This window comes from Thamnophis sirtalis, unplaced genomic scaffold, assembly GCF_051295495.1.
Source record: "Thamnophis sirtalis isolate CommonGarterSnake01/CBP01778 unplaced genomic scaffold, rThaSir2_p1.2 scaffold_22, whole genome shotgun sequence".
Taxonomy (NCBI): Eukaryota; Metazoa; Chordata; class Lepidosauria; order Squamata; family Natricidae; genus Thamnophis; species Thamnophis sirtalis.
In genome coordinates, this window is record NW_028261402.1 from 412,710 (window position 1) to 484,798 (window position 72,089).

At 42.3% G+C, this 72,089-nt stretch overlaps 1 protein-coding gene across 4 annotated transcripts; it reads left to right on the forward strand.

The window, feature by feature from the left end:
* Positions 1-7,851: 7,851 nt before the first annotated feature.
* Positions 7,852-44,324, forward strand: LOC106544854 (amphoterin-induced protein 2-like). Of its 4 annotated transcripts, XR_015695250.1 has the most exons (5): positions 8,058-8,068; positions 34,421-34,543; positions 41,960-42,129; positions 42,961-43,102; positions 43,682-44,324. XR_015695250.1 is itself a non-coding variant. In XM_087703110.1 (2 exons), the coding sequence occupies exon 2, from the start codon at positions 34,494-34,496 to the stop codon at positions 36,033-36,035; it is 1,542 nt and encodes a 513-aa protein (XP_087559236.1). In that variant the 5' UTR covers positions 7,852-8,068; positions 34,421-34,493; the 3' UTR covers positions 36,036-37,765. The 4 variants fall into 4 exon arrangements, 1 of the variants encoding a protein (XP_087559236.1); XR_001313265.2 differs by lacking the exon at positions 8,058-8,068 and having other exon boundaries at positions 34,460-34,568; XR_015695251.1 differs by lacking the exons at positions 8,058-8,068; positions 41,960-42,129 and having other exon boundaries at positions 34,467-34,568.
* The last annotated feature ends 27,765 nt before the right edge of the window (positions 44,325-72,089 follow it).

Genomic DNA, 72,089 nt, shown 5'->3' on the forward strand with positions numbered 1-72,089 from the left:
TATAGCTCCCAATCAGGTAACCCAAAATCTCCTCTCGATCTAACATCTTGTAGTAATTTAAGTTTTATTCTAGCTTTTTTCCCTTGCCAAATAAATTTCAAAACTATTTTATTTAAATCTTGAAAAAAATCCTTACCCAATCTGATTGGGATTGTCTGAAACAGATAACAGATTTTTCTCTCCCTTCTGCCCACCTTCCCTTACCTCTTTCTTCTTCCCTTACCTCTCCTCCACACTTCTTCTTCCTCGTGACCCGTCAAAACCGTGCTCGACTAAACCGCGCTTGACTAAGCCGCGCCCGATTAAACTGCGTCGCTGACATCATCAACAGGGTGACAACAGCCAGCACGGAGAAAGAAGGGCGCTTTAAATAGCGCTTTGAAAGCAAGCCAATTCAACTTAAGGTAAGGGTTAAGTTTAGGGTTAGGTTTAGGGTTAGGTTTAGGGTTAGGTTAAGGGTTAGGGTTAGGGTTAGGGTTAGGGTTAGGTTAAGGGTTAGGTTTAGGGTTAGGTTTAGGATTAGGTTTAGGGGGGGTTAGGTTTAGGTTTAGGGGTTAATTTTAGGTTTAGCGTTTACAGCGTGCTTCTGTCTCCGCGCTGTTGTCGCCCTGTTGATGGCGTCAGCTACGCAGTTTCGTCGAGCGCGGTTTAGTCGAGCGCAGTTTAGTCGAGCACGGTTTTGTGGTGGAATCCTTCTTCCTCTCCTACTTCCTCTCCTTCTCTTCCTCTCTCTTCTACCCTCCACTCCTTTCCTTTCCTTCGTCCCTCCATTCTCTACTTCCTTCCTCCCCTCCTTTCCTTCCTTCTTCCCTTCCTTTCTTTTTCTATTGTTATAGGTGTCTCTTTCAGATCCCAGTTCATGTTTTCTTGGGGATGGTATTTCCACACACCCAACTTTGTTTCATATCCTTTCCTTTTTTCTTTAGGATTCTACAGTCTATTTTCCAGCTATCATCCTGATTTGAATTCACAAATCTTAGTCCCCTTGTTTTACTCATAATTATTATTTTTGAGTGTTATTCTATTTTTTCATTTTATTCCTTTGCTCCATCCAACTGTACCAATTATCCCATATCGATAAAATTCTGATTCTTCTTTTCCCTGTATTTCTTTCATTAATTTATCCATTTCGGCACAGTCCATAATTTTTCTTATTATTTCATCTTCATTTGGGGTTAGTTTATTTTTCCACTTCTGGGCGAAAGCGATCCTTGCTGCTGTAAGTATATGTAATATTAGATATTGTATTTCTTTTTTGTATTTTGTCAGTATAATCCCTAATAGAAAGAGTTCAGGTTTCCAATCTAATTTAACCTTTGTTATTTCTTCCAACCAATTTTTGATCCTTTTCCAGATTTTTTTTTTTGCCTCTTCACAAGTCCACCATAAATGATAATATGTGCCATGTACCGAATCACATTTCCAGCAATTTGGAGAGGTATTTGTTGAAATTTTGGCCAACCTTGATGGTGCCAGATGCCATCTATAAAGCATTTTGTACTGGTTTTCCTTGTATGGATTGATAGTGTCATTCTTAAATTCCCCAAAAATTTTCCCATTTGTCTAGTTCAATGTTATAGCCAAAGTTCTGTGCCCATTTTATCATTGGTTCTTCTACAATTTCCTCTTCCATTTGATACTTCAAGAGGAATTTGTATATTTTCCCTATCATCTTTCTGTCCGGACTTTGAATAATTTTATCCAATTCGTGTGGTTCTGTTTCAATACCATATATTTTAGTTTCTTTATTGTATTTAGTTTTAATTTGGAGGTAAGTTAGCCAATCAACTTTCATATTCTGATCTGCCAATTCTTCAATTGTTTTTAAATTTCCCCGTCTGTCAATTAGATCTCTGTATTTTAGGATTTTGTTCCAATCTGTAAAATTTGGGTGTGTCATTCTTTCTGTTGGTGATAGCCAATTTGGGGTTTTCACATAGTGGATTCTTTTGATTTTGAGCCATTGTTGCAGTAAAGTTCTTCTAATTAAACGAGAAAACAAATGCTTTTGTGAATTTATGTTTTAATTTTATTAACCTTCCAAGCTAGAGCAGCTGTGTTTGTTAGCTGAGAGAATGGCACAATTTCAAAAGCAAACGGAAATTCTAAGCTTGCAAAAGATACTTTCAGAAATACAGAAATTATCAAATACATATGAGAGGATAAAGATGATGCTGGAAGACTTAGAGCATATAACAGCAAAATATGATGAAGAAGTTGAGAGCCGAGGTGGCGCAGTGGTTAAATGCAGCACTGCAGGCTACTGCTAGATCAGCAGTTCAGCGGTTCAAATCTCACCGGCTCAGGGTTGACTCAACCTTCCATCCTTCCGAGGTGGGTAAAATGAGGACCCAGATTGTTGGGGGCAATATGCTGACTCTCTGTAAACCGCTTAGAGAGGGCTGAAAGCCCTATGAAGCGGTATATAAGTCTACTGCTATTGCTTTGTCTATCAAATGCAAATTGTGGTGATTAAAACTCAAAAAATAGAAGTGGGAAATGAATATAAAGAGATTAAATCTGCTGATATTTATGGTGATTGATTTGTCTCTGAAAATGGAAAGAATGGAATACTGAAAGAGGAATTAAATGGAGAGGAAATTTATCCCAGAGGGCAAGATACAGAAGAAGAAAAAAATCAAAGAATCTATGGATTTAAAGAGAGAAATTATATTAGCAAAAACATTGATAACACTGCTGACAATCAAAGATAAGCTGACTAAGGAAACAGAAAGAGGGCATCAAGATTACATGAAAGATCTTATAAACAAGGAGTTGCTAAGAGGAGTCCATACAAAGTTGATCAAGAAGATGATTAGAGGACTGGCACCACAAATGGCAGAAGATATGAGACTGTTTTGCTATTGGAAAGATAGAGGTTGATAGATGGAAGAATATAATTTAAAACTAGTTAAATTTAGTGAAATTTATTGACAATAGATATGGTTTAAATAAATAACCTATAATGTTACTAATGTATACAATGTGTAGTGTTATGATGAGTATAATTGGATATGACTATTGAATGGTACCCATGTAAGGAAGATTAGCAATCCCTTTGGATTATACATAAAAGTTAATAATAACAATTTTAAAAAAAGAACTAAGTTAGATACAGTTAAAGTTTTGATTATTAGGGAGAAAATGTTATGATATAGGATATAGTCAAATAAAAGAGGGATAAGAATAACAACGTATATATAGATATGGGTATAACGTAAGGAAACTGGATGTAAACTTTAAACAGTGATTTGAAAAGGAGGATTAGAAAACTTTGTTATTAAATATTATGGATGTTTAGCTAGAATAGGACATAAGGATTTAGTGTTAGTGGAGGATTTTAGAAATAGAAATAAATTTTGGTATATTTTATGATGGGCGTTTAAACAATTATAGTCAAATGAAAATGGAGATATGATGATGGAGACATGTATGAATATTTGAGTTAAAATACTTACGTTAATATGAATTATGTTTGTTGACTGTGGAAGAGACACACGAAAGTCTTTTTGTGACCAACTGATACACTTTCTATAGCATGTAAAGAAGGATGTTGTATTTGTTTCAAATTAAAAAAAAATTAAAAAATTAAAAATAAAGAAACAAAGGACTGCTAGCTCAAACTATAACTCTGGAATTGGCTGCTGGTGATTGCGTCCTGATAAAACCTGACACGAGGAAAAAACTTAGCCTGGAGCAGACTCTACCAAGCCTGACTGACCACTCTTACCAGCAAGCTAAGCCCAATACCATCCAGCAGATATGAAAGAAAGGACCCTGAGATGGACAAGTAAAGACCCAAAGACTCTTCAATCCCCAGAAGACAGCTGTAAACACTATGGGGGAGGGTGGAAATTGATTGTAAAGTTTTCTTTCTTTGCTTCCTTCACAGAAATTCATTTTAAGGTTTCTTTCATCTCTCATTTATATTGTAATCAGTTTAATGTATTCATGTAAGAATTATATTTTAGAATGGCTAGCACAGCAAGTTCTGAACACCTTAGATTTCTGTCTAGTGGGAGGGAAATTTTGTCCAAAATGTCTGTATTTTCTGTATTGTAGAAGCAGCTGCACACATGCGCGTGTGCACACGCACGTGCGCGCGCACACGCACGTGTGCGCGCACACACAGACCCCATTCAGAATTAGATTAAAACTGTCTCCCCCACACAAAGCTTCTCCTAGGTTGATTTTTGCCCTAGCACAAAAAAGCCTAAGCAGTGATATCTCCCTGTTAATCCCATAGGGGAGGGTCAATTCTCCTCAGGCAATTCCCCCACTTGAAGAGTAGCAGAAAGGATCTTCAAAACCCAAGCCCTGACTGACTCAAAAATGATGCTGCCTCATTGCCCAGTAAAGCAGGATATGTTGCACTGGTGGTCTCATGAGTAGGAGTCCCAGGGCTCATTGTGTGTAATTTTAAAAATATTAAATAGCCTGGATTGCACACTAGCTAAACTCAATTTGGCCTCACTAAAATAAGAGCTAGGGCAGGTTCAAGAACCATCCCTTCAAAATGGGCAGCCTGTAACTTAAAGGAAAAGCATGGGTGTGAAGAATTTTGGGACTTCTGCTTGCTTGAAACCTGTCTGGAAGCTCACAGAAAGTGATATCTGACATTAATTGGCATGGAAAATTGGATACTGTAAATTTCTTTCCAGAAATTGTGCCCTGGCTGGTAGACCTTCATGGTTGAAAGCTCTCTGGGAGCCACTGAAGAGATCCTTCTGCTGTCTCTCTCAATGACTTTCCATCGGGAAACAAATTAAGTCTCCCCGATCTGTCCAATTTTAATCTTTTGTCAAAAACATGTTTGTTCCACTCACATGTTTTGAAAAAAAAGGAGGGATTGTAGGAAGTTAAAACCCATCCCTCTCCCAGAAAAATGAAATATCCTAGGAAATATTGAAATGGCAGAATGTTATATTTCCCTGGATGTGAAAAGGAAGAAACATGTTTTAAAGAGAGAATAACTTCCTGCAGCTTCCTGCCCCCACCCCCTTTGTCAATGGGCCATTAAGATGGCCAAGCTAGTGCCTTTACATAATAAAGAGTTCTCCTCTTCAACTCCAGGGGGTGGGATTAAGGCATAATAATATTGGCCCTTTACTCAACTCACCACATGACATCTTAGAACTCAACCAAACCTGGATTCAAAACACAGCCTAGAGAGTTGCCCCTGCATGGCCCCATGAGAGTCTGACAACCAATCAGAATACAAGATCAAGATCAAAGGACAGACAGGGCATAAAACCAGGGACTCAGCATTGCAGCTCCCTTCTCTTTTTCTCCACCAACATTGAAGCATGTGATCATCTTTTCTGTTCAGGATTCAAGCCATGTGGTCCTGTCCACCATTAAACCATCTTTCCAAGCAGCCTCCATGTCACCAGTGTCTTTTTCCCCACTTGGAATCGAACTCAGAAGGACATTTCTTTCATCAACCCAACTCACTACATGGCATCTGTGAACTCAACCAAACCTGGATTCAAAACATAGCCTAGAGAGTTGCCCCTGCATGGTTCCATGGAAGTCTGACAACCAATCAGAATACAAGCTCAAGATCAAAGGCCAGAGAGGGCATAAAACCAGGGACTCAGCATCTCAGCCCGCCCTTCTTTTTTTCTCCACCAACACCAAAGCATGTTAAAGCTGGATAAAATGTGAATTAAAATATAAGAATAAGACATGGCAAAACGGAAAGCCTGCTTGTAAGTCGTGTACAAAGACAGGAAAATATCATCAGTCTTAAACCACAGAAGTCCAGAAAAGGTTCCAGTAAATGTCCTTATGTCAAAAGCCCAAAAACACAAGGTTCAGCTAAAGTTCGTATAGAGACACGTAGTCAGTACCTATGGCCCAAGACAAAAGGAGAAGTAAGACCATATCTACTTATAAAGCTTCTTTCCTCAAGGTAACCAATAAGAAATGAGTTAAGTGTTTCCATGTTACGCTGCTTTTGAGAATGTATAAGAATGCGTGCTTCGATAACAAAGGTTGTTCAGAACTTGCAATACTAGCCTTTGGCTAGTTTTCTGAACCTGGCTGCCAATAAACTTCTCCTTGCATCCTGAGACGCCTAAGCCCTGTCATTTTCTGCAACAATTAGGTCATCTTTTCTGTTCAGGACTCAAGCCATGTGGTCCTATTCACCATTAAACCATCTTTCCAAGCAGCCTCCATGTCTCCAGTGTCTTTTTTCCCCATTTGGAGCCGAACCCAGAAGGACATTTTTTTCAACAAATTAAACGGCTCCTAAAGGCTAGCATCTGATGAATCAGATGAATTTAAACACAGCCTCTCTAATCTGATATGTTCCAGATGTGTTGCTTTTTAATTTCCATGTTCCAGTTAGGATGTCACACTGACTAGAGATCAGGACATAAGTACATAGGAAGGGCAGGGATTGAGGAAATGTGCTTTTAGGTGGCAAGAACTGTATCCTACACTCAAGGCCGGATTTAGATGAAAAGAGGCCCTAGGCTATTCCACTTATGAGGCCCTTTCACCTCCCATTTTTAAGTTTGTAAATTACATGAGAGACAATAAAATACATCATTACTGTGATTATATATCAATATATATCAATATATATAGCTGGCCTCCCGACGGAGGGCGGCTCTGCTCTGCGGCAAAGGCAGCGAGGCCAGCCGCCTCCCCTGCTGCACTCAGCTGCCCGGCTCGGCCCCCTCGCCCTCACCTGCCTGGCCACTGGTGGGCTCCGCGTCAACGGGGCGGCTACTGGGAGCAGCCGCGCCTCTCGCCCAACCGCTGTGCCAGGAACGTGGGCGGGCTCCCCAACTGCCATGGCGCTGGAACGATCTTAACCAATACATTTTTATGTTTGTTTATTAATCATATGCGTAGAATTTCTCCTTATTTTCGGTTCAGTGTTTTAGTGTTCACTGTTTTTAGAATAGTGTAATTTTAATTTTGCTAACAAGGTGGCACAGTGGTTAAATGCAGCACTGCAGGCTACTTCAGCTGACTGCAGTTCTGCAGTTCAAATCTCACTGGCTCAGGGTTGACTCAGCCTTCCATCCTTCTGAGGTGGGTAAAATGAGGACCCGGATTGTTGTTGGGGGCGATATGCTGACTCTGTAAACCGCTTAGAGAGGGCTGAAAGCCCTATGAAACAGTATATAAGTCTAACTGCTATTGCTATTGAATGTAGGCCCCTCTTGATCTTGAGGCCCTAGGCTGAAGCCTAGTTAGCCTATAGGAAAATCCGGCCCTGCCTACACTTACCAACTGAAGCCTATGTCTACTCATTTACTCGTCAGAAAATTTCATTCATTGTGCAACAATAGTGGAACCCTTTTATTCAGTGCATGGTTATTCCAGCCACGGTACTAAGTGGGGTTTATCAATCCCTTATAAACATGCTCAAGAGCGGCACCAGCTGCTGCCAGCACTCTTGCAGCTTCTGTAAACGAACAAAGGAGATCCACAGCCAGTGTCCAAACAACCCACACATTCGTGTTTTCTTCTTGCTCCATAATGACTGGGGAGGGGGAGAGGTCTCATGCTTTCCAATCCTTCGAAAATTTCTCCCGGGAAGTAACGCATGTTCTGCCCATCCCTATCGATTTCCTCGCTCCGTCGCCTCCACTTCCTTTAGCTTGATGGCACGGCATGTATTGGCCCCTTGATAAAGGAAAGTGGCCAGCGGCAACGAGGAAATCTACACGCTTCGATCTCTTCGAGAACTGAGTATTTGTAGCTCAATTAATCGCCAGGATCGTCTGCGCTTGGGCCGCTCTTCCAATCCAAAGGCGTCTGCTCGGGCGCCACGAGCCAATCCGCCGTCAAGAAGTGGGCGGAGGCGGTAGAGCAAATGCCCAGGGAGGGTTGAGTGCACGGCCAGAGCGCCGGTCTGCCGCTACCGCCTCCGCCTTTCCAGTTGCTTCAGACCTCAAACTTCAAACGTAGACCAAGCCTGTGCAAAGGGACATGCATGGCGGCTGGGAAAGGCGAGCGACGCGGTAAAGTCCAAGGCGCAATCCAGACTCGCATCTTTTCTTGGACTTGCCATGAATCACTGGTTCCTGCACCATCATAATACGAGGTAAGCTTTCCAGAAAGGATGATCACTTTGCAAGACCCAGTCATTCATAGGGAGCTTCTCAGCCCAGAGATTCCACATGAAGCTATGTATTAAATGGAATGGGAAGAGAACACGGATGTTCACAATTTCTTTCGCGCTTAACAAACAAAACTCTGTCCTTTGCGCGCGATCCTTTAGCAAAGAGTAGCGTCCTTATGATTTCATAATCATCTAACCCAATAAACCCTTTACCACAGGGCCTTCTAGTAACGTGGCGCTGCTTATTCTTGAAACCTGTATTTGCCGTCTAAAAAGGAGGGTTCACGCAGTGTCGGAGAATAATTAAATTTGATTCCAAAGAGTGGGAGAGGTTGCCCAAGCCTAGCACGGAAGCATCAGTCATTTCAGCAAATTTAGGGAGCAGGCCAGGGTTTAGCGTTCTTTTGAGAACGGTGCTCCCGAATATCTCGCAGACATCCAGGATAGCAATGATGTTCTACAGAACGTTGAGGCACCACAACTCCACAGGATCACTTGTTCTAGAAACTTTGGAATTCAGGTGTGCTTGGTGGTAGGGATGCCCTGATGGAATGGCCATCTTTCCCAAATCTATTTTAATTTAATCATAGAACAGTCAAGGATTGTCGCTGATAAAGTGATCATAGTTTGTCCTATGATGGCACGAATTTATATTTAGGTTACAGTCATTCTTTTTATATTTTCATTTATAAATACTAGCCAACCTATACAAATATTATGAATAAAAACATCCGCTCTCTGCTTTTTGGATGGTGTTTTTCTGACACTAATTGCTAAACCATGAACCAGAATGAGAAAAAGAAGTAATGAAATATAATACTGAAAATATGTCGAAGTGTAAAGTAAGGAATTTGAGGTATCACAATCAAGATGAACCAATAAATCAAAGAACATAAATTCTTAATGAACCCAGTAAGAAAAAAAGGACGAAGAATTTACTCTATGTATGTAATTGAACTGCTGGAGATATCTATAATTATCTGTAGATTGTAGGCCTACACATAATTCTATAAGAGTAAGTTGTATAACTTACTGGATGTCTATGTTGACATTCATACAATTTTGCAATCAATATGTACTGAAGTGAAAAAGGTTGGAGGGAGAGAGAAATGCTTGGTAAACAGAGGAAAAAAATCAGTCTGAAATTGTCTGGATCAGCTAGAATGGTAGGTAGAGTAATTGCAACAACTGGGAAAAAAAGATTGTCAAAATTACATGGTGAGATGACTTCATAGTAAAAGGAGAAGATACTATATGAATCAAAAACCTATGTCACAACAGACTACATAAAGGTAAAAAAAGATAAAATCTGACTATAATTAATAATGTAAGTTGTTCCTTGTTTGTTTATTCAGAAAATCCAGTGTATGTCCACCTAACACAAATTAAGGTAGATGGTATTGTTTGCAACTGATACAACCATAACAGTCACTGATGACTGACAGCAAAACTATTAAGAAACATACTATTTATATATATATATATATATATATATATATATAGAGAGAGAGAGAGAGAGAGAGAGAGAGAGAGAGAGAGAGAGAGAGAGAGAGAGAGAGAGAGAGAGAGAGAGAGAGAGAGAGAGAGAGAGAGAGAGAGAGGAGAGAGATGTCTGCAAAGTTTCCTGTGTATATTAAATAGACAGCTAAAGAGTTATATTTTATTTTTAATTTTGGTAGAGAATATGTTGAGGCAATTAAAATGCCGATGTGTTTACTTTAGTACATTTGATTAATTGAATCTGCTGGGTACATTAATAAATTAATAATGCAGTTTTTCAATAAACTTCTGAATATGAAAGTAATACTTTTAATGAAATATGTTCAATTGTGACCTAGATTTTTGGTAGACATGAAATGCTTCCTATGCTAAGTAAGACTAGCATTCATCAGCAAATTCCTAACAGATTAACCGCCTGTCCTTTACGTAAACAACACAAAAAACCAATAGTACATTTTCATTCATTTTTATCCAAGGCTAGTAGATATTTTGCATTTTGGAAAGAATGAAGCAATTGTGTTTTTTTTTTCTACTAATAAGAACTGCAAGCCATTGAATTTGACAGTACTAGCTGAAATAAACATTTTGTTTTTTCTGGATCTTTCATTAGACTGAAAAATGCTTTTAAAAGGATTAAAAATAATTATATGTTATCAGATACTTCAGGGAAAGTGCAAGGAAATTCTCTCCAAAATTGCATAAAACCTATACATTTAAATGCAATGCATACATTGATTAAGAATAGTTATGACCAGTTAACCAGTTTGGTTAACTTAAAATTAAATTAAATTTCAAAAGTGCAAAGACTTCTGGCCTAGAGTAAAGAAATAATTTAGATCTCATACTTTAGTATCAATCTGTTATGATGGTTCAGCAATCAAATTAATGGGATTTTTGTCTTCTAGATGTTTACCCTAAATTCAAATCTATGTTATTGATAAATAATTTTGAATTTCAAAATGTATTAGTTTTTCTAATTCTTTTTTCTTCTAATACTTTTTTCTTGTAAAATAATAAAAATAAAATTAATATCAATGGTTCTAGTTTTTACCAGCTTTTTCTGGAATGATTGACAGTTAAGAAAGAGAAATACTTATTCTTGTAGCTTGTCATTTTTAAATTCACATTCAAATGAATGTCTTGTCTGGTAAATCCCATTCCTCTTCCATAAAATCTTTCAACCACAATCTGGACCATTTTCCACATATATCTCTGATGTTAAAGTATTTTGCTCTATTCTCTGTTAGAAAAGTCAAGCGTAAATGTTCTCCTTTAATTGTAATCTTATTTCCTTCTGATTCCCTTTAATGTGCAACCTTCAAAACCTTCATGGTTTTTTTTAGGAATTCAAAAGAATATTTAACATAGGAAGGATTCTTATAATTAACTTAAATCTTTAACTTAAACTTTAAATCTTATTAAGAATTGAGGTTTGGCAGAATGTTATGTCCACATAATAAACTACATTGCAGCTATGAGCTTAATTGGACCCCCTCAACTCCAAGTCAAGGGCTCATAAGCTAATCACAAAAACTTCAGTTCCTACAGTTTACTCATGAGAAGCAGCTTTCCAGAGTTCACATGGGTGATCTTAAGATCTCTCTTTTATCCGGATTGATTTTTAATGGCCATCTGAAGTAGCTTCTTCAGAAATGCTTAATTCACAGTGACTACTCACCAGACGTCAATGCAATCTGTCAATGACAACAAAATAAGAGGGGAGAAAAAGCATGGGTTGTTTCATCTGGCTTTCTGTTTCTCAACTCTACTAATTCCAGTGTAAAATGTATCCAAGGTTGTCTTCTCCTAAGTATCTTCTTTGAAAGCCATTCTACATATGGTAGCCCAGTCAATGCAATTACATTTAAATTGAGCAGAAATAATTAGCAATAGATCCAATGGTGGATTCCTACCGGTTTGACCCGGTTCGGCCAAGTAGGTAGAACCGGTTCTATTGTCAGCGGCACCATCTTTATTTTTGCTATGCGCAGAACAATCTAATTGCAGAAATGTAATCCCCCCCTTTTTTCTTATTTTCTGTGCATGCGCAGACCCTTTTAGGTGTAAATGCATACACACACATTTTTGCGCGCCGAACTGGCAGTAATGCCGGTAGCAACCCACCCCTGAATAGATCAACTATCTATTCCAGACAATTCTAGATTTTTTTGTCATAATATGTCCATTTCAGAAAAAACAATTGCCTTGAAATGGAAGTTCCCTATGTACAGTTACAAGTCAGCTACATATAGATGTAATTGGCCATTTGGTCATCAGAGCACACATCTCACTTTAAAATGAACTACAACTGTATATGTTTTCCTCAGCACCTTAGAAAACAATATTTGGAGGTCTGGCTTTCCACACTAGAGTTTTGAATTCCTGATAGATGTTTGCCATCGTGAAGCAATGGGCTGTAATATTGTCAAAATAATTTTTGATCAGCCCTTTATGTTTAGAATTATATCTTTTTGTCTCTAATTTTACATATAAAGTAGTGCAGGTGCTAAATGCTGCCTTTTTATAAGCATTCTGTTTTTTACATTCTGTACTGCTAAAAACATGTTTTCATATCTGAATGTGTGTTCTTTGTGTGCACTTAAGCATTCTTGGTATTGCGCAATTGTTTACTCCTAAATGGAATTCTTCTTCAGTGCAGAAATTGAGGAAAATGCTCCATGAAATCGATAATAATGATCAATATCAAAAAATAAAAATAAAATAAACCATCTATTTTGTAGATAATCGAATGGCTTATCCAATAGATAATTCAATAGATAGCTGTTCCTTTCCACGGCATTGGAGTGAATTTAAGGAGAGATTCTTTTTCAGTCTAAGCTCAACTGTTAGCAACCTCATGGATATATTCATATTTTTCTTAGCAACAGTATAGATGAGGTTTACTATTCCATTGTTGGGTTATTTAGATTTCCTTAAAACTTCAAAATCTAGCTTGGTTTTCTTCAAAGTAAACACTAATCAGACTTGACCTGCTTTGATTTTGAGATCAGCCATGATGGGGGAGGGGTTGACAATTAGTGGGGTGTTGTTATGACACAGACTGAAAGAGAAGAAATTCTGAAACCATCGTGGATTGAGTTTTGTGGTTTCAGTTTAGATGCATCTTAATCAGGAAGTATAACTCAAAAACAGAATTGCAGAATACACTTGTTATTTATTTGACTTAAAGTGCAACTTGTGAAGAATACATTTTGTCAGGGCACAAATTCCCATATAACCATGTTTGCTGAAAACAATTATATTTTCCTGTCATTTTTGAATTAGAGGTAAAAGATGGCAATGTAAATTCTAACATATCACTGTTAAAAAATAACCCCATAACCCCCAAGTTTTTCAAAATCAGTCTAACCTCCTTATCACAAAAGGACCACATCAAACTACCAGAAAATTAGATCAGCTGTTTTCATACCTATTATTATTTTAAAGGAACACCTAGATTCCAAATGAGATTCTGTATATTCAGTAATCGTAACTTGTGCCTCATAAAGAAACCTATCATTATGTCCAAATTTTCCCAGAAAATGAATCTGCATTTCAAGTGTGAATCTTACCTGGGGGCATGACAGTGAATCTGAGAACTAGAAAGCTCATTCAGAATGTGTAGGTGAGTTTTTTTTTTAACAGTTTTTCCAGAGCTGCAGTAAACCAGGAAACCATTTATTTAACAAGATAGGTTTCCAGCGTTTATTCAATATCATCATTGTTTTCCTCTTAACAGAGTAAGTCAACTTTATTTGCATAGCAATACAATAAATCTGCCAAGAACATGTTTTATAGCTGTTAATTTAGCCTTATTACATTTTGATTAAACACTAAGAGTTCATTTCTATACATTTCTATTTTTGAGGCAAGTCCTAAGGTGACAATGGCTGTAAGTCTCTGGTAGGCGTACATTGGATTTAGAATCTAAATTTATATATTTATTTTTTAAATAGTTTTTGTCTCTCTTCAACCCTCTTTGCCTCAGGAAACTTGGGGGCTGTTTGAGAAAACAATGGCAAAAAGTTGTTGGGTGTTAACCCATTGCAAATATGAATGTTTGTGCATTAAATACATTTAGTTATTAGTTATATCCATTCTTCAATGTTTAGCACAACCTCTAAAAAAGGAAAGAAGTAAGAAAGAGAATTCCTTTTTTATTTAAGCCTCTCAAATCACTCTGGTGTTTACAGATTATGGTAATATCCAAACAAGCTAGAACTGCAGGATTGGGATTTTCTAATTCTTATCTAACAGCATTAAGTAGTTACAGAGATGAATGGACAAGCATCAGGGTGGTGTGTGTCTGAAACCATTTTTAAACCAGCACATCCGCTCTTACTGTTGGAAATAAATCCTTACAAAAACTTGTATCGGTAAGAAAAGAATTTTATTTACAAAAATAAAAGAAAACAAAAAGCAGTTTGCAAAGTGCGGTGAGCTTGAGCAAGACTTCAACTGTAAATTCTAGGCTCAAGAACACATTCCTGAATTCAAAAGTAAGGGTTTTATACCCGGTCCCTAACACGGCACCCCTTTCCCTCCCCTTTGGTCCCATTGGATAGGTCCTCAGGGGTTACAACTAATCTGAGGTGCCTATTAAGAATACATTAAGCCTCTTCCTGCCCCTGTGCAGTTGCAGTTTTAATCCCCAGATAATCCCCAGTCAGAGGCTTTTATTTTTAAATTTTAGCATTCCCTACCCTTTCTATTCTTTAACCATCTTCAAAAATAAAACTTACTTATTAAAAAGTTCCAAACTCTCCCCAATTTCTTAAGCGTTTTCATATTTCAAAATTGCAGTATGTTCAGTTACCACTGCTAACATCATCATTTGCTTATCTCTTTTCTGTTTTCTGTTGGTCCTTCCTCGCTTACATTTTACCCCTTGGATGTTGTTACATAACCTTAGGTTCTGCTGGTCCTTACAACTCTGGTGCAATGTTTGCCTAATTTCCTTTAACTGATTGCAGTATAAGGATGATAGGTTATAACAGCTCAAGTTCTTAGGGGCCTCAGACTCCCGATAGTGTAGAGCCTGGTTATTTATTGTCCAATGGCTTTGGCCATCTAAAATACACAGCCCCTGTAAAGTTCAAAAAAGTTCCAGTAACACCAACACTTGGAAAAGGCTCGTCATTCTGGGATTAGATCCTCAATAATGGCAAGCCACACTCTTCCTTACAGTCTCCATGTACTGGGGCAGCAGTAGCACTCGTACCAGCACTTACAGTCACAGAACCAACACATCCGCAGTGGTTACTTATATTCTATTGCCTTCTAAGGGTTAGTTTCAGGGGGTCGGCTTGAGGAATGCTTTCCCACTCTATCTATTATTTACAAAATTATTATCCACTGGTCTTTTCACTCTGGTATAGTGAGTCCAGTTTTTTTCTGCTGTTCAGACAGGTGTTTCAGATTTCAATAGCACCTGGAAAGTTTCTTCCCATGGGTGTAAGTTTCTCCTCTTTCCACCTTCGGATCAGCACCCAGTCACCGATTTGGAATTTGTGGACTGGAAACTCCAATGGAGGTGTTTGTGCCAACACTCCTTGTTCTCCTGTAGCTCCGGTGGGAGGGGTTACAACTGGGCTTGTGACAGCCTGATTGATCCAGAGACTGAGGGATTTTTCTTTAATATCACCTCCTTTTCCTTCTGGCTCCCAGTTTCCCTCAGTCTTTTGGTCCAGTCACTTGGCTCCAAGCGAGGTTATTAGAGATTTGAGTGCTTCTGAAGTATTTGAGATAAATTTGCAATTGATTTGGCTTAATTGGAAATCCTAAATTTGCTAAACAATTTGGATTTGCCTCCAAAGGGGGGTTATTTCCCTCCGCAATCAGCGGAGGCCGTTTCTGAGCTGTGCGAAGGGCCCGCGGCTTAAAAGCTAGCATCAGGCAGCTGGAGACAGCAGTAGCGGCAGCAGTTTCCTTCGTGGAAATTGCGCTTTTTGGCGCCGCTTGGATCAGCTGTTTGGCAGTGCGGGCAGCAAGCAGAGCATGCGTGCAGCAGTTTCCTTAGGCCTAGAGGCTTGCCATGCGCAGGAGAAGCCGGGAGGAATGCTGACTGCACGGAGGCTTTCGGAGTGGTGTTTCTGGTCAGCATGAGGGTTGGAGGACCCAGGCTCGTTGCGAGGGTAGCCCCCTTAGAGCCCTTCTTGTAGTCGGGATCGTCTCCACATGTCGTGGCCATTTTGGAAAGTGGCCTGATAGGCCTGAACTGTTCGCGATCCCTGCAACACCAGCAGCACACGAGCCCACAGAACAAAGAGGCACAGAGGCCTGAAGACACGTGAGTGAAGCATGGCCTCTTCAGTTTCAGACAAGGCCCAGGGGGATATGGTGGAGGAGTCCCAGGGGGGGCTTAGACCCAGGGCAGCGGCCCCCAGGCCCTCAGCTGACCAACGCCCTTCCAGGGCCGCTGCCAGGGACGAGTCACGGCGCCAGAAGGCCCTGGAGAAGCAGGTGGCCAGGGCAGAAAAAATGGCTCAGGCTTCTAGGCCTGCTTCCCACAGTAGATCCAGATTCCCCCATTGAAACCAGGTCTCAAGTCTCTGGTTCCCCAGCCAGGGGGTTTAGCCCCTCTTGTCCCTCCAGTTCACCTGCCAGAAACAGGAGGGAGGCGACTTCCCCATCTCCATCCATATCGCCCAGGTCCATAGGCATGACCTGGAGGATCCAGGGGAGGGGGGGTCTCGTGATTTCTTGCCCGCTGCACAACTGGCACCCAGGGGGCCTCCTTGTGGCCCTTCAGAGGAGGAGCTGGAGGAATTGGAGCAATTACCAGATAGTATTAGGAGACTTATTTCCCTTGCTATATATAGGGGCATTTCTTCTGGTCTGTCTCAGAGAGATGAATCGCGTGGGGGACCTAGGCCGGCAGCAGAACCCAGACGTAGGTCCTCTTTTTCCACCAGACAAGACAGTGCTAGGCCCCCTTCCCCTTCGGTGGTCAGTGAGGGTTCCATTTTGGGGGAGGCTGCACACCCGGACCTGGTGTTCTCAGAGGATGAAGATGCTGCCCCTCCTGAGGAGCCAAGGTGGCGCAGTGGTTAAATGCAGCACTGCAGGCTACTGCTAGATCAGCAGGTCAGCGGTTCAAATCTCACCGGCTCAGGGTTGACTCAGCCTTCCATCCTTCCGAGGTGGGTAAAATGAGGACCCAGATTGTTGGGGGCAATATGCTGACTCTCTGTAAACCGCTTAGAGAGGCCTGAAAGGCCTATGAAGCGGTATATAAGTCTACTGCTATTGCTATTGCTGATGCCCCTGCCTTTCCAGGTGTGTTCCCTCCCCCAGCCTTCAAGCCTATGCTGCACAAGGCCAAGAAGACCACCCAGATTGGTACGGGGGCTCCCCCAGTTTCCCAACACAGGGATCCGAATTTAGCCATGTTCATAAATCCCAACACGGATAAGGAGGAGGTTCTCCGCTTTTCCTTGAAGTGGTTCAGAATCAGTGGGTCAGACCTTCATCCTTACCTAACCCGGGGGGAAATGATAAGCGCTACTACAATATGGAACAGGCCTTTGTCAAGGCCTTACAACTCCCCACGGTAGATGCCCCTGTAGTTTTGTTGGCAAGCACATCCACGGTGGTCTCTGGGGATGTGGCGGATAGGTTGAAGCCAGAGGACAAGCGGGCAGAGCTCACGTTACATAAAAACTTCACTGCTTCCGTCTGGGCCATTAAAGCGGCTGCAGCAGCGTCATATTTCAACCGCACGACGGTCATGCGGCTTCGTCAACTCCAGGATCGTATTCCGATCCAGGATGAGTGTCTTCACTAAGACCTCACCAAAATAATCTCTGCCACCCAGTTCTCGGTGGACGCCACCCTGGACTCCATTAAGTTCGCGTCCAGGGTCCTTTCCACCTCTGTAATGGCCAGGAGCCTGCTTTGGCTCTGCAATTGGTAGATGGACAATAACTCCAAATGGAATCTGGCAGCGACCCCTTTCTCGGGCCCAAATCTCTTTGGAGCGTCCCTTGACTCCATTCTAGTTGAGAATAAAAACAAAAAGAAGGTTCTTCCCTCAAACGCCAAGAAGCTGGACAGACGCCCGTCTTCCTACCGTAGGCCCTCTTCCTCTTTCAGGGGCTCTGACTAGGACTATCATCAACAGAGGTATGCCCCTTACCTGCATTGCCTAAGGGATTCAGATGTTGCTTTGCCTCTAATGGTTTCCATCCTTCTTAATTAAAGGTTCCTTTTGAAATAATCCATTTCAAGAGTCTTCATTTTCTTAATTTAGGAGAGGAGCCCTTACAGATTTTGAAATATGAGAGTATGCTTATGGAACAAAATTATTTAGTATTAACCACTGATGTTTGCTTGAATCAAGCTAGGATGATCGGATATTGGCCAGGATGGCAGTGGCAGAAGGAGCTGAATGTTTAATGTTAGATGAGAAAAAGGAGTTAGTGAAAGTGTGAAGTGGAGAAGGTAAATGGGTAGTACCTGATGCAAATGTTTATTTTGGACATAGTACATCAGGGTAGTCATTGGAGAACTAAGGTATGATGTGACTTGTTTGTAGAAGCTTATGGATGCTGTGGATTGAGATGAATATGTGAAAAATATATAGTATGTAAAACAGTAAATAAGTTCTACACAAAGAAAAGGGAGGGCAACTTTAGTGTGAGACTATTTCAATGCATTTGAGTTCATTTTATTAAACTACCTCAAGTGGGGTGACTTAAATATTTATAGTGGGTCACTTGACTGGATGGGTTGAGGCTTATCCAGCCATGAGTGCCGCTGCAGCAGTAGTCACCAAAATTATATTGGAATAGATTATATCTAGATATAGAGTAGATGAAGCTGTAGACAACAACCAGAGGACTCATTTTACTGCAAAAGCTCTTCAATCAATCATAGAGGCAGTGGGAATGTTATGTTCCATGGAATGCAAAATCGTGTATGGTGTAAACCAAATCTTTACACTTGGCCTTGCTCAGACTTCGAACTTGCCCAAAAAGAGTTACTGGTATTTTACCTTCTGAAATGATGTTTGGATTACCACACTTGGGCAGAATGGGGGAAATTCCACAATATAAAACTAAAGATATGACTGTAAAGAACTGTATTCTTGGCCTCTCCTCTTCTTTATCTTACCTCAGAAACAAAGGACAACTAGCTCAAACTCTACCTCTCAAATTTTCTGTTCATAAGTTCCAGCCTGGTGGTTGGGTCCTGATGTGAGGAAAAACTTAGCCAAGCATAGGACAGGTCCTACCAAGTCCTGCTGACTACTGAAACAGCAGTCCCAATAAAGACAAAGAGTGGACCACTACACACGTGTAAAAGGACCAGTGGAAGAAGTTAAAGAGTGGAAAGTGATTCCTGGAGAAGACCCACTGAGAATAAACATTCCCAAAAACGGATGTGGTCATTGTAGTATGAATGGGTTGTTTGTGACTTTTCCTGTTGCAGGAGTAGCAACCTTTTGGTCTTTCCAGTCTAAGTGGTGGCCTCTCTTATTCCATCTGAAGATCCAAAAAGAAGCTGTACAACTTCGCACTCTACAGATTGTGTTGGTTCTGTGATTGTAACTCTATCACTGAATTATTGTTGTGATTGTGAACTGATACACGCCTGTGGGGAATAATTGGACACTGTGATTGTGGAAATGTGCAAAGGATTGCTTCCCATATAAACTATATATTGGGGCATTGAATCAGATCAACCTCACTTGAACACAGTCCTAGGAGATAGTGATATCATAATCCCTGAAGATATAGATGTCAGGATTCCAAATAGCATCCAAAAGTAAATCAAAATCCAAGGCAAAGTATTGCTCAAAGTTCCAATTTATTAAGAGAGCCATGTTCACACATCTGGGAAAACCTGAATCTGAAAGCTTCCAGGTTATCTCCACCTAGTTGAAAGTTCAAGATCTTGCCCCCACACCCACAAGTCCATCACATGGTCCAATCTCCCACTGCCATGCTGGCAGTTCCACCTATCCAGTTCTGGTCAGGTGCAGAGGTGCAGAGACAAAGGATGACCTTGGCTTTCTAGAAAGAATTTTGTTTTGGCTACACAGTAAGTAACTCCGTACAATCCCCTCCCATTTTCCCGCAATAGAAAAAGGCATAGTAGAAAAATAGAAAGTGTGGCAGGCCAGAGATCCAAAATAAAGCTGCAGGCCTGACAATAGAATGGGTTGATTTAATGCAATGGTTCTGTGAGATGTAGAACCCCAATTTTTGTACTCACAATGCAAAGACAAGTCTGGTTCACAATTCAAATGTTTATTGAAGAGAAATGAAAAAGCGGTTCCAATCGCGGCCTCCTAGACCCTTCTCAAATGGATTGAGGAGAGCAAAAAGCAGTTTTCAAGCTACACAATTTATACCCATCTAAACAATGCATACCACACCTAAGAAGAAGCCCCCATCTCCTAAAGCATTCCTTTAAGTCACTTTACACTACAAAGGGTCAGCATGACCCTTTGTGCTGAACTCCAATTATTGTCAGGGTTCCAAATATCATCCAAAAGTAAATCAGAGTCCTTGGCAAAGTATTGCTCAAAGATCCAATTTATTCAGAGCCATGTTGGCACATCTGGGAAAACCCAAATCTGAAATCCCAGTTTTCCCCACCCAGTTGAAAGTTCAAGATCTTGCCCCCACACCCACAAGTCCACCACATGGTCCAATCTTCCACTGCCATACTGGCAGTTCCACCCATCCAGTTTGGGTCAGGTGCAGAGGTGAAAGACAAAGGATGGCCTTGGCTTTCCAGAAAGAATTTTGTTATGGCTACATAGCATCTAACTCCGTACAATCTTCCCTCCCATTTTCCCACAATAGAAAATCCATAGTAGCATAATAGAAAGTGTGGCAGGCCAAAGTTCCAAAAGAAAAGATGGCTGTAGGCATGACAGGCAGCCTCCCCTCAGAAGAAAAGAGAATAATATAGGGGGTTAACATAAGCATAACTAATCACCTCTTCCCCCTGGGGGGCGGGGCTTTGGCTTATAGAGCCAAGGTGGCGCAGTGGTTAAATGCAGCACTGCAGGCTACTGCTAGATCAGCAGGTCAGCGGTTCAAATCTCACCGGCTCAGGGTTGACTCAGCCTTCCATCCTTCCGAGGTGGGTAAAATGAGGACCCAGATTGTTGGGGGCAATATGCTGACTCTCTGTAAACCGCTTAGAGAGGCCTGAAAGGCCTATGAAGCGGTATATAAGTCTACTGCTATTGCTATTGCTACTGCTATTGCTTATAGGGGAATTTATCGTGGAATTGTTTTACTAACTTGTCAGCCCTTACACTCCAACTTTTCACCCATCTAGCTTCAGACAAAGGGTACCCCTTCCAATGCACTAAATATTGCAAACAACCTCTATACCATCTAGAGTCTAATTTTTTTTCAGGAGGGGGTGGTTGGGTCTGTGGTCTTAGATTAGACCCAATCACAGTTTTCACAAGTTACACTGAAAGACTGGGTGGATTTTCCCTAGAATTCTGGGCAGACTGAGCTGAACTGCAACTGGGTTAATTATTTTCACTATTGAGAAGAGACCTAAAAATTTTGGTCCTAGGTATTCTTAATCGTATATATTTGGTAGACAAGAAAACTTTATCCCCCACATTTGAGGGGGGTTGAAGCGACCAGTGTTTGTCAGCTTGTTTCTTGTATTATTCTGCTTCTGCCAGAGCTTTTTTCGTATTCTCCCACCCCTTTTTAAGAGTGTCCATCCATTCAGTCAGAGACATGGAAAAGGGGTGGTTCTCTGGGCAGTTCAGGCATGGGAACAAATTCCATGCTGCTGGTAACTTGAAATGAGTTAATCCAGTGTTACTGTGGACAGCTTTGTTATATGCTACTTCAGTGAATGGTAGCAGGTCCAACCAATTGTCTTGCTGGTTATCCACATAACAATAGATATATTGTTCAAGGTGGCGCAGTGGTTAAATGCAGCACTGCAGGCTACTGCTAGATCAGCAGGTCAGCGGTTCAAATCTCACCGGCTCAGGGTTGACTCAGCCTTCCATCCTTCCGAGGTGGGTAAAATGAGGACCCAGATTGTTGGGGGCAATATGCTGACTCTCTGTAAACCGCTTAGAGAGGCCTGAAAGGCCTATGAAGCGGTATATAAGTCCACTGCTATTTGCTTTTACACATTCCGCTGCTCTGTTCATGCTTGGATGAAGGCTTAGTTCTTGTGTGGACTCAATGGACCTCAGGAACTCCCTCCAGAATTTGGTGGTGAATTGAACTCTGCGGTCAGAGATGATTCTCCTGGGTACTCCGTGTAGGTGGTAAATGTGTTTGATAAACATCTTTGAGAGACTTCTGGTTAGCGCTGCAACAAGACAGACTTGAAAAGCGGTCCTAAGGGGCCCGTGAAATCCAGGCTGACAAACCATTGGTGAGGGGTCTTTCAGACCAGAGCCTTCTTGAAGAGAAAGTGAAAAAAGAGTGGCATCTCCAATGGCCAAAAGGGAAGAAACTGATTCCTTGAAAGCCAAAGACTAGCTTTCTGACCTGGCGGTGGGGGAGACAGACATTGCAAAATGTCTGCCACAAAGTTGGAGGCAACTGGGCTAAGCATGAGTGCAGAAGCAATGGCTGGACGAAGTGACAAGACTGGGTGAGAAGATTTAAAACCCACTGATAGAGTAAGAGTGGAGTTGTTATTGGGAGAGAATTCAAACATAAAATAGCATTAACAGAGAAATTGGGAACTGTAGTAAAACAAAGAGAAAAGGAAAAAAGATGGTGGTTTAGAAACATTAAAGCCCAAAGAGAACGGACTATTTATCTAGCTTAGGAAGTGGAATTAAAAGAAGGATTGGATATTTCAGCAATATCCGGGGGGGGGGGGGGAATCTTTTATCTAGTTGAATTTGAAACCTGGAAAGACTTTAATAGCAGGTAATTGATAAATTCCACACTCCATGGAAACCTTACGAAGGAGCTGAAGGGGAGGAGAGGAAAAAAAATCTATGACTTAAAATTGAAGAAGAATACCTCCACCCCTCACCTGCTTCTCTGCTACAATTTGTATTCGGTGCTCCTGTGGAGTTGAAGATTAAAGACTGCATTTAGGATTTAAGATATCTGACTGAAAAAAAAACCCTAAGAAGCAGAGGCACCTACCAGAAGAAGAACTCACCAAGCAGTAACAAAGGAAACGAAATCAAGAGCTGAAAAAGCTTGATTCAACAGAACTTAAGATACACCGTCCCCTGCTCCCTTGCTACAATTTGCATTTTGAGTCTCTATGGAGTTAAAGGTTACATTTACATCTCTACCGGAAAGAATGCTTATTTGGCACAAACAAAGAAAATGAAAGAGCTGATTTTGATGGTGAGGACTTTGGAACTTTGAATTGAGCACAGGCTGTTTGACCTTTCACAATTTAGTTTAGTTTAGTTTAGTTTAGTTTAGTTTAGTTTAGTTTAGTTTAGTTTAGTTTAGTTTATTTGGTCTTGTATGCCACCCACTCCCGGAGAACTCCGGGCGGCTTACAATAAACAAGGGAAGGGGATAAATAGACAAAACAACACTTTAAAAATACGCAACATTCACAATTACCGTGGGGCTGGATATTTCACAAGCCCCCCAGCCTGCTGGAGCAGCCAGGACTTGGTGGCTTTGCAGAAGGCCGGGAGAGTAGTAAGGGTCCGGATCTCCACGGGGAGGTCATTCCAGAGGGCTGGAGCTGCAACAGAGAAAGCTCTCCCCCGGGGGGTCGCCAGCCGAAAATTGGCTGGCAGATGGAATCCGGAGGAGACCTAACCTGTGAGATCTGATCGGTCTAAGGGAGGTAATCGGCAGGAGGCGGTCTCTCAGGTACCCAGGTCCGATGCCATGTAGGGCTTTATAGGTGACGACCAGCATCTTGAAGCGGGTCTGGAGACTAATGGGTAGCCAGTGCAGCTCACGGAGGATAGGTGTGACGTGGGTGTACCTAGGTGCACCCACAATCGCTCGCGCGGCTGCATTCTGGACTAACTGAAGTCTTCGAACACTCTTCAAGGGCAGCCCCATGTAGAGTGCGTTACAGTAATCCAGTCTTGAGGTCACAAGGGCGTGAGTGACTGTCTGAAGGGCCTCCCGATCCAGGTAGGGTCGCAATTGGTGCACCAGGCGAACCTGGGCAAAGGTCCCCCTGGTCACAGCCGACAGATGGTGTTCTAAAGTCAGCTGGGGATCCAGGAGGACTCCCAAATTGTGGACCCTCTCTGAGGGGCGTATAATTTCACCCCCCAGCCTGAGAGATGGAATACTTGGCCAATCTTTGAGAGGGAACATCAGAAGCCACTCGGTCTTGTCTGGATTGAGTGCCAACTTGTTTGCTCCCATCCAGACCCTAACAGCCTCCAGGCAGTGGCACATCACTTCTACTGCTTCGCCGAGTTGGCACGGGGCGGACAGATACAGTTGCGTATCGTCCGCATATTTGTGGTACTTAATCCTGTGCCGGCGTATGATCTCACCCAGTGGCTTCATATAGATGTTGAATAGGAAGGGGGACAGGACCGAACTCTGCAGCACCCCATAGTTGAGGGGCCTTGGGGTCGACCTCTGCCCTCCGACCAACACCGACTGCGACCTGTCCGAGAGGTAGGAGGAGAACCACCGTAAAACGGTGCCTCCCACCTCCTGCAACCGTCGCAGAAGGATACCATGGTCGATGGTATCGAAAGCCGCTGAGAGGTCAAGTAGTACAGAGTGGCAGACTGCAATACTACAACCCCAGCCGCATGGCCTGAGCCAGTCCAGGTGAGCCCGGTTCCATCTAGTATAGCCCAGAAAACCATGAGGAAAACTCCAAAGAAGTCTTGGGGTGTTCAGCAAGCTGCCACTGAAAACTCCACAGTGGCGGTTGACAACTCTCAAGATATAACATACTCAAGCCCTCCAGTGGAAGGGTGTGAGAATGATGAAGAGGGTGAAAATGACCCTATGGTGTATATGCTAATAAAACCCTTCTGGATGCCTGTTATTCTCAGTGCTCAGAGACATTGGGCATATGATGCCTTAATTGATCCTGGGAGTACTTGTTGCCTCATAAGTCTAAGTATGGTGAGGGAGCTGGGGATAAAAGTTCAAAACCTGTCCCGTCCCCTATGGTTTGCACAATTAGATGGGTCAGTGTTCCGGGGGGGGGGGGAGGTGCCAGCTACCCAGATTATGGAGAAAATAAGACTTGAGCTTGGGGAGCACTGGGAGTTAATCCGGTTTATCATAGTACCACAGATGACGGAAACCGTGATACTCAACCTTGCATGGCTGGATAAGTGGTGGCCCCTTATATGGTGGAGGAGTTGTTGTCCGCATATATGGAGTGGATCCTGAACCATCGCCATATGTACAGCTAGGCACGGGAAGATGGCTCACGGGGAATGGTCAGCAGCAGGAGGTAGAGATGATGAAGGGTGTGGACCAGTTAGTAGGGGTCCCAGAGGAGTATGCCAATTTAGTTGAGGTTTTTAGTGAAAAAGAGTGCAATGTCCCCCCCCTCCACATCGTTTTACTGACTGTGCTATAGAAATAGTGCCAGGAGCCAAGCTCCCCAAGCCAAGGATGTACTCTATGACACACAAAGTCTTAGAGGAGATGAGACAATATATTGACAAGGACTTGGCACGGGTTTTATACAGCCAGCAAGATCCCTATTGCTTCCCCTGTTTTATTCAGAGGGAAAAAAGGACGGTGGTCTGCGTTTATGTCTAGATTTTCGGGGTATAAACGGAGTCCGTGTAGAGCATATGTATCCGCTGCCACTCATAAAGGATATGCTGGCCCATTTAGCCAAAGGAGTGATTTTCACTAAGTTAGATCTGAGGGAGGCTTATTACCATATCAGGTTTCGAGAAGGGGATGAGTGGAAGACAGCTTTTAATTGTCCCCTGGGGAGCTACCAATATCGGGTGATGCTATTCGGGTTACAGGGGGCACTGGTGGTGTTCATGCAGTTAATAAACGAGGTACTGCATGAATATCTCTATAAAGGTGTACTCATTTACCTGGACAATATTTTAATTTACACGAAAACCATGGATCAACACATTAGATTGGCAAGAAAAGTTCTCGCCCAATTGTATGTTAAAGTACTGCATCTAACATACTTCTTGGGGTTTGCCAACTTCTACCGTCAGTTCATACCATCATTCGCCAAGGTGGCTTTACCCCTTACTGATCTATTGAAAATAAGACACCTTGCTGGAAAGTCTCGTCCAAGTCAACACTTACAGTGGAATATGGTTTGAAACGTTGGAAGGAATTGTTCGCACATGAGCCAATATTGAGACATCCTGATCCAGCCTGGAAATTTATAGTGCAGGCAGATGGGAGCAATGCAGCAGTGGGAGCTTTCTTACTCCAACTAAATGAAAAAGGAGAGCTGCAGCCATGTGCCTATACCTCCCGCAAACTGACACAGAACAACAATGGGCTGTATGGGAAAAGAAGGCTTTTGTGGTGCGATGGGCGCTGCTTACGTGGAGACATTTACTCGAGGGGGCTATGGTCTCCTTCAAGGTATGGACTGACCATAAGAACCTGGACGCTCTACAGCAGACATGTCCAAAGTCCGGCCCTGGGGCCAATTGCAGCCCATTTTCAAATTTCGATTGGCCCGCAGTCTCTTCTCCCCACCAGAGTTATTTGTTTAGTCTTTCATAAAATAGTTCATTTGCATTTAGTGTTAATGGTTCAAAGACTGTCAGGCTGAATGGTTGGCCCCACACATTTTCACCTCACCAAATCTGGCCCTCCTTGCAAAAAGTTTGGACACCCCTGCTCTACAGTCTCCCCGGAAGTTGTTGCCCAAGCAGGTACACTGGATACTCTACTTCCATAGGTTTAACTTCCAGCTGAAATATATTCCTGGTGGGTGAAATTTTATTGCAGACGCCTTGTCACGGAAGCCACAATTTAATAGTGATCAAGAGCAGACCATCCAGGTTATGTTTCCCCAGTCGGCAAATATAGCTTTAGTGGCCAGCATTCAATTGCAGAGAGCCTCCAGCTGATATCACATAGTCTATTAGAGATGCATTCCACTAGACCCTTGGTTCCAGGTGAATCAGCAGACTCTAACCAAAAGAGATGGTTTAGCCTGGAAAGGGTCATAAATATATATTCCAACCGAACAAAGGATAGCGTTGTCGTGATGCACGGGTAGCAGGACGTTATGGATTCCTGAAGACACTGCACTTGACAAGCTGGCAGTTTGGGTAACCCAAGATGAAGCGGGATATTGAGGAATATGTTCATGGTTGTAACATTTGTGCAACTATGAAAAGCCGACCGGGAAAGCCTCCTGGCTTGTTACAACAAGTAGCAAAGCCCACCCAGCCCTGGGAAGAAATAACAATGGATTTTGTTGTGGAGCTGCCGGAGAGCAGGGAGAATACCGTTATCTGGACAGTAGTTGATTTGTTCTCGAAATAGGCTCATTTCATCGCCTGCCCAGGGCTCCCGTCAGCTAAAAAGTTGGCCAAACTATTCCTAGCACATATTTACTGGTTACACAGTGTACCTAAACATATAATCTCGGATCCTGGGATACAGTTTACTGCTCAATGTTGGCACAGTTTCCTGAGGGGGGTGGGGTCCTTTCAAGGTTTGAGTTCTGTGTTCCATCCATCTACCAATGGCACAGCAGAGAGGCTAACGCTGCAATAGAACAGTATCTCCGTTGTTATGTGCAATATCAGCAAACTGACTGGGTGGATCTACTGCCATTTGCTGAGGTTGCAATGAGGTTGTATTCTGAATGGGTTTGATTTTATGGCTATACCTGAATGTCCCCAAGCCACTGCTGATCACGGAACCATAAAGGAATGGGTAGACTACATGCACCCAGTGTGGGAAAATGTCCGAAAAGCATTGCAGGTAGCAGCAAAAACTTACAAGAGACACGCCGACAAGAAACATAGTCCACAACCAAAGTTTCAAGTCGGGGATAAGGTAATTTTATCTACCAAGTATATAGACCTTAAAGTGCCCTGCCATAAGCTGGGTCTGAAGTTTATAGGTCCATTCCCAAACGTCAGAGTAATTAATCCGGTAGAACTAAAGCTGCCTCCCGCCCAAACATGTATTTGAGGTCTTCTGTGCTTCCATGCACGGAGCGCACGGAGCCTGTGTGATGCTCCGCTGAGCAGCTGGAGCGTCGCGGAGGCCTCGCAAGAGGTAAGAATGCTTACATGCACTGTGCATGTGGTGGATGCCAGGCCTGTTGCAACTGTACCAGTTGCAATGGGATCTGGAACCCACCACTGATGGCTTCCCTCACAACTCTGCAGGTGTGCCTCCTGGACAACAGCTGCACTTCAGAGCCTACTCTGAAGTAACTTCTACTCGGGTGCAACTGCCTACTCTGATGTAACTCTTCTACTTAGGTGCTGCTGATAGGAAGGAGGCAAGGATGACACTGAATGGGAATGTGGCTGAGGGTGACTAGGGTCATGGTGATTGGTGCTGGTAGTTAGGGGTGTCATCTGGGTGGATGTGTGAGTGGAACTGGGTGGGGTAATGATATACATATATATGGTGATGGTGTTAACTTGGTTAGAACTGACTTGGATTTGCTTACCTTTGTATCATTGTCATTCAGTGCCGGTTAACACTTGATTACCAGAGAGAGATAAAAAATTTGCATCAAACATATTTGTCTCTCTATTGGTTTCTTCCATGTGACTGCCAGAATGTGACAGACTAGGTACTTGTTTATGAGAAAGCAGGCATTTAAACAGAATAATTCTGGTGTACCGATCAGCCACCAGGGCAGAAGCTGGAATGTATGGTTATAGAACTCCCATTTATCATATTTTTCGACATATAAAACGCAGTTTCCCTCCTAAAAGAGGATGTAAATTTGGATGCATCTTATACACCGAATGTAGCCCCGCCCACCTGCTGGCCCCCATACTTAGGCCTCTGCGTCCCAGCAATTTGCCTCCTTGCAGCAAACAGTGAATAACCTGTTTCAGTTTCAACTTCAGCACAGCCTGATTAGCACAAGCAGTTGATTATTGATGAGATCGGCCTCCAGACCATCAACTGTTTCAAATTGCAAGGATTGCCATTGCCTTTTGCCCTCTTTGTGTGCCCCATTTTTGGTCTCTGCATCCCAATTTTGGCCTCTGCGTACACTGTTTTTGGCCTCCACGTGCCCCATTTCTACCCATTCCAATCTCCGCTGCCCAGAATGGGTGGGAAATGGGGTTGCTGGGTGGGTGTAACTGGGTGGTCATGTGACTGGGTAGGCGTGGCTAGGTCATGTGACTAGGTGGGCATGGCCAATTTAACAATCAATTGCACAATTCACACAAATTAAACTTTAATTTGTTTTGCTCCTGGGGCTGTTTTATTTGCTTCTGTTGGCATGCTGTTCTTTTGGTTGCCTTTTCTTTTTACTATATCATTTTTTCAGTTGTTTAGGATTCTAAACAACAACACTTCAAGAAACTAAGTTTTGCAGCAATTCTTCTCAGCCCCAAGGAGCTTGGGAAATCTCTCCTTCCCTCCCTCCCTCTTGCTCTCTCCCTCATTCCCCTCCCCCTCTCTCTCCTGGTGGCAGGGGAGGTGAAAAATGGGCCATTTTTGCCTCCTGGAGCAACTATGTGCCTTGTTTTTCACACATACCCCACCTCAAGAAGCATTCTGCAGGGCACAAAACCCATTTTTTTGGCCTTCTGCACCAACCTGCACCTTGTTTTTCACCCCACCCCCCACTTCCAGAAGCATTCTGCAGGGCAAAAATAGGTAAAAATGGCTCATTTTTTGGCCAAAACTGGGCCTTTTTTGCCCATTTTTTGGCCTCCTGGTACATCTGTGTTCCCCATTTTTCACCTCACCTGCCTCCAGAATGTATCTACAGGCCAAAATTGTTGGCCTTACCTTTTAATTCCAGCCCACGGGGTTCGAGAAGGGAAGTGCAGCACTCGGCTGAAGGGTGGGCAGAGATTCTGAAAGGGGAGGATGCGGGGGAACCCTTACAGGGAAGGGCTGAGGAATTTGCTCAGTTTCTGTCAGACAAAATCACTCAGATTCAGACGGACCTTGACTCCACTTGAACAGTACCAGCGGAGATGCCGAGGGAGGGCCTTGATCAGATTTATTGGAATGAGTTCCAGCTTGTCACCCCTGAGGAAGTGGACAAGGCCATGGGAGCAATGAGTGCCTCCACCTGTTTACTGGACCCCTGCCCCTCCTGGTTGGTCTAGACCAGCAGGGAGGTAACACAAGGCTGGCTCCAGAGGAACACATCTCTGCAGGAGGGATCTTTCCCACAACCTTTGAAGGAAGCGGTAGTAAGACCCCCTCCTTAAGAAGCCTTCTCTGGACCCAGCTATCCTCAAAAACTATCATCCAGTCTCCAACCTCCCTTTTTGGGGGAAGGTTGTTGAGAAGGTGGTGGCCCTTCAGCTCCGACGGACCTTGGATGGAGCAGATTATCTAGACTCCTTTCAGTCCGGTTTCAGGCCTGGGTACTGACCGATGATCTCTGGCGGGCCAGGGATAGAGGACATTCCTCTATCCTGGTGCTCCTTGACCTCTCAGCGGCCTTCGATACCATCGACCATGGTATCCTTCTGCGACGACTGGAAGAGGTGGGAGTGGGAGCCACTGTTTTATAGTGGTTCTCCTCTTACCTCTCCGGCAGGTCGCAGTCGGTGTTGGTCGGAGGACAGAGGTCGACCCCTAGGCCCCTTAAATATGGGGTGCCGCAGGGCTTGGTCCTGTCCCCCTCCTATTTAATATCTACATGAAGCCACTGGGAGAGATCATTCGCTGGCACAGGATTGGGTGAATAAATCAATCTCTCAGCCAGTCTTGGCAGGCCCTGGTAGGAGCAAAAAGAGCCAGGACATGCACACAAACGTGGCAAAACTCCACTTTAATCCCCACAAATAGGCCGGAGCCTCAGAATGCAATGAGTAGGTAACAAGTTCCTTGTAAAGTCAGCCCTGGGAGCATCTGCCTCTCAGTGCCTTTTCAAGTCTCTGGGCCCCACCCCCTTTCGTCTGGCTACCCATGCCCTTTAGTAGCCACCATCCGGCATTGGGCAGTGTATGTCGAGCCGTCGATGCCCAACTGGTGGCAAAATCCTCGACATTCGAGATGGCCCAGCAGGTGGAAGATGGCTGCTGCGGAGGCCGCCAGGACTGATCCGCTGAGAGCTGGGTGGTGCGGCCTTATTGTTGGGAATAGTCCAGCAGCCGGCATGTGGCTGCTGCAGAAGGCCACTGGGACTAGTTAGCTGAGCAGCGCAGATCTGATGGCCATGCGGCATCATCAAAGGTAGGCCCACCACCAGTGACCTGCTGCCTCCTTGTTGCCTCAGGTATGGCAAGTCCTCAGGCCGAGGTTCAACAGGCAGCTCCCCTCTATCAGGAATCCACCTGGAAGACAGGAGACAGAGGTGTTAGATAAGGCTCTATGACAGTGATGGCGAACCTTTTGTGGCTCACATGCCAAAAACGGGGGGAGCACGGGTGGGCATGTGTGGGCGTGCCACACCCATAATGCTATGCGCACGACCCCAGCATGCATGCATGCACAACCAGTGCTCCCCCCCATTTTTTGCATGCTTTTTTTCACCTTCCCCAAGCTCCAGAGGCTTTATAGGAGCCTGGGGAGGGCTAAAACAGCCTCCCTCACCTTCCCAGAGACCCTCCAGAGGCTTCAGGAGCTTCCCTGAAGCCTCTGTAGTGTAAAAAACTGGCCCTATGGGCAAACCAGAAGTTTGGGAACAGACTTCTGGTTTTCTCGTAAGGCCGGTTTTAGCCATCCGGAGCCTTCAGGGGCCTTCAGGAGGATTCCCTGAAGGCTCCGGAGGACAAAAAACAACCCTATGAGCAAACCAGAAGTCACATCTGAAAATCATAGGCCGAAAATCAGCCGGCCACCACATACATGCGCTGGAGCTGACAGGGCAACGCTTTGCGTGCCCTCAGAAATGACTGCATGTTACCTGTGGCATGTGTGCCATAGGTTTGCCATCACGGTGATAGTGTGTGTTTGTATGCGTAATTGTATACATAAAATTTACCTATTTATAACTAATTTACAATATATTAGAAATACATATGATATATGGCATTTTTAAATCCCTAACTTTTTCATCGGTATTATATTAATTTATTCTTTTCATGTTATCTTTTGTACTTGTCTATATTTTTTCTTTAAACTGTCCAATTTTTTTGAAAAAGGAAACTGGCATGAGATTTTATGAAAGAATAGTGTCCGTGTGAGATATTTAAATTTATTTATTTGCTGTCACCAGACACTTACCTATAGAATTTTTGTAGACTACCTGTGAATCCTAGATCAAAGATTAGAAACCACTGACATAGGGTATGATAACAAGTATAGTAATTTGGGCCTTGAAATGTGCTAGCCTAAATTATAATTCCAAAAGTGTCTATGAGGTCTGCTGGCTGGGAATTCTGGGATTTGCTGTTCCACTTGAACTACATAAAAATGGAGAAGAAAAGAAGATCATATCTTCCAAAAGTGATCTGCTTATTGCCAAATTAATAAAACCTGCTTTCATAGCAACTGGATTTTACCACTAGTACAAACATTTGAATTTGGTTTATGTGAGAGTTGGCTACCTTTCCAGGATGTGCATTAGTGGATCGAGCACTACAACTTTTTTATGGTTGGCATTTCAAACACCAAGTCCACACGTTTGATCCAGTTGACCCGTATCTGAGACACCACATTAATGCTTTCCTTCTATATGAATGCAACCATTTCTGTCGTCATGAGGTATATTTCCTCATATTAGCATGTCCAATGTAAACTTCTAGCATTGTTAGTAAGTTAATATTGATGAATAAGGGAGTTGCTTAGTGAGGACAAGCTGTATAATGATTTTCTGCCTATTTTTCCATGTGAGTGAAGGATGGGCATAAAGGAAAAAATAGTGATAATAAACTTTTTAAATGTAATTGCTATTTTAAAAGATTAATGATAAATGCAATACAAATATTAAAAAAGAAACAGGGAAATACAGAAGAATAGTGAATGTGAAAGTAGAGAAAGAAAGTAGAGAAAGAAAAAACAGAAGAAAAGATTTTAAAGAAGTAGCTTCCAATCTTCTTGACTATGGCTATAAATGCATTTATATTTTACCTCTCTCTCTAAGGATACATCATAATTTCTATCTTCCATAAGCTTTCCTTTTTAATTGACCAGCTCATAAATCACAAGTTCTTTTTATTTTTTTAGAAAAAAAAATCCATAAAGGTTTTCCAATCACTAATAAATGTAATAGTTGATCTTTTCTAAGCCTGTAAGTTAATTTTGTCATCGTCCTTACTTTTATCATCTTCATCAACCATTCTTCTATTGTGGATATTTCAAAGTCTTTTCATTTTTGTGCATATAATAGTCTTGCAGCAGTGATAATACAGTGGTACCTTGGTATTCAATTGCTTTGAAATTCATCAAATTTGGTACTCAATGCAAAAGCTAGAACTTGTCTGTGTCAGCTGCCTTGGCTCTCTACATTATTCCTTACAGGAAAAATTTGTTTGCTACTCCTTGTTTTTAGTACTCAACACGCCTGCCAGAACCAATTAATGATGAGTACCAAGATACCACTAGATATAAAAATATTTATCTGTGGCTCTTTTTTAGTTGTCTGTCCATTAATCCCAACAAGAAGAGGTGATCTTATAATATGTTTCCCGGAAATATGACAGGGTCTTATTTTCTTTTGTCCCACGAAATATGGCCTTGGGTTTATTATCAGAGAGGGCTTATTGTTTTGGGGTTGCCGGGTGGCTGCTCCCTTGCATGTGGATTCCTGAAGAGCCGAGCACAGCCTCCTCAGGAGCGAAACAGCCATGTGGTAACAATGCTCACGAGCAGCCACACGGCAAATCCCCTCTCCAGCCGGGCAGAGTGCCATTCACTGACCTAGGGGGGCATCACTAAGGCGCCAAGTCATGTGGTGCTTTCCCCGACACCCAGCTCCTGCGGCTTGGCACATTCGGGATACCCCCTAGGTCAGGGCATATAGCTGTGCCCGGCTGGAGAGTGGGATTGCGCGAGCGCCTGTTCTGCCCCCAGCCTCACCAAGCCCTTGCGCAGCTCTCCTAGGGCACCGCCACTGGCCGCCACCACCCACTGCCACCACTTCCAAACTCCGAGCATAACTTCCAAACTCCAAAACTTGGGGACGAGTCTTCCAGCATCGGCCGCTCTAGGAGTGCTCTCTATGGTGGGCCGGCTGCTGGACAGAGAGTCTTCCAGCAACTGGCCCACCATAGAGAACACTCCTACAGTGGCCGATGCTGGAAGACTCGGCCCCGAGATTTGGAGTTTGGAAGTTATGCTTAGAGTGTGGCGGTGGCGGGCGGCGGTGGTCAGCGGCGGTGCCCAGGGAGAGCTGCTCGTTACCATGGTTACCTCATGGCTGCTTCGCCCCTGAGGCTGTGCCTGGCTCTTCGGGAGCCCGCTCACAAGGGAGCAGCCACCCGGCAACTCCCCCCTCCAGCTAGGCAGAACGCCACTCCCCAACCTAGTGGTATCCCAAAGGCGCCAAGCAGCGTGAGTGCCTTTCCCCCTCCCTCCCGGTTCCTGCGGCTTGGCACCTTCGGGATACCACTAGGTCAGTGAGCGGTGCTCTGCCTGGCCAGAGGGAGGGTTTATTTTCAGGGGTGGGCTTATATTTTTGCCCACGCGAAAAATATGGCAAGGAGTTAGTTTCGGGACAGGTCATATTTTCGGGAAAACACGGTATCTATGAGCAACTTCATTTTGGATGAATATGGTAAAATGTTGAATGTTTTTATATCTTAATATCCTTTTTTTTAAAAAAGTGTATCTCTCTCCCTTTCTGTTTTAACAGTGATTGGTACAAAGGGACTTACATGCCTAAAGGAAGAAAGGAAGGAAAATTAGAAGACGGCTAAAACACAGTCATGTCTTCTGTTTGGCACACTATTCCCCCTCTTCATGGGAACTACAAGAGGTTGGGTTTCCTTTTAATTTTCAGTGTAAGTGTATGTTGTAGTGCCTCTTTAATGTGCCCCACCACTTGCATCTGTGCCAGTGACATTATGAGTTGCACCAGCAGAAACCTCTCAAGGGTGCCATCAACTCTTTACAAGCACATAAAAAGACTGGATATGAGTCATAACAAAATTGGGATTTTGGATCAAGACTGGATACCCATGCTGCTTGAGAAGTTGAATACCCTCATCCTCAATCATAACAACATTTTTAGTATTTCTATTGGGAGCTTCTCAGTTGTTCCAAATGTCAAGTACCTAGACCTGTCATCCAACAATTTGAAGTCATTGGGCAGTCCTATATTTCAAGAACTGAGAATGCTGGAGGTTCTGTTGCTTTATAACAATCATATTGCACAAGTTGATTCTGCTGCTTTTGGAGGAATTCATATGCTGCAAAAACTGTATTTAAGTTACAACTCTCTCACACGCTTCCCAATTGAACTCTATACTGGGAAATACAAGCTCTCCGAACTTGTATTCTTAGATCTTTCTTATAATCAGATCCAGTCAATACCAGTTAATGGCATAAGACTAGTACCAGCCCGACACTTAAGTGGAATCTATCTTCATGGGAACCCATTTCATTGTGACTGCATACTTTATTCTATGCTGAACTTGTGGTACCTTCGACATTTTACTTCAGTGGAAAACTTCAAGACTGAATATACATGCAATAAAGATTCCCAAAAACTGCCTTTATTGCAGAACAATTATTTAAATTGTTCAGAAAGCACCATTAATGGTTCTTTCCATGCCTTTGGTTTTATTCAGGAAGCACAAATTGGTGAGCGAATTATAGTACCCTGTGATACCAAAATCAGTGATGCTGGGACTAGTTTTATTTGGATCAGACCAGATAATCAAGTATTAGAGCCAGGAAAGATAACTGAACAGTTCAAAGTATTTCATAATGGGAGCCTGGAAATAGATGATGCTCAGTATGAAGACGCTGGACTTTATTCCTGCATTGCAATGAATAAGAAAAGATTACTGAATGAAACAATTGAAGTAAGAATAAATGTCAGCAATTTTACAGTGGACAAATCTTACTCACATGAAACATTTAACACTGCTTTTACAACGCTTGCAGCTTGTGTAGCTAGTATTATTTTGGTACTTCTTTACCTCTACTTGACGCCCTGCCCTTGTAAGTGTAAATCAAAGAAAAGGAAAAGGCAATTAAACCAAAATAGCACATCTCATGCATCCATACTAACCTCCAACACACTCCTCAATCTTCCATTAGATGAGAAGAAAGCTAGCAGTGGCAAAAGGGTGGTGTTTCTTGAACCTGTGAAGGAACCTAAACCAGGTCAAAATGGGAAAATCAGAATATTTCCCAATGAGACTGTAATTACTGAAAGCATCCTGAAAACACCCCGAACAAAATCAGACTCGGTTTCTACAAACTCAGCATTCTCAGACATGCATTTCATGCCATCATCTTAAGTGTTCCTCCTGCACTAATGCCATAAATCCTATCAGCAGCAGCCACAGCTTTATCCAATATTGAAAGAAAAGTCATGGAAAACCTCTGATTTTTTTAAGAAAACGGAAATCTTGAAGGTTGAAATTAATTGCTGTTATCTTCTTGTTCCTTCTCAGTGGGAAGAACATGTGTTAATCTTACAACATTCAGGAGGAGCTCGTTGTTATATGACAGGAGTAGCAGAGTAAGATGGTATACCTTGTATTCTTTCTAATATTTCCTCTGAAATGAATTAGGAGGTAGCCTTATGAAGGAACTTATCTGATCATTGTCCTCATTCAGTGGAAGAAAGCTTACACAGTAGAAATCCCATTGGCTTTAGGCCCTAGGTGTTTCACTGTATAGAATCAGTGGGATTGTATTATCAGACTTTGAATCAAGTATGTCTTACAGTGTTTATAGAAGAACAAAATAGCCATTTATTCAATTTCTGTTCATTGCCTTGAGAAATATATTTATAAATAAATTTATATAATCCAGAGCATTCCCAAATAATGTTTAATGTTTAGATTTATTTCAAAACTGGACAGGGATAAGGGTTTTTTTTGTAATGAATTTTAAAATCTAGGAATGTAATGTATGGTAAATCTAGAAAGAGATAACCCCCCAAAATGATAACTTTTACAGAACTCATACTGACCAGAGATATGATTATTAAACCAATTAAGCCTTGAAGGTCTGTATTTCAGAAGGATATCACTTTAATCTTGTTAAGAAACCCATAGTCTAAAAGTATTTAAGAAGTACTATTTTTCCATCTACTGTATGGTGAGCAGAGAGGTGCACTATTGGAATGTCTGTCTTTACAGGTCTTAAAGGGATAAGAGCCATGATACTGTAGAAGTATATTCAGCCTATTTGTTTGGATTAAAATTTATGTATGTGTGTGTCTGGACTGAGCAGAAAATGTCTACAAAAAGAATGCATAGAATTAGTTTTGTAAAATTATTGAAATGTGCAATTAGATATTTTATATACGTTCCACTGCACTTTGACTATTTTTGATGACCTATTCAGAGCCATAATCCAAACTGTTGATCCCAAGATAAATGTTGCTTTCACATCAATGGCATGAATACCTAGACTTTACCTTCTGTAGAACCTAGAACTCCAGTTTGAATTTGATTTTTAGAGCTTTATTTGAAAAATTCAAACTAGTTAAGCTAATTCTGTTTGTCATTGTTTAATGTGTAACTATCAAAGCAACAATTCATGAAGCTTCCATCTTGTGACGTTTTGATATAAAATTGACATGTCATAATTTCAGGATGATCTATTCCATTAGAAAGCTGGAACTTTGTACAAGTCTGATATATTTTAGCATAGTTTTGTGTTAATAAATGAAATACGAAAAACAATAAGTTATTTGCAAATATTACTTATTTTGCATAGCATTGTTTGTCCCATTTGGGTTTCTGTCAAATTAGTAGACTGCAGTAACATGCAACATAGATTACAATTTCTTGGTTTTCTCCGCTCGCTGTCAGCTGCAACCTTCAATCAGAATAGAGCTGGAAGGTCTTTAATCCAGTCCCCTGCTCAAACAGGAGACCCTATACAATTTCAAATAGATGGCTGTCTACTCTTTTCTTAAAAATCTCCAGTCATGAACCACCTACAACTTCTGAAGGCAAGCTGTTCCACTGGTTAATTGTCCTTACTGTTAGGATGTTGTTGCTTCTCTCCTTGATTAGTTGTTGCTTCTCTCCTTGATTAGTTTCCATCCATTGTTTCTTGTCTTGCCTTCTAGTGCTTTGGAAAATATTTTGATCCTCTTCTTTGTGGCAGCCCCTCAAATACTGGAATACTGCTATCATGTCACCCCTAGTCCTTCTTTTCTCTAGACTGGCCATACCCAATTCCTGCATCTGTTCTTATATGTTTTTGTCTTCAGGCTCATAATTATCATAGTTGCTTTCTTTGCACCTTTTCCAAAGTCTCAACCTCTTTTTGAAATGCGGTGACCAAAACTAGGAGGTGTGGTCTTACTAAGGGTTTATAAAGTGGTACTAATACTTCAAGTGATTTTGATTCTATGCCTTTGTTTATACAACCAAGGATTGTATTAGCTTTTGTGGCTGCTGCTGCACCTGCTGGCTCATGTTTAAGTGATTGTTCACTAGGATTCCAAGAACTGTGGTGGCACAGTGGTTAGAATGTAGTACTGCAGACTACTTCTCCTGATCAGTGGCTGCCAGCAGTTTGGCAGTTCAGGTCTCACCAGCTGAAGGTTGACTCAGCCTTCCATCCTTCTGAGGTTGGTAAAATGAGGACCCAGATTGTTAGGGGCAATATGCTGACTCTGTAAACCACTTAGAGAGGGCTGTAAAGCACTGTGAAGTGGTATATGTCTAAGTGCTATTGCTAGTGCTATCCCTCTCACAGTTACTGTTTTTGAGCCAGGTTATGCCTCTAGTTTGGTTTTTCCTGCCTAGGTGTAAAAACTTGCTTTTCTCCACATTAAATTACATGTTATTGGATTGGGCCCATTGTTCAAGTCTTTGTTCATTCTGAACCTTTGCTTTCCTGACCTCATCTTTGCAGATTTGGGCTATTTGCTGATATTCTGCCTTAGTTATGTGTCCCATTTTCCATTTTTTGTACTTATCCTTTTTGTCTTTCAGTTTATCAGAGAGATCTTTGTGCAACCATGCTGGTTTCTTCTTGGGTTTCTTGTTTTTCTTTTTTAGTGGTATTGTGTTGGACTGGGATTTTATGATAATATTTTTCAGTTTCCCATGCTTCTTGAGTTATTTTCTCCTTTAGGATTTTTATCCATGGATTTTTTTCTTAGTCTTCCTCTGAGTTTGTTAAAATCAGCTGTTTTAAAGTATGACAGTAATTGGATTATATTCTATTGCTTGTGTTTGCATTATATTGAATTCCAGAATGATATAGTCACTGACGCAATTTCATCTCCCTCTAAAAAAACAACAACAACCCAGCAGCTCTGCTCTGCTGGGAAACTTGATCATTGCCTCGGACTTGCAACATCTGGTAAAACAAATAAGTACTTTTCCAACAACCTGTAAAATCCAAGGCATTGTGCTTTCATAAAGGAGGAAAATGATGGTGATGGCAAAGTCTGGAGCAGGAGTCCTGGAGTGAGGAGGAGTGCTGGAGGAGTAACAACTCACTAAAAAAAACCTTGGTCCAACTGGCCCGGCTTGTAGCACCTCATAAGGGCCCCTTTTCCAGGGTTGCAGGAGAAGACGGTCAATGGTTTTGAAGGTGGAAGTGCACTCTACGCCCCAATGGCAGATAAAGTGGCGGAACCATCTTCTAGGAGAAAGGAAACTGATTACAAACTTCCACTGCCTTGTGGCTATTGGAAAAGGCTTCAGGAGTCAGCCTCTAGGCAAGAGCCGGAGTTCTGGAAGCAGTTCGTGACTGTGTACAACCATGTTCTGGTAACTCCTGCGACACAGCTGGAACCAATCGTATTGGCTCTGCCATTCCACTGGACTATTTCAGTGACGTGGAGAGTGGGGATCTGCTGCTTGGGTAACAGTCTATCCTTCATATCAATCTACCCAGGCCTCGTGCTCTGGAGAGGACACTCCAACTTTGCATACACCATTAAAACAATATGGAAAGGGGCAGTTACTGGTTATAAGTCTTTGCTTGATTGGCGTAGAGTGTGACGCCAGGGGCCACTTTCCACAGGAGAGGTCGCCCGCTACCGCCCGCCTTATGCTGGCCAGCCCCCAACCAGTAAGGTGCTTCCTCACCATGGTCTATTACCTCACAGGGTGTATATGGAGTTTAGGGTCAAAACCGACAAACAGATTGATAACTTTGCACCATGCAACAACCATAAGAAAACTTCAGCCCTAAAGTTGGGCACTTGGAATGTTCAGACAATGACTCCCGGCCTTTCTGATGATTTGCAAGAAATAGGTCACATACGTAAGACAGCTGTCATTGACATGAAGCTGAGACTGCAAATGGACATCATTGCCCTTCAAGAGACGAGGCTGTCAGACTCAGGATCTGTTAAGGATCTGTTGAGAAACTTTTTGTTTCTCAAATGAGATTAGGGAATATGGGGTTGACTTTGCGGTCAGAAACACCCTACTAGGACTCATTACTCCACCTGCTGCAGGAAGTGAACGAATTCTCTCCTTGCAGCTCCTCTCATCAGCAGGGCTGGTTACTCTTATTAGTGCATATGCACCGACATTATCCTTTTCAGTAGAATCTAAAGACAAATTCTATGACCATCTGGCTGCTACTATCAAGAAAATCCCTGAGAAAGAACCACTGTTTATCCTTGGCGATTTTAATGCCAGAGTTGGAGATGATTATAGTTCTTGGCCTACTTGTTTAGGTCAGATTGGCGTAGGGAAGATGAGTGAAAATGGCTAACACCTGCTGGAATTTTGCTGCTACTATGGTCTTTGCGTTAGAAATACATTCTTTAAAACAAAGCCTCAATACAGAGTCCCTTGGAGACATCCAAGATTGGAGCACTGGAACCAGCTCGACTTGATTCTTACCAGACGCTCTAACGTTCCCAGTAGTATAATCACACGCAGCTATCAGGGTGCTGATACAGACCACTCCTTGGTGTGCAGCAGAATAAAACTGCAAACAAAGAGACTGTATCACTCGAAGAAGGAAGGAAAGCCACGAATCGATAACAGCAAGACCCGCAATCAGGGCAAAGTGCAGGAATTTGCACAAGCACTGGTGGAAACTCTTCCAGGCTCAGCTGAAGCAAATGCATCTGAAAGATGGGAATATTTCAAGAATGCTGTTTATAACACTGCCTTGTCAGTATTTGGAAGGAGAACAGAAAGAAAGCAGATTGGTTTGAAGCCCATTCGGGGCAGCTGATGCCAGCCATCGAGGAAAAAAGGAGAGCACTTATTGCATATAAAACCTGTTCCAGTGAGCTCAATCTACAGGTTCTGCGAGCTGCTCATAGCAAAGTCCAACAGGCCATCAGGAGATATGCTAATGATTATTGGCTGCAGCTTTGCTCTCAGATCCAGACAGCAGCTGACAAAGGCGACCTCAAGGGGATGTATGATGGCATCAAGCAGGCCTTAATTCCAACACAGAAGAAATCTGCCCCTCTGAAGTCTGCTACAGGTGAGGTTATCCAGGACTGAACACAGCAGATGGCACACTGGGTGCAGCACTACTCTGAGTTATATTCCAGAGAAAATGTGATAACTGAAGAAGCATTAAATAACATTGAGTTATGTTGCCTGTCTTGGAGGATCTTGACAATGAACCAATCTTAGAAGAGCTAAATGTGGCCCTGGATTCCCTTGCCTCAGGCAAGGCACCTGGAAAAGATAACATCCCTGCCGAAGTTCTGAAGTGCTGCAAAGAGAACATCCCCACTGAACTGCATGAAATATTCTGTCTTTGTTGGAGGGAAGGTAGAGTACTGCAGGACATAAAGGATGCAAATATTGTCACATTGTATAAGAACAAAGGAGACAGGGGTGACTGTAATTACTACCGCGGATCTCTCTTCTTAGTGTTGTGGGGAAGCTGCTTGCCCATGTCATACTGAAGAGGTTCCAGGTGCTTGCAGAGAGTGTCTATCCAGAATCACAGTGTTGATTCCGAGCCAACAGGTCCACAACTGACATGGTATTTTCCCTTAGACAGCTGCAGGAGAAATGCAGGGAACAAAGACAGCCACTTTTCATAGCCTTCATAGATCTTACGAAGGCTTTTGACTTGCTTAGTAGAGACAGCCTTTATAAAATTCTCCCCAAGATTGGATGTCCACCTCAGCTCCTCAACATCATCAGGTCCTTTCATGAGGAAATGAAGGGCAGTGTAGATTTGATGGCTTAACATCAGATTCTTTTGACATTCGAAGTGGAGTGAATGCTGCTTCTTTGTGCTGCGTGCTTTCCAGATGGAACTTAGAGGAAAGTGACAACTCATAGCTGTTAAATTGCACAAGAGACGCTTTCTCTCCCAGTAAGAGCAGCAGCGGAGAGAAGCAGCTGTGGTCCCTGGAGCATCTCAGTGAGCGACCAAGCCTCGGCAAGGGACTGCTGCAAGATCTCTGCTGCAGCACTTTAGGTAAGAACTGCCAGTAGTTTGAGGCCAGAGAGGGGTGGTGGCATGCGGGTGGAGGCCTGAGATAAGGCTGGAGCTGGGGAATGGCATGTTTCCTGACCTGCCCAAGGCAGGCAGTGAGTGGGCAGAGGCTCCGGGGCAAGGCTGGAGCTGGGTAATGGTGTGTTCCCTGACCTGCCTGAGGTGGGCAGAGGCTCCTGGGCAAGACTGGAGCCAGGGAATGGTATGTTCCCCAATTCGGCTGAGGAGGGCGGTGAGTGTGTGGAGGCTCCAGGGCAAGGCCAGAGCTCTGGAATGGTGTGTCTATCAGCTCCATGGGGCTCTGGCGGCTCAGGGCTGCCATAGCGAGAGGGAATGCAGTGGGAACACTACAAATTGCTTGGGAGTCTCCTCTGATGCTGGCAGCCATTTTGGAAAGCCTCAACCCGACAGCATGTAGCGGACGGCGTGGCGGATATCAGTCAGCTGGGAGGTGGCCAGGATACCGAGCGCTGCCTTTGCAATCAGAATGAAGACAGCTAGGAGGCAGTCTGGTGGCTGCTAACTCATGCAGTGTTAGGAACTGTGGAGGACTGACTCCGGCAGCTTTACCACCCCAGATATCAACATGCAGGAGGTGCTGTGAGCGTTGGATGCTTGTGGGGGGGGATGAGCTTCCAGGTTATAGGTGGCGCAGCTGGGGAAATTGGAGCCAAGGGGGTTTCATTTGGAGAGAGTCTTATTGGAGTCACAGGAGTGTAATTTGAATAAAGCTTTATAAGGTGGTGGGGAGCACAGAGCAGTAGCTCTAACAATTTTCCTTCATTTGTATTTGCAACTTGGTGGTCAATTCAGGCGGGCATGGATTAAACAGAGTTTTGATCGTCATTACTGTTCAGAATCTCTGCTGGCCATCCAGAACCTGACAATGTCCCTGGGTCCTGACCTAAGGCGAAGGGTGAGCGGGGAGCATGCTGACCTTTGGTGAGCAGAGCAGGTGAGGCACGGAAATTAGCTGGATGGTCTGGACCGTGTGGAAAAGGGAAGTTAATATATAAGGCAGGGCAGGGTGGGCAAGGCTAGCCAATGGTCAATTTTACCGGTTCTCCAAACTGCACAAAATCATAACAAGCTGTTCGCCCGAACCGGTCCAAACCAACTGAATCCCACCCCTGGCCTTGGGTATGTTTCTTATATCTCCTACATTGTAACTGGGATTTTCATCCTTTCATCATTGGAAATAGGTTCTAAAGGTCATAAAGAATCCCCCTCTCCCAATCTTAATTTAAAGTCCTTTTGATGGCAGAGGGCGAGAGGAGGCCGTTGCAGCCAAAAACAGAGGCTGGGAGGGCCATGTGTATCTTCCCAAAGCTCCTTTTTTGTTGGTAAAGGCACTGTGGGCTGGTTCTTTGCTTTTTCTAGGGCAGCCCTGCGGGCCATATCGAAATACCCGGCAGGCCGGATCTGGGCCCCGGGCCTTGAGTTTGACACCCCTGGTGTAGATGTATAGATGAAAACAACTTTTAAGAAGTTTTCTATCAAAATATTGATAATGTATTGTTACTTTTCCTTGCAGGTAAGCCATAAGTCTATTCTCCTTAGTCCCACATCTCCAGAATTTGAAAACCTCCATGATGATGATCACAACAGCACAATAAAAAACCTGCTTTCTCCATGTGTGAATGTTGACACATGTACAGATATGTTGTATGAGAACTTCAGTAACACTGCCACAACCATCAGCTTGTCTTTTATTTTTAATTATTCTTACAAATATTGCTGTCTACTATATCTGTTCTGAAATATGAAAGAATGTTAACTGGTCTCTCTTGGTCTACACTTGATAAAGTTGTGGCTATCTTAGTTTTACTATTCAATTATTGTTGATATCCTAGTTTTTTTTCCTTTTGTACAAAGCCTTGAAGCCCTTACTTGCTACTATGTAAGTTCAGGGACATTCAGTCCTTACAGAAATGATTTAGAATGTCCAAACCTAAAATGCTGTTTCTCTGTAGTTAATGTAAATTAAATTATGTCCTCTTAAGCAAAGGAGAAGCAGAGCAGTTTACCCTGCTGAGAACTTGTATTTGTAAGAGTTATATGTGCAATAGGGCAGTTTACAAATCTATGGTAAATATAAGTCTAAAGCTGTCTATACCTTTACATTCCATGTGACTTTCCTGTCGTCTTGGTTCAACAATAAAGTATCTTGAAACAAATATTCGAATCCCTGTGTCTTTGATTTTGTAAGTGACCAATTAATAACCAATTAAATTAAAAATGAAATGAAGTAAAATGAACCTTTAATAATTATGTACTGCTTTATTCCTTTTGTTCTGTGCATATTTATTCATTTGACTATGAATGAATAGGGAGAAGCAAAACTTCTACAAAACATTCTGCAACTGACATCACACATTGTGCTAAGCCATGGTTTAATCATAGTTTGCTCAACCATGCGTTACTGCATAACCCCTATTAGCTGAGATCAGAAATGCTAAGACAACACAAGATACATTACCGAATAGCATAATATACTGTATGTAATGGATATGATCAAAGTATAGTGTATAAGACCTCTAAGAGTATATTAGGTCACCATTTTATCTTCAAAAGTTTCAAATGTGCAGAAGAAAGAACCAGTTTTGCTCTATTGCAATGAATGTTTAATGTCAACAAAGTGATTTTAACTAATTTGGTGTAATGGTCAGCATTAACCATCTATTCTGGCTTTCCATGAGAATTGTAAATAAAGCAAGATAACAGATCAATGTGGCCAAAATAGTAGATAAACATACTAAGCATAGCCTTGGCAATAAAGTCAGTGTTCTTGGTTGAAGTCTCTTTAAAGAGACTTCATAGTCAGTAGTCATGATAGGATTTCTACTTCAAATCTATTTTAAAGATAACAGCATAATGAAATATAACACAAAAGATTTACCTGGTCTAAAAAAACTGAGCAAAAAGAACAACAATTTTCTGACAAGATAAGTTGTTCAGTATTCATAATTTAAAATATTTTTAAAATTTTTACTAAACTGCGGGTTTCAAGCTCCTCAATGCAATTTTCATTACATCCTGGTTCAAAATGACAAGAAACCACCCTGCTAATTTTTAGTAAGATAATATTCTGAGGTCACAAAATAATTTGTCCTGTGGCTGTATACAGTCAAGAGTTGTACCATGAGGAGATAAGTAATGTTTCTTAATTGTTTGGCTACTGCTGCTGATGGTGATGATAGTTTTCAAAAATATTTTACTATACTACCCTTGATATTAATTAAGCAGCTATTCTTTATTTTTCAGATGAAAACTTCATGAGCATCCAAAGCACTGGGGCTTATCTCCTATTTATGAAATATTATTTATTTACTTAATAAATAAATTTATATGGCTACCCAACTCACAATAATTGTATTGTATTGTATTGTATTATTTGTATGCCGCCCTTCTCCGGGAGGACTCAGGGCGGCGAACAATTCAAGGGGGAAAAAAGGGGAGCATAAAAGACAAAATACAAATAATAAAAGTAGACAACAGTCGCACAGCCATACATGTCGAGAGGGGAGGGAACTCATCACCCCCAGGCCTGCCGGCAAAGCCAGGTTTGACGGCTTTTGACGGAAGGCCTGGAGAGAGGTGAGGGTCCGAATCCCTGCGGGGAGTTCATTCCAGAGGGCCAGAGCTGCCACAGAGAAGGCCCTCCCCCGGGTAATAGCCAGGTGGCATTGGCTGGTAGATGGCACCCGGAGGACGCCAACCCTGTGAGATCTAATGGGTCTGTGGGAGGTAATTGGCAGCAGGCGGTCTCTCAAGTACCCAGATCCAATACCATGAAGGGCTTTATAAGTTACGACTAGCACCTTGAAGCGTATCCAGAGACTGATCGGTAACCAGTGCAGCTCGCGGAGGATAGGTGTAACGTGGGTGTACCGAGGTGCACCCACAATCTCTCGCGCGGCTGCGTTCTGGACGAGTTGAAGTCTCCAAATACTCTTCAAGGGCTGCCCCATGTAGAGCGCATTGCAGTAGTCCAGTCTTGAGGTCACGAGGGCGTGAGTGACTGTTGCGAGCGCCTCCCGGTCCAGGTAGGGACGCAACTGGTGCACCAGGTGAACCTGAGCAAATGCCCCCCTGGTCACAGCCAACAAATGGTGTTCTAAAGTCAGCTGTGGCTCCAGGAGGACCCCCAAGTTGCGAGCCCTGTCTGAGGGGTGTAGATTTTCACCCCCCAGCCTGAGTGATGGAATATTGACCAAGTTTTTGGGAGGGAAACACAACAGCCACTCGGTCTTGTCTGGATTGAGTACAAGCTTGTTAACCCCCATCCAGACCCTAACAGCCTCCAGGCACTGGCACATCATGTCAACCGCTTCACTGAGTTGGCATGGGGCGGACAGATACAACTGTGTATCGTCCGCATATTGATGGTGTTTTATCCCGTGCCATCGAATAATCTCACCCAGTGGCTTCATGTAGATATTAAATAGCAGGGGGGACAGGACCGAACCCTGAGGAACCCCGTATTTCAGGGGCCTAGGGGTCGACCTCTCCTCCCCAACTAACACCGACTGCGACCTGTCCGAGAGGTAGGAGGAGAACCACCGAAAAACGGTGCCTCTCACCCCCACCTCTTGCAACCGTTGCAGAAGGATACCATGGTCGATGGTATCGAAGGCCGCTGAGAGGTCAAGGAGCACTAGGATGGAGGAATGACCCCCATCCCTGGCTCTCCAGAGATCATCGGTCAGTGCGACCAAAGCGGTTTCCGTGCTGTAGCCAGGCCTGAAACCAGACTGAAAGGAGTCTAGATAATCGGCTTCATCCAAGGGCCGCCGGAGTTGCGAGGCCACCACTTTCTCAACAACCTTCCCAATGAAGGGGAGGTTGGAGACTGGACGGTAGTTGTTCAAACTGCCTGGGTCCAGTGATGGCTTCTTCAGGAGGGGTCTCACCACCGCTACCTTCAATGCCGGTGGAAAGAAACCCTCCCGAAGAGAGGCATTCACCATCGCCTGGATCCAGCCCCGCGTCACCTCCCTGCTGTTCGCGACCAGCCAGGAGGGGCACGGGTCCAGTACACATGTGGAGGCACTCACCGCTCCCATGGCCTTGTCCACTTCATCAGGAGCAACAGGTTGAAAATCAGTCCAGAGGTGTCGTTCAAGACCTTCCCCCGGTACCTCGGCTGGCTCTGCGCAATTGGAGTCCAGGTCCATCCGAAGCCGAGCAACTTTGTCCGCGAGGAACTGGACATATTCCTCTGCTCTACCTTGTAAAGGGTTCCCCGCAACCCTCGTGTTTAAGAGGGAGCAGGTCACCCTAAACAAGGCGGCAGGGCGGGACTCAGCGGACACAATCAGAGCGGCAATGTGGTTGTTCTTGGCTGTCCGTAATGCCGATAGATATGCTCCGATGCAGAGTGCATCGGTCTGACTCGGATTTACTGGCCCTCCAGCGGCACTCTAGGCGTCTCTTTTGGCGCTTCATCTCCCGGAGGTTCTCGGTAAACCAAGGAGCCCTCCTGAATCCACTATAATCATGGGAATAGGAGATAAGGTCATTTTTGCAACCAAAATATACAAGTAATTTCAAGTGAAGTATTATTTGAAACATTTGAATGATCCATCTTTAATTACAAAGAAGCAATTGAATCACATGAGCTATGGATACCTTCCCATATGCATTATTTGAGTTTAACAGCTTTGGAAGACAACTGTGTAAAGACAAATTAATGCAAGTAGACTCCAATGGTATCAAGGTGCCAAATGAGGTTTCAGATTTTGCTGCCCACCCATCTATCTGTTTATTGATTATATTTACCCATTGCATTTAAATATGGAATTTGGGCGCTTTGTAGCAAAACCTGCAAAATATTTTTTGAAGACTGTGTTTGCAACTTAAACATGGTCTCCAGTTTACACAATTATGGAGGGAGTGGGTCTAGGGTGGGTTCTGCCGAACTTTACTGCTTGTTCGCTTGTGCACGTATGCACAGTTGAATTAAAATTGTTCTGCGCATGCACAGGACTAAAAAATAAGATGCCGGCAACAGCGACCAGGGAACCGGTTCAGGAGCATGACAGGCCTGGGTCGCTGCCGATTCCAGTAACCCAGGCCACCATACCACTATCGGTTTGGCCAAACCGGTAGAAACCCACCATTGGGGTGGATGGGAACCCCAAATGTTAGTGAAAGGACTCATACAGCTGCTCCTTCACGTTCCTATGTTTTCAAAGTTAAATTAAGCTAAAGACTCCAAAATGGAGCACTATGCAACTTCCATGATAATTAATGATGCACGCAATTCAACAACTAGAAAGGAGCTAGTTTTTTTATAATTTGGTGCAACTGCAAACTAATCTGAAATATCTTGGAGGTCATTTGGCTGGAGAAGGTTTGTTTTGGCCGTGATGTTGCCTAATCTCTCAGCATCATGCTGCTAACATTTGGCTGATACTTTTGGCATTTCATAAATCAACTGAGTTCGGAGTGAATCATGATTTCCAATCAGTGGTGGGTTCCGGATCTTGTTGCAACCAGTATGGTTGCAACTGGGCCTAGTGTCCACCACATGAACACGTGCAACATGTGCACGCACTCGTAGCGTGCACATGCGTCTTACCATCCAGCGAAGCCTCTGCAACGCTCCAGCTGCTCGACGTAGCGTTGCACAGGCTCTGTATATGATGTGCGCGGAAGCGCTGAAGGGTTTAAAAACAGATAAGAAGTGCGGGCGGGCAGGTGAGCCCTCCGGAGCACCATACCGGAAAGGTACCCGGTGCTCCGGGCAGGCTCTAGTACACCTGGACCGGGACGTACCGCCTGCAACCCATCACTGTTTCCAATACACAAGGAGTTTATTATGGATGTCATCATGTCATTTATAAAAGATCATAGAATATGTATTGTCTTCTCATAGGACTACTAAATATGTCCATGGAATACATTTTTCCTAATATGTACAAAATTTCCATTGATGTATGCTTCAAAAAACATGAGAGCTATGTCATCATTCATTTGATTTGCATATCTTCTGAGTAGCTTTCTGCATGCTTGGAAGATGGCTATGTTTTCTTTTGTAGTGAAAAAACAAATAGTTTCAAGAAACAGAAATTAACTTTCTGTTAAGTCTGCCTTTCCTAGACTATATCTTCAATATAATTAAAAAGAAGTTCTAGCTAGCATTTTTAAGAAATAGGCATGAGTTTGTCCACATTGGTGATTTATTTGTTCAGGCAATTGGGGGCTTTGCCATAATAACCAATATACATATACATATATATATATACATATACATATACATATACATATACATATACATATACATATACATATACATATACATATACATATACATATACATATACATATACATATACATATACATATACATATACATATACATATATATATATATATATATATATATATATATATATATTCTTTGATAACAGCCAATAATTTGCAGGTTCTCATTTACAATTTCTGTAATGTTTACTTTGCAGAAAATGTGTTATCTTTTTTGCTGAAATTAATAGAATATTTATATATTTAATACTGACTGCAACATACAGTTTCTTTTATTTATTTTTCTATCAACGGAGGGATATTTTATCCATCTGTCACTGATCTATGCTGTGATTTGTTTATTCTGAGGCACAGAAGAAGGGATAAGTCGTAATGGTTCGTGCATGATTAAGGTTTAAAATACAAGGTTCACAATCCTATTGCTACCCATATGTTCCACAGTGATAAGCTCAACATTTCCTGCTTAAAAATATTTGGTAAAAGACAGTTTGCTTTAAATATTTTTCTTCTTACAAAGAAAATGTATCGCTCTGGTGAAGAATTTGATATATTCAGAAATACTTTCTGCTGTGGTTGCAGATGCTAAGAATTGGGAAAGCTACTGTATACAGACATTTTTACTTTTCTTTCATTTGCTTCTTTTTCTTCCCCCACTCTTCCTACTTACAATTTGAAAAAAAAACCCTGATTGTTTGACAATACAGATTTCAGCTGTGTTTCTTGATATATGCATTCTTGTGCATATTTTTGCATGAAAAAGTCACACAATAAATTCTGGAAATAAATGAACATACCTCGACATTCCAGCTTCTTTATATCTAGCAAGTCCAAAAGCTGTAAGGTAAAGGTTCCCCTCGCACATATGTGCTAGTTGTTCCTGACTCTAGGGACGTGCTCATCTCTGTTTCAAAGCCGAAGAGACAGTGTTGTCCGAAGACGTCTCTGTAGTCATGTGGCTGGCATGACTAAACGCTGAAGGCACACAGAACGCTGTTACCTTCCCACCAAGGTGAATATGAAAAACAGGATAAACCCGGCTGAGATGCTTAGGCAATTGGAGACGGACGGAAATAGAGTTGATGATCTTGACAATTGGAAACGGGCCAACATATTTTGGGCCCAACTTCTTCAACTTTTGAGTCGTTTGAAGAAACTTAGTGGATAAATAAACCCGATCACCAACCCTGTTTCCGTCCATCTCCAATTGCCTAAGCATCTCAGCCGAGTTTATCCTGTTTTTCATGTTAATCTCCTGAAACCAGAACATACTTCTCCATTGAGGACTCCTCTTCCTCCTCCGCCCGCTCCACTTTTGATAGAGGGAGAAGTCCGGGAGATTTTGGACTCTCGTAAACAGAGGAACCGTATTCAGTATCTTGTAGCTTGGAAACATTTTCCCCCGTCTCACATTGAATGGGTTGACAAGTCCCATGTTCGAGCTCCTCGTCTGCTCCACAAGTTCTACTCTACTTACCCTGACAAGCCCTGATTTCTATATGGACTGCTAATTTTCCTTTTCCCCCTTCCCCTTTCTCTCTTCTGTGTCATATTGTTTGTCTGTGTTCTTTCGTTTCTTCAGGTGTGACCATCCTTTTCTGGAGGAGGGCCGGATGTCAGCCTCTGCTTCGCTGCTGCTTTTCGGCTGCCATTGAAATGGGGAGGGTATTTGGGAGGGGAATCATTATGTACTGGAGGATTATTAGGAGCTGTCCTGACTATCTATCTGCGCATGTGGAAGAAGGGAGTTGGCGGGAAACTCCCTTCTTCCACATGCGCAGATAGATAGTCAGGACAGCTCCTAATAACAATCCTCTAGTACATAATGATTCCCCTCCCAAATACCATGCCCCCCTCCCCGTTTCAATGGCAGCCGAAAAGCAGCAGTGAAGCAGAGGCTGACAGATGGTTTACATGCCAGAGTTCTCAAGGAGCTGACAGAAGTTATCTCCATTGCACATGTTTTTTTAAAAAAAATCCTGGGGCACCAGGGAACTACAAGAAGATTGGAAAAGAGCTGATGTGGTTCCCATCTTCAAAAGGTGGGGAAATAACAGAAACAGGAAAAACCAGACCAAACAGTGTAACATAAATACCTGGGAAGATATTGTTAAAAAATAATCAAAAAACTGATCTGTGAACATCAAGAAACAAATAAATTTATCACTAGTAGCCAGCATGGGTTTGTTAAAAACAGATCATGCCAAACCAATCTTGTCCCAAAGGTGCTTTTTCAAGAGGTGATTGGGTTTTGTGGTTTTGTGGTTTCGCTTCCCCTCCAAGAAGCTTCTTCAGCTCCAAACCAATCTTATTTCATTCTTTGACAGAGTAATTCAATTAGTAGACTAGAAAAATGCTGTGGACATTGACTTCAGCAAGGTAGACCATACCCCACTTCTTGGTAAGCTAGAAAAATGTGGGATACACAACATCATCACCAGATGGATTTGTAATTGGCTGACAAACCATACTCGACAAGTAGTCCTTAATGGTCTACATCAGTGGTGGGATTCAAATTTTTTTACTACCAGTTCTGTGGGTGAGGCTTGGTGGGCGTGGCATCATAGTCATGTGACTGGTTGGGTGTGGCTGGATGGTCATGTGACTGGATGAGCATGGCCAACTTGACATCACTCATATCACCCAGCCCCTCCCCTCCCAGCTACTCCTTGTCACACCCAGCCTCAGCGTATCTATAATTCTGTAAAAATGTTGTTCACCTTTTTTCAACTTTATTATCTGCATTACATACCATAGATGTATTTTCATGGACCACTGAAAGGAGGAAATGGCTCCCATGATTTGCCCTAGAGTGTGATAGGCAGGTCACAAAACAGGGGCTGCCACAAAGAAGGCGGGGGGGAATATATTTTCCAAAGCAGCAGAAGGCAAATCAAGAAGCAATAGATGGAAACTGAACAAAGAGAGAACAATCTAAAACTAAGGAGAAACTTCCTGATAGTGAGAAAAATTAACCAGTGGAACTACTTGTCTCCAGACATTCTGAGTGCTCGATCACTGGAAGTTTTTAAGAAAAGACTGGACAGCCATTTCTCTGAAATGATATAGGGTCCCATCCAAAATCCCTTCTAAGTGCTATTCTGTTATTTTGACAGCTTTCCCAGGCCCTCCACTCAGATTTTGACATCCTCAGTTTTCCTGCCTGAGCAGGGGGTTGGACTAGAAGACCTCCAAAGTCCCTTTCAACTCTGTTATTCCATTATTTCTGAGCTAATTAGCTAAGAGCCTCATTGAGACCCTATCTCTTTTGCTCCCTCTGTACTAATGAGCTGCCTCTAGACATTCATTTTAATAAGATTTTTAGAAACCTGCAGTTGAAAGTTCTTCATCTCTCTTTATCCTGAAGACTCAATTTCATTTGGAATTTAATCCCAAACTGATTGCCTTTTTAGCATTTCTTTTGATACTTCTCTAAAATGCACTCCCAAGAAGCCGTATCTCCCTCCCACCCTCTCTCTCACATACACAAGTTAAGCAAATTCCCTTGTTTTGGAGACTTTAAAATCAGAAGGGACCTTGGAGGTCTATAGTTCAACCTTCTGCTCAAGGCAGAAGACCTCATACATATGCAAGTTTGCAGACAGCCCAGCTTTGGCTGCAAGAACTTCCCCACCCACACACTTCCTCATCCCACTGCCCCATGCATGGCAGGAGCCCGAGAGAAAGCACCTGGTCTGGGCACAAAGTCCTCCATGACAGAGCCCTTCCTGTGGAGCAAAGCAAGAACTTACTGATCCATCCCAAAGGTGAGCTTCAGAGTGGCGACCGCAGCAGCAGTGACTGCAGAAAGAGAGCTCCGGAGTTGAATACTGTTTCTCTCTGCCACAGTGCTTTCTGGATGGGACTAACAAGACCCAAAGCTGCAATTCACAGTTGCTAAATTTTGCTGTGCTGCACAAGATGCTTTCCAGCAAGAGCAGAAGTGTAGAGAAAACAGCTGCCGACCCAGAGAACATGTGGAGTAGCTCCATGTGTTCTCCGGGTCAGTGGCTGCTTCTCTCCACTGATGCTCTTACTGGGAGAGTGTCTTTTGCAGCACAGCGAGCATCAGGTTCTCATGGAGACACTCCATGTGTTCTCCTGAGACAATGGCGCAACATGGCTGCTTCTCTATGCTGCAGCCTTTTATGGATGAGACAGTAAGGTAAGAACCTTACCCAAACTGCTTCAGCCCACCTGTGCCATGCCAGGTGGCACCTGCACCCACGCTCCTGCTTGCCCCACTTGTACTGCCACCCCTGTGGCCCTTTGGCCGAACATGGCAGCTGCAGGCTAGGTGAATTGCTTCAGCCTGTGGGGAGGATGTAGTGAGGCCAGGGTAGGGTTCTCTGAGTAAGTGTGGACAGCGAGCATAAATTTCCCAGGGGAAATGCATTCAATGGTCCCGGGGGTAAGATGTAAATAAAACAGAAAATTACCTAACTAGGAAGTGGAGAAGGCTTAGGCTGAGAGTGAGGAAGCCAGGGAGTAGCTGAGCCACAGGCGTCATGTGGTGTAGGTTAGGGCCTAGGTGAGCTGCAACAGCTGGGGAGCCAGGAATGTGGGTGAGCTGGTGAAGGAGCAGGAGAGGGCCTAGGTGAGCTGAAATGGCTGGGGAGCTAGAAAAGCAGGCGAGTGAACCAGCTAGGCCATGGGCACCATGTTAGAAGGAGGGCAAGCTGGCTGGCCTGCAGAGGCTGTATGGTCAACCCAAGCGAGGAGCCAAACAAGCAACAGCTATGCTGGGGAGGCGAGATGAGGAGTGACTGGGCAAGGCAGGTGCTAGCGTGTGAGCGGCAAGTGAGCAGGGCAGGTAGGGCAAGCAGGCAGAACGGGTGGGCAGGGAGGGGCCAGCCAGTGGTGGGATTTGCTGGTTCTCCAAAGTGCTCCAAATTTTCACTACCAGTTCACCTGAACCTGTCCAAACCAGCTGAATCCCACCTCTGATCTACATGGAAGTGAGCAGAGGGGTGCCACAAGTTTCTGTCTCAGGATCCAAAAAGATCTTAACAGACTTGAACAATGGGCCCTGTCTAACAATGTCAAATTTAATGTGGAGAAAAACAAGGTTTTTGGCGGGACATGGAAAAGCAGCTGGGAGTGATTCTCCAGTGCCTCATTCTTGCTGGAGCTTCTTCTGGCCCTTGTCGGTGCTGGGCATGCCTCAGTCACTTGGGGAGATGTGCAATATGTTCTCCGTCCTGAGACTCTGTGGCGACCTGACCATGACCGATGCCAGCCTCGCTAGCATGAGGGCTGGTGGGGTGGGAATGGGATCCAGGAGGAGAAGATGATAGAAAGGAAGATGGGCCCGCAGAGCCCAGCCATGGTTTTAAAACTTGCACGGGAGATTTTCACCGCCTACAGGATGCTTTTCAATGAAAGCTGGTGGCGGCACCTCTCCACTGGACAAGTAAAGAAGCTCAGGGCAGTGAGAAAAGGGGTTTGGCCCCACCGAACCTTGCACAGCTACCCTAGGGATCAGGCTCAGAGTGCCTTCACCAAAGATGCTCACCCATCAGCCGGTCTCCCCTTCTCTCTGTACCTCTTGCTCTCTGTCTCTCTCTCTCTGTATTTCTATCACTTGCTCGCTCACTCTCTGTCTCTGTGTCTCTTATTTGTCTCTCTCAGAAAGCCAGTGAGCTCTCCTTGGGGCTCTTCACTATCCTTTTCTTCCTTTTTGGAAACTTTTTGAAAATCTCTGCTGGCTGAGGAACAAGCACGACCCATGGTGGAGGTGTCCCTTTGGGTGACCCTCCTCCCCCTCCCCCTCTCATGACTCCTGGCCAGATGTGGCAGGGCCAAGAGGGTGTGCATGAGCAGGGAGATCCTCCTCAAGCAAGTGGCCAGCCACCCTGTGCGCACCTTTGCTGCACTTTGGTTGAGACTGACCGCTTGCTTGAGGATGGTCTCCCTGCTCATGTACATCATCCCGGCCCCACCACAGCAAGACGGGGTCGTGAGAGAAGAAGGGGGAGGAGAAGGGTTTCCAGAACCTTATTGCAGGACTGAAGTAGCCCTGTACGTGCCTTCACGCCACATTTAGCAATATCAATAGCAGTTAGACTTATATACCGCTTCATAGGGCTTTCAGCCCTCTCTAAGCGGTTTACAGAGTCAGCATATTGCCCCCGACAACAATCCGGGTCCTCATTTTACCCACCTCGGAAGGATGGAAGGCTGAGTCAACCTTGAGCCGGTGAGATTTGAACAGCCAAACTGCAGAACTGCAGTCAGCTAAAGTAGCCTGCAGTGCTGCATTTAACCACTGAGCCACCTCGGCTCTCCATTTGTTTGTTTGTTTAATTGTTTGTTTGTTTTGTTTGTTTGTTTAATTTATTTGTATGCCGCCCTTTTCCCTGAAGGGACTCAGGGCGGCTCACAACTCAAAAAGGGAGGGGAAATACAAACAGAGTTACAAAAACATAGAAACCATACATAGTTAAAAGCACAACAATCATACCATTCGAAGTGGGGCAGCGAGTCTTTAGCCCCAGGCCTGTCGGAACAGCCAGGTTTTAAGGGCTATGCGGAAGGCCTGGAGGGTGGTGAGGGTACGAATCTCCACGGGGAGTTCGTTCCAGAGGGTCGGAGCAGCCACAGAGAAGGCTCTCCTCCGGGTAGTTGCCAGTCGACACTGGCCAGCTGATGGAATTCGGAGGAGGCCTAGTCTGTGGGATCTAATTGGTCTAGTGGAGGTAATTGGCAGTACTGCCTGCACTCCAGGCAGCCCTTGCCTCCTGTTACATTGGGCTTAGAGCTGTAAGCCACATCATGTTGCTAGGGGCATGTGGGGCAGAGTCATATTGTGGCTCTGCATCATCATGGGATCCAGGAGGAGGAGGGGACCCCATCTCCCCCTTTGTGAAGCATGCTAAAGTTCACTGTGATGCACAAGGCACTGCAAGAGTGCCTCATGGCCTGCCCGATGCCTCATATCAGAATCAGAGAGAGGGGGAACAGAGAGACAGGGCGAGAGAGAGACAGAGACACACAGAGAGAGGTACAGATAGGGAGAGTGAGAGAGAGACATGGAGAGAGAGATACTGAGAGAGAGGGGAGAGGGAGACATAGAGAGAGAGATACAGAAAGAGAGGAAGGGAGGGGGGAGAGAGAATGAGATATGTGAAAAGGGTTTTGTGGCTCCCGGTGTTTTTTTAATTCTGCCCTAATGACCGGCTGGGTAGGGGTGGCTAGTGGTCATGTGACTGGGTTGGAGTGAGGGACGTAGAGTTGGCCATGCCTACCCAGGTTTTGTGGCTCCCAGTGTTTCCTGTGGAAACGGGTCCAAATGGCTCTTTGAGTGTTTAAGGTTACAGACCCCTGGTATAGGGTCTCCTGAGAGTAGAAGACCTCTAGCTCTTGGTTGACCTCTTAGTTTATTAAAGCTAATAATAGAGCCGTAGTGGCACAGTGGTTAGAATGCACTATTGCAGGCTAACTCACTGCTCACTGCCAGGAGTTCAATTCTGATTGGCTCAAGGTTGACTCAGCCATCCATCCTTCCAAGGTCGGTAAAAGTGAGGAACCAGATTGTTGGTGGCAATATGCTAATTCTATAAAGCTCTTAGAGGTGGCTATAAAGCACCATAAAGCAGTATATAAATCTAAGTGCTATTGCTAATAGTCATTTTTTAGAATTGAAAAATATGCATGACTAAGCAGCTATGTTGGGCCGCCAATTAAAATTCTGTTATCCAGCTGAATGGTCTACAATTCTATCCTTACTGCAGGCCAATGGTTGGAAGAAAATAGCTGATCATAAAGATTTTAATTAGGGAAGAGTTGAAATGTTAGATGGTATTGTTATAATCCATGCAGGAACATTTTATAGGCAAATTATTTTAATCAAAGGAAATGAAATGCACAGTTTGAAATAAAGCCAGAAAATTTGAATGAGCACAATCCAGCTTGGTGCTGATATGGGCAAGCTTCCATTTTTGAAAATATATATTATTTATTGCTGGATTTGCTTTTACTTTTGCAGGTAAACTTGAAAAGATTTGCTGCTTCAATATTGCTGGAAGGATTCAGTCCTCCCAGCAATAAAGAGCTTCTTTACCAGTGGCAGAAAATAAAGCTTGATTCATGCTGCATAATTGTCATTACACAGACTAGTCAAATTTATAAGTTAACCATGGGACATTCACTATAAAATATACATTTGATCTTACCATATCAGTCAGCAGATTGTATGAAAACAAATACTATGACTGAAAGGACCCCGAGAGTTCTTTTTTTTTTATTCAAAAGGTTTTATTTCTTTTAAAACACAAATATTTCATCATTCCTCAATCATTAAAACATCGAAGTACAATTTTTTGTATGCCCCTCCCTTGTTTCTCCATTCGTCTAGTAATCATGCAGCTAGGTCTTTGTTCCATAACACCTTGCGCTTCTAGAAGAGAGAGATGCTCCATCTTATCTGGTGGTTGTGTAGTTTGCTGTTTATCCTGTCCTTCTTGTGGTCTTTCTCCAGGTCCAGATGGTGCAGGATATCCAGCCTTCAATATATTATAATAAAAATCTCGGACTTTCCATACAGAGTTGAGGCGATATCTTTGCCTATCAAATGTAAATATAATGCCAAATGGTGCGTCCCATCTATACTGTATCTGACGATTTCTGAGTTCTTCGACCAAAAAAGCGTAGTCTCTCCTGGCTCTTAACATTTGAGGTGGTATCTCTTTCAAAACAATCAGGTCTTGACCGCCAATTTGAAGCTTAGTGTTATAAGACTCTTGCAGTACCATATTTCTAAGCTCTCTTGTAGTGAAGTATATAACGATGTCTCGAGGAAGCTGCTTCTGCTTTGCCAGGCAAGAGTTAACGCGATAAGCTTTGTCAATTTGCCAGTCAAGGTTGGTCCCTGGTCTTCCCATCAGGCGGTCAAAAGCTTCTGATAGGATCTGTTTCAGGTTCTCCTGTTTCTCCTCACGGAGCCCCCTTACTCTTAATGCAAACTCCATTTGTCGATACTGTATCATAATAATTTCTTTTTCAGCATTTTCCACTTTTTGTTCCACCGCCTCTGTTTTCAATGTCAAGTTGGTATTGGCGTCATTAAGATCCTCTAGACTATCTTCAATTCCAGAAACATGTTCTGTCAATACAGTTACAAGTCTCAGCATTTCATCTTTAATTTTAACAACCCTGGCATCGACACTACTAATATACGTTTGTTTTTCGAATCTGAGCTTTGGTTCAAAAGTAACACGTTCTGGTTGAATTGAGTTTTTCTGCAAATTCTAAGATATACTTGGGTTTAACTCCCCAGGGAAACATCAGATCACAAAATGGGTTGGTTTTTTAGCATTCCCGACTCAGGACACTACTTATATACGTTTGTTTTTCGAATCTGGGCTTTGGTTCAAAAGTAACACGTTCTGGTTGAATTGAGTTTTTCTGCAAATTCTAAGATATACTTGGGGGTAACTCCCCAGGGAAACATCAGATCACAAAATGGGTTGGTTTTTTAGCATTCCCGACTCAGGACACTACTAATATATGTTTGTTTTTCGAATCTGAGCTTTGGTTCAAAAGAAAACGTTCTGGTTGAATTGAGTTTTTCTGCAAATTCTAAGGTATACTTGGGTATAAATCCCCAGGGAAACATCAGATCACAAAATTGAGTGGTTTTTTAGCATTCCCGACTCAGGACACTACTAATATACGTTTGTTTTTCGAATCTGAGCTTTGGTTCAAAACTAACACGTTCTGGTTGAATTGAGTTTTTCTGCAAATTCTAAGATATACTTGGGTTTAACTCCCCAGGGAAACATCAGATCACAAAATGGGTTGGTTTTTTAGCATTCCCGACTCAGGACACTACTTATATACGTTGGTTTTTCGAATCTGGGCTTTGGTTCAAAAGTAACACGTTCTGGTTGAATTGAGTTTTTCTGCAAATTCTAAGATATGCTTGGGTGTAACTCCACAGGGAAACATCAGATCACAAAATGGGTTGGTTTTTTAGCATTCCCGACTCAGGACACTACTATATGTTTGTTTTTCGAATCTGAGGTTTGGTTCAAAAGAAAACGTTCTGGTTGAATTGAGTTTTTCTGCAAATTCTAAGGTATACTTGGTTGTAACTCCCCAGGGAAACATCAGATCACAAAATGGGTTGGTTTGTTAGCATTCCCGACTCAGGACACTACTAATATACGTTTGTTTTTGGAATCTGAGCTTTGGTTCAAAACTAACACGTTCTGGTTGAATTGAGTTTTTCTGCAAATTCTAAGATATACTTGGGTGTAACTCCCCAGGAAAACATCAGATCACAAAATGGGTTGGTTTTTTAGCATTCCCGACTCAGGACACTATTAATATATGTTTGTTTTTCGAATCTGAGCTTTGGTTCAAAAGTAACACGTTCTGGTTGAATTGAGTTTTTCTGCAAATTCTAAGATATACTTGGGTGTAACTCCCCAGGGAAACATCAGATCACAAAATGGGTTGGTTTTTTAGCATTCCCGACTCAGGACACTAGTAATATACGTTTGTTTTTCGAATCTGAGCTTTGGTTCAAAAGAAAACGTTCTGGTTGAATTGAGTTTTTCTGCAAATTCTAAGGTATACTTGGGTGTAACTCCCCAGGGAAACATCAGATCACAAAATGGGTTGGTTTTTTAGCATTCCCGACTCAGGACACTACTAATATACGTTTGTTTTTCGAATCTGAGCTTTGGTTCAAAAGAAAACGTTCTGGTTGATTTGAGTTTTTCTGCAAATTCTAAGGTATACTTGGGTGTAACTCCCCAGGGAAACATCAGATCACAAAATGGGTTGGTTCTTTAGCATTCCCGACTCAGGACACTACTAATATACGTTTGTTTTTCGAATCTGAGCTTTGGTTCAAAACTAACACGTTCTGGTTCAATTGAGTTTTTCTGCAAATTCTAAGATATACTTGGGTGTAACTCCCCAGGGAAACATCAGATCACAAAATGGGTTGGTTTTTTAGCATTCCCGACTCAGGACACTACTAATATACGTTTGTTTTTCGAATCTGAGCTTTGGTTCAAAAGTTACACGTTCTGGTTCAATTGAGTTTTTCTGCAAATTCTAAGATATACTTGGGTGTAACTCCCCAGGGAAACATCAGATCACAAAATGGGTTGGTTTTTTAGCATTCCCGACTCAGGACACTACTAATATACGTTTGTTTTTCGAATCTGAGCTTTGGTTCAAAAGTTACACGTTCTGGTTCAATTGATTTTTTCTGCAAATTCTAAGATATACTTGGGTGTAACTCCCCAGGGAAACATCAGATCACAAAATGGGTTGGTTTTTTAGCATTCCCGACTCAGGACACTACTAATATACGTTTGTTTTTCGAATCTGAGCTTTGGTTCAAAAGTAACACGTTCTGGTTGAATTGAGTTTTTCTGCAAATTCTAAGATATACTTGGGTGTAACTCCCCAGGGAAACATCAGATCACAAAATGGGTTGGTTTTTTAGCATTCCCGACTCAGGACACTACTAATATATGTTTGTTTTTCGAATCTGAGCTTTGGTTCAAAAGTAACACGTTCTGGTTCAATTGAGTTTTTCTGCAAATTCTAAGATATACTTGGATGTAACTCCCCAGGGAAACATCAGATCACAAAATGGGTTGGTTTTTTAGCATTCCCGACTCAGGACACTACTAATATACGTTTGTTTTTCGAATCTGAGCTTTGGTTCAAAAGTAACACGTTCTGGTTGAATTGAGTTTTTCTGCAAATTCTAAGATATACTTGGGTTTAACTCCCCAGGGAAACATCAGATCACAAAATGGGTTGGTTTTTTAGCATTCCCGACTCAGGACACTACTAATATACGTTTGTTTTTCGAATCTGAGCTTTGGTTCAAAAGTAACACGTTCTGGTTCAATTGAGTTTTTCTGCAAATTCTAAGATATACTTGGATGTAACTCCCCAGGGAAACATCAGATCACAAAATGGGTTGGTTTTTTAGCATTCCCGACTCAGGACACTACTAATATACGTTTGTTTTTCGAATCTGAGCTTTGGTTCAAAAGTAACACGTTCTGGTTGAATTGAGTTTTTCTGCAAATTCTAAGATATACTTGGGTTTAACTCCCCAGGGAAACATCAGATCACAAAATGGGTTAGTTTTTTAGCATTCCCGACTCAGGACACTACTTATATACGTTTGTTTTTCGAATCTGGGCTTTGGTTCAAAATTAACACGTTCTGGTTGAATTGAGTTTTTCTGCAAATTCTAAGATATACTTGGGGGTAACTCCCCAGGGAAACATCAGATCACAAAATGGGTTGGTTTTTTAGCATTCCCGACTCAGGACACTACTAATATATGTTTGTTTTTCGAATCTGAGCTTTGGTTCAAAAGAAAACGTTCTGTTTGAATTGAGTGTTTCTGCAAATTCTAAGGTATACTTGGGTGTAACTCCCCAGGGAAACATCAGATCACAAAATTGAGTGGTTTTTTAGCATTCCCGACTCAGGACACTACTAATATACGTTTGTTTTTCGAATCTGAGCTTTGGTTCAAAACTAACACGTTCTGGTTGAATTGAGTTTTTCTGCAAATTCTAAGATATACTTGGGTGTAACTCCCCAGGGAAACATCAGATCACAAAATGGGTTGGTTTTTTAGCATTCCCGACTCAGGACACTACTAATATACGTTTGTTTTTCGAATCTGAGCTTTGGTTCAAAAGTAACACGTTCTGGTTGAATTTTCTGCAAATTCTAAGATATACTTGGGTTTAACTCCCCAGGGAAACATCAGATCACAAAATGGGTTGGTTTTTTAGCATTCCCGACTCAGGACACTACTAATATATGTTTGTTTTTCTAATCTGAGCTTTGGTTCAAAAGAAAACGTTCTGTTTGAATTGAGTGTTTCTGCAAATTCTAAGGTATACTTGGGTGTAACTCCCCAGGGAAACATCAGATCACAAAATTGAGTGGTTTTTTAGCATTCCCGACTCAGGACACTACTAATATACGTTTGTTTTTCGAATCTGAGCTTTGGTTCAAAAGTAACACGTTCTGGTTGAATTTTCTGCAAATTCTAAGATATACTTGGGTTTAACTCCCCAGGGAAACATCAGATCACAAAATGGGTTGGTTTTTTAGCATTCCCGACTCAGGACACTACTTATATACGTTTGTTTTTCGAATCTGGGCTTTGGTTCAAAAGTAACACGTTCTGGTTGAATTGAGTTTTTCTGCAAATTCTAAGATATACTTGGGTGTAACTCCCCAGGGAAACATCAGATCACAAAATGGGTTGGTTTTTTAGCATTCCCGACTCAGGACACTACTATATGTTTGTTTTTCGAATCTGAGCTTTGGTTCAAAAGAAAACGTTCTGGTTGAATTGAGTTTTTCTGCAAATTCGAAGGTATACTTGGGTTTAACTCCCCAGGGAAACATCAGATCACAAAAAGGGTTGGTTTTTTAGCCTTCCCGACTCAGGACACTACTTATATACGTTTTTTTTCCGAATCTGAGCTTTGGTTCAAAAGTAACACGTTCTGGTTGAATTGAGTTTTTCTGCAAATTCTAAGATATACTTGGGTGTAACTCCCCAGGGAAACATCAGATCACAAAATGGGTTGGTTTTTTAGCATTCCCGCCTCAGGACACTACTAATATATGTTTGTTTTTCGAATCTGAGCTTTGGTTCAAAAGTTACACGTTCTGGTTCAATTGAGTTTTTCTGCAAATTCTAAGATATACTTGGGTGTAACTCCCCAGGGAAACATCAGATCACAAAATGGGTTGGTTTTTTAGCATTCCCGACTCAGGACACTACTAATATACGTTTGTTTTTCGAATCTGAGCTTTAGTTCAAAAGTTACACGTTCTGGTTCAATTGATTTTTTCTGCAAATTCTAAGATATACTTGGGTGTAACTCCCCAGGGAAACATCAGTTCACAAAATGGGTTGGTTTTTTAGCATTCCCGACTCAGGACACTACTAATATACGTTTGTTTTTCGAATCTGAGCTTTGGTTCAAAAGTTACACGTTCTGGTTCAATTGAGTTTTTCTGCAAATTCTAAGATATACTTGGGTGTAACTCCCCAGGGAAACATCAGATCACAAAATGGGTTGGTTTTTTAGTATTCCCGACTCAGGACACTACTAATATACGTTTGTTTTTCGAATCTGAGCTTTGGTTCAAAAGTTACACGTTCTGGTTCAATTGATTTTTTCTGCAAATTCTAAGATATACTTGGGTGTAACTCCCCAGGGAAACATCAGATCACAAAATGGGTTGGTTTGTTAGCATTCCCGACTCAGGACACTACTAATATACGTTTGTTTTTCGAATCTGAGCTTTGGTTCAAAACTAACACGTTCTGGTTGAATTGAGTTTTTCTGCAAATTCTAAGATATACTTGGGTGTAACTCCCCAGGGAAACATCAGATCACAAAATGTGTTGCTTTTTTAGCATTCCCGACTCAGGACACTACTTATATACGTTTGTTTTTCGAATCTGGGCTTTGGTTCAAAAGTAACACGTTCTGGTTGAATTGAGTTTTTCTGCAAATTCTAAGATATACTTGGGGGTAACTCCCCAGGGAAACATCAGATCACAAAATGGGTTGGTTTTTTAGCATTCCCGACTCAGGACACTACTAATATATGTTTGTTTTTCGAATCTGAGCTTTGGTTCAAAAGAAAACGTTCTGGTTGAATTGAGTTTTTCTGCAAATTCTAAGGTATACTTGGGTGTAACTCCCCAGGGAAACATCAGATCACAAAATGGGTTGGTTTTTTAGCATTCCCGACTCAGGACACTACTAATATACGTTTGTTTTTCGAATCTGAGCTTTGGTTCAAAAGTAACACGTTCTGGTTCAATTGAGTTTTTCTGCAAATTCTAAGATATACTTGGGTGTAACTCCCCAGGGAAACATCAGATCACAAAATGGAGTGGTTTTTTAGCATTCCCGACTCAGGACACTACTAATATATGTTTGTTTTTCGAATCTGAGCTTTGGTTCAAAAGTTACACGTTCTGGTTCAATTGAGTTTTTCTGCAAATTCTAAGATATACTTGGGTTTAACTCCCCAGGGAAACATCAGATCACAAAATGGGTTGGTTTTTTAGCATTCCCGACTCATGACACTACTAATATACGTTTGTTTTTCGAATCTGAGCTTTGGTTCAAAAGTTACACGTTCTGGTTCAATTGAGTTTTTCTGCAAATTCTAAGATATACTTGGGTGTAACTCCCCAGGGAAACATCAGATCACAAAATGGGTTGGTTTTTTAGCATTCCCGACTCAGGACACTACTAATATACGTTTGTTTTTCGAATCTGAGCTTTGGTTCAAAAGTTACACGTTCTGGTTCAATTGATTTTTTCTGCAAATTCTAAGATATACATGGGTGTAACTCCCCAGGGAAACATCAGATCACAAAATGGGTTGGTTTTTTAGCATTCCCGACTCAGGACACTACTAATATACATTTGTTTTTCGAATCTGAGCTTTGGTTCAAAAGTAACACGTTCTGGTTGAATTGAGTTTTTCTGCAAATTCTAAGATATACTTGGGTGTAACTCCCCAGGGAAACATCAGATCACAAAATGGGTTGGTTTTTTAGCATTCCCGACTCAGGACACTACTATATGTTTGTTTTTCGAATCTGAGCTTTGGTTCAAAAGAAAACGTTCTGGTTGAATTGAGTTTTTCTGCAAATTCGAAGGTATACTTGGGTTTAACTCCCCAGGGAAACATCAGATCACAAAAAGGGTTGGTTTTTTAGCCTTCCCGACTCAGGACACTACTTATATACGTTTTTTTTCCGAATCTGAGCTTTGGTTCAAAAGTAACACGTTCTGGTTGAATTGAGTTTTTCTGCAAATTCTAAGATATACTTGGGTGTAACTCCCCAGGGAAACATCAGATCACAAAATGGGTTGGTTTTTTAGCATTCCCGCCTCAGGACACTACTAATATATGTTTGTTTTTCGAATCTGAGCTTTGGTTCAAAAGTTACACGTTCTGGTTCAATTGAGTTTTTCTGCAAATTCTAAGATATACTTGGGTGTAACTCCCCAGGGAAACATCAGATCACAAAATGGGTTGGTTTTTTAGCATTCCCGACTCAGGACACTACTAATATACGTTTGTTTTTCGAATCTGAGCTTTAGTTCAAAAGTTACACGTTCTGGTTCAATTGATTTTTTCTGCAAATTCTAAGATATACTTGGGTGTAACTCCCCAGGGAAACATCAGTTCACAAAATGGGTTGGTTTTTTAGCATTCCCGACTCAGGACACTACTAATATACGTTTGTTTTTCGAATCTGAGCTTTGGTTCAAAAGTTACACGTTCTGGTTCAATTGAGTTTTTCTGCAAATTCTAAGATATACTTGGGTGTAACTCCCCAGGGAAACATCAGATCACAAAATGGGTTGGTTTTTTAGTATTCCCGACTCAGGACACTACTAATATACGTTTGTTTTTCGAATCTGAGCTTTGGTTCAAAAGTTACACGTTCTGGTTCAATTGATTTTTTCTGCAAATTCTAAGATATACTTGGGTGTAACTCCCCAGGGAAACATCAGATCACAAAATGGGTTGGTTTGTTAGCATTCCCGACTCAGGACACTACTAATATACGTTTGTTTTTCGAATCTGAGCTTTGGTTCAAAACTAACACGTTCTGGTTGAATTGAGTTTTTCTGCAAATTCTAAGATATACTTGGGTGTAACTCCCCAGGGAAACATCAGATCACAAAATGTGTTGCTTTTTTAGCATTCCCGACTCAGGACACTACTTATATACGTTTGTTTTTCGAATCTGGGCTTTGGTTCAAAAGTAACACGTTCTGGTTGAATTGAGTTTTTCTGCAAATTCTAAGATATACTTGGGGGTAACTCCCCAGGGAAACATCAGATCACAAAATGGGTTGGTTTTTTAGCATTCCCGACTCAGGACACTACTAATATATGTTTGTTTTTCGAATCTGAGCTTTGGTTCAAAAGAAAACGTTCTGGTTGAATTGAGTTTTTCTGCAAATTCTAAGGTATACTTGGGTGTAACTCCCCAGGGAAACATCAGATCACAAAATGGGTTGGTTTTTTAGCATTCCCGACTCAGGACACTACTAATATACGTTTGTTTTTCGAATCTGAGCTTTGGTTCAAAAGTAACACGTTCTGGTTCAATTGAGTTTTTCTGCAAATTCTAAGATATACTTGGGTGTAACTCCCCAGGGAAACATCAGATCACAAAATGGAGTGGTTTTTTTAGCATTCCCGACTCAGGACACTACTAATATATGTTTGTTTTTCGAATCTGAGCTTTGGTTCAAAAGTTACACGTTCTGGTTAAATTGAGTTTTTCTGCAAATTCTAAGATATACTTGGGTTTAACTCCCCAGGGAAACATCAGATCACAAAATGGGTTGGTTTTTTAGCATTCCCGACTCATGACACTACTAATATACGTTTGTTTTTCGAATCTGAGCTTTGGTTCAAAAGTTACACGTTCTGGTTCAATTGAGTTTTTCTGCAAATTCTAAGATATACTTGGGTGTAACTCCCCAGGGAAACATCAGATCACAAAATGGGTTGGTTTTTTAGCATTCCCGACTCAGGACACTACTAATATACGTTTGTTTTTCGAATCTGAGCTTTGGTTCAAAAGTTACACGTTCTGGTTCAATTGATTTTTTCTGCAAATTCTAAGATATACATGGGTGTAACTCCCCAGGGAAACATCAGATCACAAAATGGGTTGGTTTTTTAGCATTCCCGACTCAGGACACTACTAATATACATTTGTTTTTCGAATCTGAGCTTTGGTTCAAAAGTAACACGTTCTGGTTGAATTGAGTTTTTCTGCAAATTCTAAGATATACTTGGGTGTAACTCCCCAGGGAAACATCAGATCACAAAATGGGTTGGTTTTTTAGCATTCCCGACTCAGGACACTACTAATATATGTTTGTTTTTCGAATCTGAGCTTTGGTTCAAAAGAAAACGTTCTGTTTGAATTGAGTGTTTCTGCAAATTCTAAGGTATACTTGGGTGTAACTCCCCAGGGAAACATCAGATCACAAAATTGAGTGGTTTTTTAGCATTCCCGACTCAGGACACTACTAATATACGTTTGTTTTTCGAATCTGAGCCTTGGTTCAAAACTAACACGTTCTGGTTGAATTGAGTTTTTCTGCAAATTCTAAGATATACTTGGGTGTAACTCCCCAGGGAAACATCAGATCACAAAATGGGTTGGTTTTTTAGCATTCCCGACTCAGGACACTACTAATATACGTTTGTTTTTCGAATCTGAGCTTTGGTTCAAAAGTTACACGTTCTGGTTCAATTGAGTTTTTCTGCAAATTCTAAGATATACTTGGGTGTAACTCCCCAGGGAAACATCAGATCACAAAATGGGTTGGTTTTTTAGCATTCCCGACTCAGGACACTATTAATATATGTTTGTTTTTCGAATCTGAGCTTTGGTTCAAAAGTTACACGTTCTGGTTGAATTGAGTTTTTCTGCAAATTCTAAGATATACTTGGGTGTAACTCCCCAGGGAAACATCAGATCACAAAATGGGTTGGTTTTTTAGCATTCCCGACTCAGGACACTAGTAATATACGTTTGTTTTTCGAATCTGAGCTTTGGTTCAAAAGAAAACGTTCTGGTTGAATTGAGTTTTTCTGCAAATTCTAAGGTATACTTGGGTGTAACTCCCCAGGGAAACATCAGATCACAAAATGGGTTGGTTTTTTAGCATTCCCGACTCAGGACACTACTAATATACGTTTGTTTTTCGAATCTGAGCTTTGGTTCAAAAGAAAACGTTCTGGTTGATTTGAGTTTTTCTGCAAATTCTAAGGTATACTTGGGTGTAACTCCCCAGGGAAACATCAGATCACAAAATGGGTTGGTTCTTTAGCATTCCCGACTCAGGACACTACTAATATACGTTTGTTTTTCGAATCTGAGCTTTGGTTCAAAACTAACACGTTCTGGTTCAATTGAGTTTTTCTGCAAATTCTAAGATATACTTGGGTGTAACTCCCCAGGGAAACATCAGATCACAAAATGGGTTGGTTTTTTAGCATTCCCGACTCAGGACACTACTAATATACGTTTGTTTTTCGAATCTGAGCTTTGGTTCAAAAGTTACACGTTCTGGTTCAATTGAGTTTTTCTGCAAATTCTAAGATATACTTGGGTGTAACTCCCCAGGGAAACATCAGATCACAAAATGGGTTGGTTTTTTAGCATTCCCGACTCAGGACACTACTAATATACGTTTGTTTTTCGAATCTGAGCTTTGGTTCAAAAGTTACACGTTCTGGTTCAATTGAGTTTTTCTGCAAATTCTAAGATATACTTGGGTGTAACTCCCCAGGGAAACATCAGATCACAAAATGGGTTGGTTTTTTAGCATTCCCGACTCAGGACACTACTAATATATGTTTGTTTTTCGAATCTGAGCTTTGGTTCAAAAGTAACACGTTCTGGTTCAATTGAGTTTTTCTGCAAATTCTAAGATATACTTGGATGTAACTCCCCAGGGAAACATCAGATCACAAAATGGGTTGGTTTTTTAGCATTCCCGACTCAGGACACTACTAATATACGTTTGTTTTTCGAATCTGAGCTTTGGTTCAAAAGTAACACGTTCTGGTTGAATTGAGTTTTTCTGCAAATTCTAAGATATACTTGGGTTTAACTCCCCAGGGAAACATCAGATCACAAAATGGGTTGGTTTTTTAGCATTCCCGACTCAGGACACTACTAATATACGTTTGTTTTTCGAATCTGAGCTTTGGTTCAAAAGTAACACGTTCTGGTTCAATTGAGTTTTTCTGCAAATTCTAAGATATACTTGGATGTAACTCCCCAGGGAAACATCAGATCACAAAATGGGTTGGTTTTTTAGCATTCCCGACTCAGGACACTACTAATATACGTTTGTTTTTCGAATCTGAGCTTTGGTTCAAAAGTAACACGTTCTGGTTGAATTGAGTTTTTCTGCAAATTCTAAGATATACTTGGGTTTAACTCCCCAGGGAAACATCAGATCACAAAATGGGTTAGTTTTTTAGCATTCCCGACTCAGGACACTACTTATATACGTTTGTTTTTCGAATCTGGGCTTTGGTTCAAAATTAACACGTTCTGGTTGAATTGAGTTTTTCTGCAAATTCTAAGATATACTTGGGGGTAACTCCCCAGGGAAACATCAGATCACAAAATGGGTTGGTTTTTTAGCATTCCCGACTCAGGACACTACTAATATATGTTTGTTTTTCGAATCTGAGCTTTGGTTCAAAAGAAAACGTTCTGTTTGAATTGAGTGTTTCTGCAAATTCTAAGGTATACTTGGGTGTAACTCCCCAGGGAAACATCAGATCACAAAATTGAGTGGTTTTTTAGCATTCCCGACTCAGGACACTACTAATATACGTTTGTTTTTCGAATCTGAGCTTTGGTTCAAAACTAACACGTTCTGGTTGAATTGAGTTTTTCTGCAAATTCTAAGATATACTTGGGTGTAACTCCCCAGGGAAACATCAGATCACAAAATGGGTTGGTTTTTTAGCATTCCCGACTCAGGACACTACTAATATACGTTTGTTTTTCGAATCTGAGCTTTGGTTCAAAAGTAACACGTTCTGGTTGAATTTTCTGCAAATTCTAAGATATACTTGGGTTTAACTCCCCAGGGAAACATCAGATCACAAAATGGGTTGGTTTTTTAGCATTCCCGACTCAGGACACTACTAATATATGTTTGTTTTTCTAATCTGAGCTTTGGTTCAAAAGAAAACGTTCTGTTTGAATTGAGTGTTTCTGCAAATTCTAAGGTATACTTGGGTGTAACTCCCCAGGGAAACATCAGATCACAAAATTGAGTGGTTTTTTAGCATTCCCGACTCAGGACACTACTAATATACGTTTGTTTTTCGAATCTGAGCTTTGGTTCAAAAGTAACACGTTCTGGTTGAATTTTCTGCAAATTCTAAGATATACTTGGGTTTAACTCCCCAGGGAAACATCAGATCACAAAATGGGTTGGTTTTTTAGCATTCCCGACTCAGGACACTACTTATATACGTTTGTTTTTCGAATCTGGGCTTTGGTTCAAAAGTAACACGTTCTGGTTGAATTGAGTTTTTCTGCAAATTCTAAGATATACTTGGGTGTAACTCCCCAGGGAAACATCAGATCACAAAATGGGTTGGTTTTTTAGCATTCCCGACTCAGGACACTACTATATGTTTGTTTTTCGAATCTGAGCTTTGGTTCAAAAGAAAACGTTCTGGTTGAATTGAGTTTTTCTGCAAATTCGAAGGTATACTTGGGTTTAACTCCCCAGGGAAACATCAGATCACAAAAAGGGTTGGTTTTTTAGCCTTCCCGACTCAGGACACTACTTATATACGTTTTTTTTCCGAATCTGAGCTTTGGTTCAAAAGTAACACGTTCTGGTTGAATTGAGTTTTTCTGCAAATTCTAAGATATACTTGGGTGTAACTCCCCAGGGAAACATCAGATCACAAAATGGGTTGGTTTTTTAGCATTCCCGCCTCAGGACACTACTAATATATGTTTGTTTTTCGAATCTGAGCTTTGGTTCAAAAGTTACACGTTCTGGTTCAATTGAGTTTTTCTGCAAATTCTAAGATATACTTGGGTGTAACTCCCCAGGGAAACATCAGATCACAAAATGGGTTGGTTTTTTAGCATTCCCGACTCAGGATACTACTAATATACGTTTGTTTTTCGAATCTGAGCTTTAGTTCAAAAGTTACACGTTCTGGTTCAATTGATTTTTTCTGCAAATTCTAAGATATACTTGGGTGTAACTCCCCAGGGAAACATCAGTTCACAAAATGGGTTGGTTTTTTAGCATTCCCGACTCAGGACACTACTAATATACGTTTGTTTTTCGAATCTGAGCTTTGGTTCAAAAGTTACACGTTCTGGTTCAATTGAGTTTTTCTGCAAATTCTAAGATATACTTGGGTGTAACTCCCCAGGGAAACATCAGATCACAAAATGGGTTGGTTTTTTAGTATTCCCGACTCAGGACACTACTAATATACGTTTGTTTTTCGAATCTGAGCTTTGGTTCAAAAGTTACACGTTCTGGTTCAATTGATTTTTTCTGCAAATTCTAAGATATACTTGGGTGTAACTCCCCAGGGAAACATCAGATCACAAAATGGGTTGGTTTGTTAGCATTCCCGACTCAGGACACTACTAATATACGTTTGTTTTTCGAATCTGAGCTTTGGTTCAAAACTAACACGTTCTGGTTGAATTGAGTTTTTCTGCAAATTCTAAGATATACTTGGGTGTAACTCCCCAGGGAAACATCAGATCACAAAATGTGTTGCTTTTTTAGCATTCCCGACTCAGGACACTACTTATATACGTTTGTTTTTCGAATCTGGGCTTTGGTTCAAAAGTAACACGTTCTGGTTGAATTGAGTTTTTCTGCAAATTCTAAGATATACTTGGGGGTAACTCCCCAGGGAAACATCAGATCACAAAATGGGTTGGTTTTTTAGCATTCCCGACTCAGGACACTACTAATATATGTTTGTTTTTCGAATCTGAGCTTTGGTTCAAAAGAAAACGTTCTGGTTGAATTGAGTTTTTCTGCAAATTCTAAGGTATACTTGGGTGTAACTCCCCAGGGAAA

Bases quoted from the DNA above. Each gene is read 5' to 3' on its own strand.
- LOC106544854 (XM_087703110.1), top strand. From the start codon at position 34,494: ATGTCTTCTGTTTGGCACACTATTCCCCCTCTTCATGGGAACTACAAG.